Source organism: Hibiscus syriacus, unplaced genomic scaffold (assembly GCF_006381635.1).
Source record: "Hibiscus syriacus cultivar Baekdansim isolate YM2019G1 unplaced genomic scaffold, ASM638163v2 tig00111392_pilon, whole genome shotgun sequence".
NCBI classification, from domain to species: domain Eukaryota; kingdom Viridiplantae; phylum Streptophyta; class Magnoliopsida; order Malvales; family Malvaceae; genus Hibiscus; species Hibiscus syriacus.
The window spans coordinates 1,794,036-1,866,124 of record NW_024063078.1 but is presented as its reverse complement, the minus strand read 5'-3'; the positions used below and the strand labels follow the sequence as shown (position 1 = coordinate 1,866,124).

The 72,089-nt window shown below is 33.0% G+C and overlaps 5 protein-coding genes and 2 pseudogenes across 5 annotated transcripts; 6 read left to right on the top strand and 1 right to left on the bottom strand.

The window, feature by feature from the left end:
* The first annotated feature begins 2,352 nt into the window (after window positions 1–2,352).
* On the top strand, window positions 2,353–7,041 carry LOC120160736 (protein SEEDLING PLASTID DEVELOPMENT 1-like). The gene is made up of 9 exons (XM_039171085.1): window positions 2,353–2,860; window positions 3,318–3,532; window positions 4,094–4,244; window positions 4,692–4,883; window positions 5,402–5,564; window positions 5,661–5,890; window positions 6,185–6,361; window positions 6,451–6,573; window positions 6,645–7,041. The coding sequence occupies exons 1-9, from the start codon at window positions 2,465–2,467 to the stop codon at window positions 6,942–6,944; spliced, it is 1,947 nt and encodes a 648-aa protein (XP_039027016.1). The 5' UTR covers window positions 2,353–2,464; the 3' UTR covers window positions 6,945–7,041.
* Window positions 7,042–28,512: 21,471 nt separating this feature from the next.
* Window positions 28,513–31,953, top strand: LOC120160395 (UBP1-associated protein 2C-like). Its single transcript, XM_039170812.1, has 2 exons — window positions 28,513–29,920; window positions 31,644–31,953. Exon 1 carries the CDS (start codon window positions 28,642–28,644, stop codon window positions 29,917–29,919), a length of 1,278 nt encoding a protein of 425 aa, XP_039026743.1. The 5' UTR covers window positions 28,513–28,641; the 3' UTR covers window position 29,920; window positions 31,644–31,953.
* A 2,944-nt stretch (window positions 31,954–34,897) lies between these two features.
* Window positions 34,898–37,544, top strand: LOC120160189 (annotated as a pseudogene).
* A 980-nt stretch (window positions 37,545–38,524) lies between these two features.
* Window positions 38,525–40,800, top strand: LOC120160200 (annotated as a pseudogene).
* A 1,997-nt stretch (window positions 40,801–42,797) lies between these two features.
* Window positions 42,798–45,203, bottom strand: LOC120160210 (multiple organellar RNA editing factor 8, chloroplastic/mitochondrial-like). Its single transcript, XM_039170625.1, has 5 exons — window positions 44,666–45,203; window positions 43,808–43,905; window positions 43,660–43,725; window positions 43,345–43,581; window positions 42,798–43,131 (listed from the first exon to the last, which is right to left on the bottom strand). The coding sequence occupies exons 1-5, from the start codon at window positions 45,097–45,099 to the stop codon at window positions 42,908–42,910; spliced, it is 1,059 nt and encodes a 352-aa protein (XP_039026556.1). The 5' UTR covers window positions 45,100–45,203; the 3' UTR covers window positions 42,798–42,907.
* Window positions 45,204–49,978: 4,775 nt separating this feature from the next.
* Window positions 49,979–51,985, top strand: LOC120160209 (ABC transporter G family member 10-like). Its single transcript, XM_039170624.1, has one exon. The coding sequence runs from the start codon at window positions 50,114–50,116 to the stop codon at window positions 51,941–51,943; it is 1,830 nt and encodes a 609-aa protein (XP_039026555.1). The 5' UTR covers window positions 49,979–50,113; the 3' UTR covers window positions 51,944–51,985.
* Window positions 51,986–53,120: 1,135 nt separating this feature from the next.
* On the top strand, window positions 53,121–56,595 carry LOC120160601 (probable beta-1,3-galactosyltransferase 14; the record flags this gene model as incomplete). The annotated part of the gene is made up of 7 exons (XM_039170978.1): window positions 53,121–53,437; window positions 53,619–53,769; window positions 53,862–53,946; window positions 54,051–54,150; window positions 55,077–55,190; window positions 55,737–55,879; window positions 56,193–56,595. Coding segments are annotated over 7 exons (1,014 nt in total), but the record flags the coding sequence as incomplete, so codon positions are not given.
* Between the last annotated feature and the right edge of the window lie 15,494 nt (window positions 56,596–72,089).

The window sequence follows — 72,089 nt, the reverse complement described above, 5'->3', positions numbered from 1 at the left end:
TAACAAAAGTTTAATCTCCAAATAATCTTGATGCTCGAATTTAAATTTTCAATGAATAATAATAATTTATTTATTATCAAAATCGATCTCATTCATTACTTTAACCAAGCTTGAAGTTTTTGTCGAGTCTCTCTGTTATAAGTATTGTATTAATTTAATACATATATTATTAAATAGATCGATTTAATTCCTTTATTATAGAGATTGATTTAAATTAGTTATTTTTTAAACAGATCAATTTTAAAAAAAGCAAATAAGATCAATTTTTCTACAAAGTAAATATTTACTGTTTAGAAAGTGTTTAAATTGATCAATTTAATGCATCTATTACAGGAACCGGTTAAAATCGATCCCTTTGTTATTGAGGTTGGTGGTGGTGATGTAAAATAATCTTTTAAACATATACTCTTAAAATAATTAAAGATAAGACTTATACGTATGTACTACGGGTGGTGCTTGACTTTCAATTTGTGCCAATATTAGTCCTTAATATGTCTTGTACGTATTAAAAACATTAATATATACACACGTACGAGTGATGTGAGGGCTTACCGAACAGGATTTTCTCAAAATTGCTTTCAGTCCTTTTTACATTGGAACAGAAAATTCAGAAACAAATGGGAATTATCAACCAATGCTCTCTCTCTCTCTCTAATCAGTGCATGTCCATGTCACCGGCCATGCACATACACTCATATATTATTATTATTATTATACATTAAAAAGAAGGGTTTTTTAGAAAATATATTATATATTATGTCACCTGTTTGAACATTAATGTCTGCATGTTTAAAGTTAAGAAAGGTCATTGTTCTTTATCATGCAACATGGATATCATCTAGACATTGTAGATCAATGGCTTGTCTTTTCTATTTTCAAGACCTGTCTTTTTTATCATGACAATGCCTGCATAAATCTTAGTTTTATGGCGAAGAAGCTTTCTCTGATAGAGTTGTTATTGCACCGTAATTTATCACTCAATCAATCGATAGTTTTCTGTTAATTAAGAATAGAATAGATTTGATAAACACTAATAACTCTCGTATGAAGTATTAGAATAAAAAACCTCTATTAAATAATAAATTACTTTGAAGTCATATCCGACACTATGAATCAAAATATTTTTTTTATATATTCTTAATGAATTATCCGACACTAATAACTCGATTTGATCTAATTGAGTCATTTTTTTAAAAAAAATGTGTTCGGGTCGAGTTTTTTAAAGGTTATGTTCGGGTTGAGTCTGGTTCGAGTTTAGGAAAAAATACCCAACCCGAAAAATACAATTTTACATTAAATATTTAGGGATAATTATAATAACACCCCTCTATATATTATATTTTGCAATTAAATCTCTATTTTTATTGGATAAAAATAATATTTTTAATAAATATATTATTTTAGGTCGGATCGGGTAGAGTTATGATTTTATCTCAAAAAATTGGGTTGGGTAGAGGATGTATAACTTTTTGGTCGGATTGACTAGAAACCCGACCCATGCCCATCCCTATTTGAAAGCTGAGAAATTCTTTTGGCATGTCTTCATCTATAAAGATTTCCCGATATGAAAACAGAAAGATAAAATATTGATATTTGAATAAGAAAAAGAGTATAACCACACACATAGCAGCAAATTCATAAATATTTTTGAGTCTGGATATATATATATATATATATTAACAACATAAAATTTTTGTACGGAATGTACACAAATAAAATTTTGAGGATGGATACAATCAATCAAATAAGTAACTATTAAAAAAAATAAGACTTCAGGATAGAGACTCCCACACCCTCACGCCTTAGTAGACCTACAGGATCCAAAATAAATTAGCTTATTCTAAAAAAGATATTATTTTATTCAGTAATAAATAAATAAATAAATAAATTTAGATAATAATTTAATTTCGATTTGACACATATTTAAATATAAATATAAAAATATTTATATCTAGCACTTGCCTAAAACGCAAGCAATAGGATGGGTCAGCCCAACTGGTTTAATTTTGGGAGTATTTCACTTTTAGGCCAAGGCCCAATATTAGTAAATAAAAGTGGATTTCTCATGAGCCTCTAGGTGAGGCCCATGTTTCATGAATGGCATTATAATACCTCTGGTGCATGATCGAGGATTATCTTAGTAAATAAATGTCGAGATTATGAATTTGTCATGTATTTATTTTTATAATAATTATTTTTCATTATAATTAAATTAAATCAAAAGAATACACTAACCAGAGTATATAATCAACGTGTTAAAAATGGAATTATACTTTCTACTATTTTACAAGGATTTGATTTTCAATAATAAAAACTTGTGGTTGGTATAGTTTTCACTCTGTTCATCCTCCAGTTCCTACCAACAAAACCAGAAACAACAATTCGTAGGAAAAGGAATTCCCTGGTTGGAACACTGCCAGTTTTTCTTTTCCCCGCCAAAGAAGTAAACCAAAAGATTTAATCAATGTTATCTCACTCTCTGTTTCACTACTCACCCCCTTCAATCAGCAAACCCAAGTCCCCAATTTTATTCTTTAAATCCCAGTTTCCCCCTCTTAATCCCTATCAAAATCGAGTTTTCCCTCACTTTTTCACCAAAAGAATTTCTGGGTATCCAATAAAATCTCCTGCCTTTTCTTCTTCTTCTTTGGGGGACGAGTTTGACGTAGAATTAGGCAGTCTTTTGGCACTGTTGCCAGAGGAGATGAGAAGGAAAATCAGTGAACATGAAGAACTAAGAGAGTTGATTGAAGTGGTTATGGATATAGGGAGGAAACCTTTGGCTAGATTTCCTTCTGGGGATTTTGAATTATCTGATTGCCCGATCACAGTTCAGGATATTGAGCACGCTACTTCACAGGTGATTCATTTATTCTTCTTCTTTTTTTGCTTGTTTGCACTTTATATATTAGTGTTTCTATATGCATTTTGTCAAATTATCCTGGGAATATTTGAATTTTCTATAGGTTGAAGTTCATTTAATTTTGAGATGCTAAAAAAGTTTGATAATTTCGAATTACAATGTTGCTTTCGAAGCATTTTGTCAAATTATCCTGGGAATATTTGAAATTTCTATAGGTTGAAGTTCATTTAATTTTGAGATGCTAAAAAAGCTTGATAATTTCGAATTAGTATGTTGCTTTCGAAGCATTAATAGACTGAGTACCAATAATCCTGTTTTTTAAATCATAATTTACTTGTATCCTTTTAACAATCTTACTTGAACTAGGACCTCTTTCATTTCGCTAGAGCTTGGATTATACCTTATTTTTGTTATGAGAAGTCTGTTTGCTGATTATTTGTACCGCGAATTGCAGGTTGGGGACTTTGCCATCGATAACCGAGCAGGCATCAGTCTAACATTACATCGCATTAGTGCAATCAGGAACCGAAAAGGAGCAATTATTGGTTTAACTTGTCGTGTTGGTAGGGCAATATCAGGCAGTGCTGATTTATTGAGAGATTTAGTTCAAGATGGGGCTTCTTTACTTCTCATTGGTCCTCCGGGGGTGGGTAAAACAACCATTATTAGGTTAGCTATTTCTATCTCTGGTTTATTTGATAAGGTTGCATGACTATGATTGCCTTCCTCCATTCTTATTCTTAGTCTCTAGCAATGTTGAGCGCCGGGATTTCAAATGCTCATTTTTAACTAGTAGTATCTCTTTACTCAATAGAATCCTCTAAATTTTTTAAAAGAAAAATGGACATATTAACGTATCCTGCTGAAGTAAGATACAGAGACGAGTCGAGTAGATTTGTTCCTTTCCTTGAATATTTTTGCTATCAGTGGCTGTTTTAAAGATTACAAATATTTCGACTGCAGTTATTGTTATTAGATTACAAATGGCTTTCAAATTTTTTGACTCAGTGAATGTCTTTGTAGATATTAGGCTTTCTTTTTTTGTCTTAATGCCTAGCAAAAGCCAAAATGCATTTTCATCTATGCTCTTACCCTTGTCTGATCAGTTGAATGTATGCTTTTGTTGTTTGAATATACCTTCTGTTTCAAAACCTACAGTTTCGTCTACTCATGGAGGAATCTTTCTGATGGTATTGCTAGGGTAACCTGAATTTCGAAAAAAAATGGCAGGGATATAGCAAGGATGCTTGCAAATGATTACAAGAAACGTGTGATGATTGTTGACACCTCCAATGAGATAGGTGGGGATGGTGATATACCTCATGCTGGAATTGGTAACGCGCGGAGAATGCAAGTCCCCGACTCTGATATGCAACATAAGGTATGAGATGGAACTAAATGATCTCAATTCTCATATAATCTCTGGTTACGTATAGAATAATATTTGTTTGAAGTGATGGACTTATGGTGTGTTTGCTAAGATAACTTTCGTGGTTCAAAACTTTTCCTACTTTACATCCTGGGTAATCAAGAATTTCTCCATCTGTGATCACAAACATATTCGTAGGTAAAATATAAATCTTTTCTGTTGGGACTTCGGTTTCCTAGCAATTATATAGGAGCTCACATCACACATGCATAAATTTAGATGACCTGCCATTCATATATGTAATATCAATAATGTCTGTCTACTACCGTTTTAGAATTTTTCTTCAGATCATTTCACTTTTTGCTTCAAGTTTGTCATGTACTTTGTCACTTCTTTTCCGTAACAGGACCTACAGATGCATCTTCCCCCAAAGTTAATTTTAGAATTTATATAATGCAGGTATTGATAGAAGCAGTTGAAAATCATATGCCACAAGTTATCGTGATTGATGAAATTGGGACAAAACTTGAGGCAATGGCTGCATGCACAATTGCACAACGTGGAATTCAGCTAGTTGCTACTGCTCATGGAGTAACCATTGAGAACTTGATTATGAATCCTTCGTTGGAGATCCTTATCGGTGGAATACAGGTGAGATAGTTGTACTAATACCCGTTTCCATTATTTACTGAACACGCAGGGTTTACTGGCATCATTGTCCTGAAGCTTTTCAAAATGCTTAGTGCAGGGTTGAGTGCACTACTGGGGTAATGTTTAGAAAGATGATGCAACATCTTTTGAAAAACCCTAATCTTTCCTTGTCTTTTGAATCCTATTCTAACAAATTTTAATGTGAAATCTTTCCACGGTAAAGCTGCGATATGCTTAAGTTCGGCATGTGGGTATAAAATGATAAACAAGCAAAGGTGCATTTTGCATGTGATCTCAGCGTCCAGTGAGCTTATGATTTTGTTATTCCCTGCTGTTATTATTGAACATGAATTTTGGTGACTAACCGTATTCTTGTAGTGTTGTTCTTTCTCATTTCATTCAGGCCGAGATATTTCTATGTTCTCATAATTTTTTTTCTTGAAATATGAACCCCTTCAATCTTTATCGCAATTGAGAATATAATTCTTCCTAGTTTCACTAAATACATGGTTATACAGAGTGTGACTCTAGGGGATGAAGAAGCAAACCGAAGGGGTGTGCAGAAGACTGTGCTGGAGAGGAAAGGGCCATCAACATTTAGTTGTGGTGTAGAGATTGTTTCTAAGACTGAGTTACGTGTTCATCGTTGCCTTGAAGCAACAGTTGATGCTGTTCTTTCCGGTGCATTTCCTTTTTTTGCTTAGTGCCTACTTTGAAAAAAATCAAACCGGGTGATCCATGATATTTTATGACATTAGCTTCTTATCTGTTGTGAAGGTCGTTTTCCACGTGTTGAAATCCGCAAGATGAATTCTCGGAGTCTGGAACAGATCTCTCAGACTTTTACCGAGGTCCCCTCCTGCACAGAAGATTCAGTAGTCACTGGAGATCTTTTAGAGGCTAGCGATCAGAACATTGTCGGTAATCATTTCCCTTCTGAGCTTTCATCAAACACGGCTGACGATTCATTGGAAGACAGGGATTTACTTTGTATGTATGTCTACGGGGTAAGAGGTCTTGACATCATACGCTGCGATGTTCATTTGTAACTTAAGATTATGTTTAGGCAGTTTATGAAGTTAACTTGTGTTTTCAGTATTCGAGTTTGGTTCGTGATATTCAGTTAAATCTCAGTTTTATGATTATCTAGATAGAACCTAGGTGTTAATGGATTCGAATTTAACTCAAAATCATTCTCAATAGATGCGATCTTAGTTAAAACTTTCTTTGATCCAATCGTCGATAGTTATCATAGTTATAAATAGTACACATGGAACTTACAGAATGAGCAGTTATTCTAGATCCAGGAGGCGAGTGTGATACAAGGACTTGAGAAGTTAAAAATGGATGCCGCAGTTCGATTAACCGATAATATCAGTGAGGCAGATGTACTATTTGCTCTGCTTTCGAAGCTCAGGAAGAACTCCGGTATTCAGGCTGCAGCAAAATCGCATCGCATACCCGTCTATGTGGCGAAGGTGAATAACTTCTTTTTTAGCATTAATTAACTTTCTTATCATGAACTTTCGATAAATCATTCGCTCTCTTTTTTAATCTCTTGTTGCAGACAAGCTCATCGATGCAGATAACAAATGCCTTAGAGTTACTAAAAGATGATTATCCTGGGGGATTGAAGAATCCCGGATCAGAAGATGATATCAATATTCTGGAGAAGCTTGATGCCTTGGAGGTAATGACTAATATTGTTGTAATCCCAATTGACTCGCTTTGATTGCATTAATCAAGTTTCCTACGTTTCAGGAAGCAAGAATAGCCATTGAACAAGTAGTAATCCCGAGAGCCGAATCCGTCGAACTACTTCCGAGGCCGCCACAGATTGTATCTCTACAGATCGAGCTCATTCAAAAATACCAACTTCAGTCGGAGAAAGTCGGCAAAGGTTCAGATGTACGGTTACGTATTCTCCCATTTCAATCGGTAAAAGACGACAGCGATAGCTCCGGTGAGGATGTTGATGCGAACGAGTATGAAAATTTAGATAACTACGGCGCAAATGGTTCCTCATACAGCGTGGATAGGTTGCCTTTTCTGCCTGATTAGTCATTCACTGTGTTATAATTTCCAAATCTCGTGCTTAATTATGTATATATTTATTACCTTATCTATACAGAGGTATTAGGGTTTGTGGATAGTCTTTTGAATTGTCAGAAATATTATTAGATGCGTGCATAATTGATTCGAATAACTTATAATGTTTTCTAATTATTTCTTTGGATGTAAAATTCTTAAGTTTTAATTAATCCAGTAAAAGTGTTGATTATATAAATATATGATAATGAAAGTACGTTTAATATGTATACATATATGTCATAAAAATATATGGCATGTGTACTGATGGTTGATATGTACATGAAATTAAAAGTATGCTAAATTTGCGAATTCTACCATTTGAGTATGCTTAATTTGTTTTTATGCGTATATGTTACATGTATATTTTTTTATATAAAATATAATAATTTGATAGTGTAACTATATGATGTTTGAGTTAAATAATATGTTTTAAATATTCTCCACATGAAAGCATATATGTGTGTATATATGGTATGATTGAAATATGAATTATATATTAAAGTAATTATATATATATGTTTGACATATATAGTATGATTGAAATATGAATTAAATATTAAAATAACTATATATATATATGTTCGACATGTTTATACGTCTACATAATGAGATAAGATTAAATCATAAATATATATAAAAAAAATAAAGTGATTGCAATAACATTTGCGCATGCTTGTATTGTCTTGTGACTTGAGTGGTATGATTCTAACTATAGGATGAATTTCATTATCATTGTGTCTACATGTATATATAAAGTATTCATAAAATTAAAAATGTAAAGAATATTATTATATATATTTTTAATAACTTATTTCTTATGTCCTGTAAAAAAATATCACTTATTGACTTTCTAAAAGTTAATTTTTTTAAAATTTGACTGTGATTATTTTAAATAATTAAATTCTATAAAATATATATTTGAAAAAATTTGATTGAAGGATTTTAAAATATATTTTTACATATTTTTTTATCAATAATAAATTTTAAATAATAATTAGTCAAAATTTAAAGATATTGACAAAAAAATCAATAAGTATCATTTTTTAAGAGATTGACCTTTCTAAAAAAATTAATTAAGTCCTTAAATTTTTTAAAAGAATCAATCAATTAATCCCTTTATTATAATATCATCTATGATGGACTATTACATCAATATTATGAATCATCACGTTAGCATGGTGAAGACATCAATTGTCACATCAATATCATGAATTATCAAATCAACATTATAACGATCAACGATAATTTTCATTAATCAAAGATTCATATTATTAGTCAGAGTTTATATGATTTATTTTCCAAAATTTTGAAGACCGTATATGCAATTAAACCTTAAGAAAATCATTCACGAGGGTGAAGGATGATCACTAATTTATAGTTAATTTTGATGACATTTTTAGTAGTACTTATTACCTCGAAGATCATACATATTAGTACATATAATGAGTACAATTTTGTGGAGAAAAAAAATAATAATATACACTATAAAATTATACTTCAATGTTTGGTAGTGACTAAGGAAATTTATAATAAATAAATATATAAAAGTGAAATTTTAAATATAGATAACCTATTGCGTAAGTCGCAGAGTCGATACCAAAAAGCACCCAATAAATAAAATATCATATAGTACAATGGTTTTATTTATTGGTAATTTAGTTAACTGGTTTGAACTGATCGTGTGTAAATATTATATATTAATCGTACTTAATTTTTTTTATTATTTTAATTGATTTTAACTATAATTATATTCATGCAATGTAAGTTCATTAGTATTTAGAATTCGGATAAACATTAGTAATTAAAAAGTGTGAAGTGGTGATCATAAGCCATAAGCACTAAATAATGTAAAATAATTAATTAAGGTCAAACACATGATTTGGCAAATATAAAATGAAGGTTTGACGTGGTAGTCAAATGAAGCAATATCCAAGCACATGACGACGGATTAGCACCGATGAACTGCGACGGTCGTGAGTTGGAGTTGGCAGTCGACTGATTGGCCGGTCGTGCCCCCATCTTATAGTCCACCATCTCTCATTCTCATCTTCCCCATTTAATGGACCAAACATCTTGTGCCGCTAATGCCATGATACAATTTATTTATTACTTCAATTCCTAAAAACTCAGTCTAAATTTAAAAAATTATTTTAAAAGTTTATAGTTTGAATATTTGTGTATCTGAAAAATCTTCGCTGAGAAATTCACCCACAAAAATCAAGTGTACAACACATGTCGATCTGAATTAATCAAGGTAAACCTTAAAGAACTGAGAATAATATATATATAATTTTAATTATATCTTTGGATTTGTGTCATTGAAAAGATAATGATACTAAAATTGTATCATAATAACATAGATTTAGATGAAAACTCATTTGTCTTTCAATTTTATTTTTTATAAATAAATCACATAACAAAATTTTCAAAATAAATCACACGCTTTAATAATATAATTGAAGAATAGTTAAAAGGAGTGATATTTTTTTTTGAGCTCACGAGTTTGAACTACGTTTACATAGAATGTGTTGTCACTAATTAAGAACAATTATAAACAGATATTACCTTATAATCACTGTAAATTATTCTATATATATATATATTTCCTTTCTTTTACCTACGACAGAAAAGTGCCAAGAATTTAACTATTTTAAACGGAAATTTGACCTTTTTCTGATAAAATTTGCCGTTAGAAGAAGTCATTGAGTGATGATAATATAAAAATTTAAGCCTTTCTCATATGCTTAAGTATGGCCACTGAATTAATGACGAGATTTGTTTGTTTCGTTAGAGCCAAGATTGTACTTATCTGCCAAAATAATCAATAAGCTAAATTCTACTGTTATATAATTTTTAAAAGAGAAAATAATTTTAGTGACCAAAAATCCCATATAATATATAATTTTAATTAATTTTTTTTGAATTTGTCAAAATAACCAACAAAATCGCAATGCGATCGCTAATTCGCAACGCGATCTCCATTATCGCAAATTCGCGTTGCATTTCGCGTTGCGATAGTTGAAAATCGCGTTGCGATGGTCTACAATGTCGTTGCGATTTTCCCAATTCGCAATGCGAATAAGTAAATCGCAACGCGAATTGGAAAAATCGCAATGCGATACTTACTATCGCAATGCGATAATACAAAATCGCAACGAGATACTGACTTTCGCAACACGATAATACATAATCGCAATGCGATTTTCAAAGCGCCATTAGTATCCTGGCCAAGTATTTTATTTTTAAATTCCAAACACAAATATTAATATATTGGAACACTAAACCGTCCACAGTATATCCCGTAATCGCAACTCATAACCTAAAACCTAAAATCACAACTCAGTCCCATCTCCATCTCCATCTCTCACTCTCTCACCCATCTCCGACAAAATCCGTCCCCATCTCCGGCGAAATCCGTCTATCTCCATCTCTCAGAGCCACCCTCACAATCAGAAATAGAAAATCAACCAAATCAACCAACGAGGGTTAGTTTTTTTAATTATTTTCTTTTTGAAAATTTTACATTATTATTAGGTTTTTCATATTGAGATTGATGATAAGTTTACTGGTAATTTCAATAATAGATTAACCATTTCACTTAGATTGCTTATTAAATCAACCGAGAATCGCAACGCGAAATGAAAATCGCAACGCGATTTTAGTTTCGCGTTGCGATTCTCTCGTTGCGATAGTCAAATTCGCGTTGCGATAGTCATTTTCGTGTTGCGATTTTCATTTTCAGAAACTATTCTTCTTCTGCAAATTGAAACTTGAATGAATTGCATTACTTCAACCAAAAAACAAAGACAAATACGAAATTCACAGTGTTGCAAATTTAAGTTTGAAGAATAAACTACTACTCTTTATGTTTATTATTGTTTTTGATATATCTTCACAATGTAGTTTTTGGTATATTTAACTTAGTATGTTTATTGTTTTTGTAGAACTTTTATTCGGCTCAATTGACCTTAAGAAATAAAGTCAGCCTGGCCAAAACAATTGCGTCGAAGCTTTCACCTGCACAAAGAAAAATGTTTGAGGATACAGTCCCAAAAGGTGAAGCCGGTTGTGATTGGGATTTTGAAGATGATTGCGATTTTCAGAATCTCGTTGCGAAAGTCAGAATCTCGTTGCGATTTTGTATTATCTCGTTGCGATAGTCAGTATCGCATTGCGATTTTCCAAATTCGCATTGCGATTTACTTATTCGCATTGCGAATTAGGAAAATCGCAATGCGATACTTACTTTCGCAACGAGATAATACAGAATCGCAATGCGATTTTCAAAGTTCGCAATAGGTTTTAGTTTCGCAACACAAATTTTTTTGTGTATATATCTACGCAGAAGCAACAACTCATAAAATCCCTAAATCGCAACTCATTCCATCTCCATCTATCACTCTCTCCGGTGACATCTGTTCCTATATCCGTTCCTACATCCTTCCCCATCCGACAACAGGTCTTAGTTTCGCAGCTCGTTTGTTTAGTAAATTAATTTACAACCATGAAATCATCTAATGTTGATCATGTTTGAATAGATTTGTGTTTTGGAGGGTCATGGGAGAATGTTCATGGTGTTTTACAATATATGTCTTTACCCATGAATCTTCAACTAAAACTGTCATTAAAAAAGTTAACTTATGAAACTCTAATGTTACGTGTTTCAAAGAAATTGAATTTAGAGCCCCTAAGTGGATTTAGGCTATCTTATCAGAGGAATGGTAAAGTTTATTTGTTAACCGACAATGAAGATGTTGAACGATTCATTGCTTACATTAGTGTTTCAAGTGATGATGTTACATTGTATGTTGTTGAACCTAGAAGTAGTATTGTTGGGTCAGTAGCGGGTAGCAATCAACTAAGTTTTTCTCAAAACCCACAACCTTTCTCTAATCCAAATCCCAATCAACTTTCAGCACCAAATTCCGGTTTTCGTATTGACCAATTAGACGATGATGAGCCAACAGAAAAAATTGTGAGTATTAGTCAGTATTCGAAATTTGATCTTGGTCAATACCCGGACTTTGATATTGGTCAATACTCGGATTTTGATGATGTTTTAGAAGAAGAAACAGACCCTGCGTGTAATGATTTTGATATTGGTCAATACCCGAATTTTGATGATGAAACAACAGTTACCGAGGAAGATGTTGTTGATGATAATGAGGAGGAAGTGGAGGTTGTGAATGAACATGTTGAACATCCATTCTGTAATTCATATAATCCTGAAGAAGAAAAAGAAGAAGAAAAAGTCCCCGAAGAAAAGAAAATGCCACGGGAGTATAACTGGAATATGCCAGAATTACTTCAGATACCGGAAGAAGAGTTGGTAAAGAAAGCAGTTGATTGTTACACAAAAGTTATTCGTATCAAGAAAGATGATTGTTGTGATACAAAGGAAGACTTGAAGATAGCTTTGTATACGAAATGTGTGGAAGATGGCTATTAACTAAAAGTTAACAAATCAAGCAAATATCGTTTCGAAACAAGGTGTATGATTGACAAAAACTGTACGTGGCGTATGATTGCAAAGAGGATAAAAGATTGCGAAATATTTCAAGTTAGGACTTTTATTGATAAACATACATGTTCAAGAACCCAAGTTTTTCCTCACCATAGACAGGCAAACAAAAAGGTGTTGGGTGGTTTTCTGGCTGAGTTAATGTTTTTGAATGGCAGGTATATCGGGGACATGAAATTATGACTGACATGAATGCTCGGTTCAAGATTAGTATATCATATTCTCAAGCTTGGAGAGCCAAATGTTATGCCTTGGAATTGTTGAGGGGGTCGCCAGAAGCATCGTTTGCCCAATTGTCGGCTTATTGTCACAATTTAAAGCTGAAAAATCCTGGGTCGGTAACTCATATCAAAACAGATAGAGATGGACGCTTTGAGTTGCTGTTTATCGCCATTGGTGCTGCGGTTAGTAAATCAATATAATTATGTTGACTCATTTTTGTTAGTTACATGCATTTCACATTTAAATGATTATATTTCTTGTGTATATTATTTTGTAGATTCGTTCGTTTATTACTTGCATGCGCCCAGTTATTATAGTTGACGGAGCACATTTGAAAGGTCGATACCTTGGAGTAAACTTATTAGCAGTAGCCATGGATGCTAACAATAGGATATTGCCAATAGCTTACGGGATTGGCAAATCTGAAACCTCTGATTCATGGACATGGTTTATGGGGCATCTTAGGGATTGCATAGGTCCTATTAGCAATCTGACAATCATATCCGATAGGACAAACTCAATTGACAACGCTGTTAGAATGTGTTTCCCAGATGCTTTTCATGGACTTTGTGGTGTTCATTTGTATAGAAATCTAAAATCAAGGTCTGCTGGTATAAAAAAGCACAAATGGACATACTGGAAGGCTGTAAAAGCTTATCGGGAAGTGGATTTCAATAAGCATATAAACTGTTTAAGACGTGTTTTGCCTCAGTGTGCTCAAACACTAGAAGATGTCGGGTTTGAAAGATGGTCAAGAGTACATCAACTTGGAGCAAGATATGGTTTCATGACGTCTAATAGTGCAGAATCAATCAACGCTCTAAGTCGTCATTCCCAGAAATTACCCATTACTATGTTAATGGAGTTTTTTCGAGCCTCTATTCAACAGTGGTACTACAAGAAAAGAAACCATGCAGGTATTATTTCTTTGAATTCGTAACTTATCATATATTTTACTAAGTATTATTTATTTAAATTTACAGGAACATTGGAACATCGTGTTACACCATGGACTGAAAAAAAGATAACGAAACGTGTTGTGAAGTCAACGTCATGGATAGTTGAACCATGTTCAAACACTTTGTTTGAAGTACTGGATAATAACTTAAATGGGCTTGTCGATTTAAATGCAAGGACGTGTAGTTGTATGAAATGGCAAACATCTGGTTATCCGTGTGGCCATGTTATAAAAGTTGCTCTTCATCTAAACCAAGATGATTCAAGCACATACGCTATGGATTGCTACACTACAGAAGTATATCGACAGACTTATGCCGAGATTGTCTACCCTATTCCACATCCTTCTGAGTGGGACATACCAGATGACTTACAAACAGTTTTGCCACCAGCCATGGACAGAAGGCTACCTGGCCGACCAAAAAGTCACGATCGTTTACCGTCTAAGGGTGAAGAGAAGAAGAGATCGACATGTAGTCGGTGCAAGAAAAGTGGTCATACAAGGTTGACATGTGGATCACCAGTGCCATCACAATCATCTTTTCCTCTACCAAAATATGGATCATCATTAAAATCCAAAGCTCATATGGTGTCAAGAAAAAGGCAATCAAAATCGCAATCATCTTTAAAATTCCAATCACAACTGGCTTCACCTTTTGGGACTGTTAACTTAGGTGATTTTTAAATGCAAACGTTGTATTATGTAGATTTTATGTGTGAACTTTTAACATTTTTAGTTAGGCATGTATTAGTAACTTGAGTTTGAAAATTGCTATGATCTGTTCAGTTGTTATACTTAATAGGCAATCATCTTAATGTCTATCGCAACGCGGAAATTACTATCGCAACGAGAGAATCGCAATACGAAATGAAAATCGCAACGCAAATTTAATTTCGCGTTGCGATCTTCATTTCGCGTTGCGATCTTCATTTCGCATTGCGATAGTACTTTTTGCCTTCAACATAATGCAGATTGAAATCAACAAAATCAACCATTACATTTCAATCAATTAAACAAGCACAAATAGAAATTATGTTAACATCAATTAAACAAATCAACTTTTACAAATCACCTTTTACAAATCAATTAAACAATCAAAAAATAAGTAATAATTCTTATTTCCTCATCTACTATTGAATCAACTTTTGCAGCCATACATCATTTTCACGCAGCTCACTTCTGAGATTAACCTGCATAAACCAAACATTTGCTCAAACAACACTTTCTACACATCTAAAACCTACAAACAACAAATTATTGAATTCTAGGTACTTAACCAAACATTTTCAAACCACAAGCCTATAAACATACCAATTGTTTATGGACATTTTTATAACGCAGATGCAGGTAGGCAGCGTCTCGTATATATCGATCTAGCCATATAATGCCGAAACCACAAGCCTACTGCAGCTCTATCTCTATCGGTGGGAGGTAAATACTTTATACTTCCTGTGATCAAACGGTCCAACGCCAAGCATACGAGAGGACCACAATCCCCTCTGGGTCCTTTCGTTTGTTGTGGTGCGGTCTCGTCTCTACTAACTGTAATATTGAGCTTCTTTGGCTTCTTGTTTCCAGAACGAGTCCAATAATTTATCGCATCCAAGAATTTAGCCAAATAAGAGCTCCATCCCTAAATAATATCTCTTAAATCAGGCAATGATATGTAATTTATCATGCTGTCATATACTATTGCCTTAAGGGATGGGATCTGAAGCTCGACGAGAAGCCAATGTTTACGTTCCAAAACAGGGATAAACATCTGCAATCATAAGTAATAATTCATTCATTTGCGCACTTATTTATGAATACCTTTAAACTCAATCTAAAATAACCACTAACCTTATCGACCTCCCACCATACAGGATAAAGTTTTCATCTCGTTGATTCTTCAAGTGAACGACGTTAAAAGACGTCGGCATAATTGTATATCGTGTATTTCTTTTATTTTCCTTAAGTTTCCTAATTATTAGAAGACGTGACACCCACGCATCGATATGCTGTTTTACAAAAAAGACATATTAGTAACTTACATAAATTTAAAAAAAATAATCAAATTAAATATAAGAAAATATAAGACTTACCCCTCCATCGAAATAGCCATTGTCTTCGACCCCTAATAATACGCCCCACCAAGACCGATCAAGCAACAAATAGATATCATCGTTGAGCTTGCATATGTCAGTGAAACACCCATGGCTCCGCTCATGTAGATAAAAATCAACTGCGGTCTTAGCCCAAAGGGTGTTATCCAGAATTGTGTCCGGTAGTTGTTTCCTCTCCACTTCAGATACCGGTATGGTACTGGTCGGTAACTCATACGAGAGCCAACTTGAATCCATCATGTCCGGCACGTCAGAGGGTTTCTCAAGAATCCTACATATGACGCCATGTGAATCGGGCTCTTGAATGGTGGGAGGGACCTCTTCAATGATGACAGTGGCCTCTTGAACGGTGGGAGGGGACTCTCGAGGAATGATAGGGGCCTCTTCAACGATAGGAGTGGACTCTTGAGGGATGACAGGCGAGTCGGGCTTCTTCTTGCGATGTCTTCGCACTATTGGGGTATACGGAGACTTAATAGCACGTGCACACCGTCTGATGCGTGAACTCTGTCGTGCAAGAAAAACCCGACGTAAAGCATCCACCTTATCGATCCGCTAAATAATTAAATACAAATATCAATAAATAAACATACATGATATTTAAACAGTGAAAACAAAGACAAATATATTTCAAACTTTCAACCAAAAGACAAAACAAGACAATACTAACTTCACAGTGTTAAAGAATACACAGTTTAGCAGAATTGGCAGCAACCGAATAAATTTACTTCAACCAAAAGACAAAACAAAAGACAAATAATAACTTCACAGTGTTAATAAACAGTTTAGCAGTATTGGCAGCAACCGAATAAATTTACTAAGCAATCTAAGTGAAATGGTTAATTTAAGTGAAATTACGAGTAAATTTATCATCAAGTTAAATATGGAAAATCTTAAACTTACCTCGTTGCGTAGAGTATGACCCTCATTCTGTAACGATACTACCATCTCACGTAGAGCGACAACCTCACCACGTAAAGTATACACCTCCACACGCCATGCACCATCGTTATCGCGTAGAGTACCGATCTCCTCACGCAAGGCATTGACCTCATCACGTAACTCCCTTGACTCATCCCGTGGAGGTGGAGAACAGGGAGATAGAAGTCGTGGCATCTTTGCCGGTCGCCTATCATGATTTGATGGTGGAGAAGAGGCTCGATGATGTGACGGGATAGGTGATGGCTCTCGTTGTAGAGGTGTATAGTCGGGTCAATCAGGTGATGGCTCTGGGTGAGGTGATGGCTCTCGAAGTGGAGGAAGTGGAGGCTGCTCATCATTCGTGCCATCAAGAAAATGCTGGCTAGCTTGCCACCAATCAGTGGCAAGCTCAGCCTCCGTGGGTGTCAGTCTCATTAATGGAATGTTGGCCTCCTAAAAATATAAAAACTCAAACAAAGTTAAACGTCTACTATTAATAACTTGTTTATATATGATAGTATTTGTGTTAACTTACATTATTTATTGTTGCATATGATATTAAGTCTTCCCAATCCAACAGACGTTTCCTCTTCCAGGAAATAGCCCTGGGAATATCATTTGAAGTTTTTATTGCATATGTCTTCATGGCGGGAAAGGCCTCGAATATCCAAATCTACAAACAATATAATAACAAACATTAGTAATTGTTAAATAATTAATTATAATTTTGAAAACATTATATAGAAATTATTACCTTAAAGGCCCAAACAAAGCCTGACAAAGTGTATTTCGACCCATCGCCCCACAAACTTTTGCGGTCATCAAAGGCACACGACAACTTAGTCCAGGTAGCTTTCCATATATACGAACCCCACGGAAACAAATTCCATGCATTTAGGTCCTCTACCAATAATATTAGCTCATGAGGAATAGGTTGTCTGGCCTCTCTACCTAAAAAGCTGGCATACAAAAGTAGTAGAAGGCATACTCGGATAACATCGACGTCATTCATCCGAGTAAAACCATCTTTCTTATTAAACAATTTCTTCATGTCGTCGACGTGTAAGTTCGGCTTCTCTATTGACTCATCAGGAAAAACCCTGGATAACCATGATGGGCTGGTGATATGACGAGTGTACCGGCCTACATCATCGTGTCCGAATCGTAGACTAGTGATTAAGCAGAACTCATTCCGCCCAAAACAAGTATACGCCGGTGGAAAATGAAACCATATTTCTTCCTCACCACGTTGTATATTGTCGGGTAGATCGCTAGTCATGGTCTGAAGCCATAAATGGGTCAAATTAGTATCTCCACCCGGATGTTGTACTCTCAGCCATGGCCCGAAGCAGGTTTCCTCAAACAATTTTCTTTGTGCAGGTGAAAGCTTTGAAGCAATTGTCGTGGCTAGGCTAACTTTATTCCTTAATGTCAATGAAGCCGAAAAAAATTTCTACAAAAACAATAAACATACCAAGTTAGATATACCAAAAACTACACTGTCAAGATATACAAAAAACAATAAACATAAATAGTAGTTTATTCTTGAAACTAAAATTTGCAACACTGTTTTGTCTTTTGGTTGAAATGAAAATCGCAACGAGATAATGAGAATCGCAACGTGGAAATGACTATCGCAACGAGAGAATCGCAACGCGAAATGAAAATCGCAATGCGATTTTGGTTTCGCGTTGCGATTTTTATTTCGCGTTGCGATTCTCTCGTTGCGATAGTTATTTCCGCGTTGCGATTTTCATTCTCGAACTATTCTTCTTCTGCATTACTTCAACCAAAAGACAAAACAAAGACAAATACTAACTTCACAGGCTAAACAGTTTAGCAGTATTGGCAGCAATCGAATGAATTTAATAAGAAATCTAAGTGAAATGGTTAATCTATTATTGAAATTACCAGTAAACTTATCATCAATCTCAATATGAAAAACCTAAAATAATGCAAAATTTTCAAAAAAAAAAAAAACTAACCCTCGGAGGTTGATTTTCCATTTCTGAATGATTGTGAAGGATTTTTTACTGTGAATGGTTGTGAGGGATTTCGCCGGCGATGGAGACGGAAATCTTCGGAGATGGGGACAGATTTTGCCATAGAGAGTGAGAGATGGAGATGTGACTGAGTGTTGTGATTTTGGGTTTGAGGTTATGAGTTGCGATTACTGTGGACGGTTCAGTTTCCGATTTATTAAGAAAAAATTTGTGTTTGGAATTTGAAAAAAAAATACGCGTTAATACGAATGGCGCTATGTAAATCGCATTGCGATAGTAAGATTCGCATTGCGATTTACGTATTCGCATTGCGATTTTCCTAATTCGCATTGCGATTTACTAATTCGCGTTGCGATTTACATATTCGCATTGCGAATTATGAAAAGCGCAACGCGAATACGTAAATCGCAATGCGAATTAGGAAAATCGCATTGCGATAGTCAGTATCGCATTGCGATTTTTCAAATTCGCATTGCGATTTACTTATTCGCATTGCAAATTGGGAAAATCGCAACGCGAAATTGGAAAATCGCATTGCGATAGTCATAATCGCGTTGCGAATCTGGAAACTGATTTGCGATAATGGAGATCGCGTTGCGAATTAGCGATCTCATTGCGATTTTGTTGGTCATTTTGGCAAATCCAGAAAAAGTTGGTTAAAATCGTATATTATATGGGATTTTTGGTCACTGAGGTTATTTTCTCTTTTTAAAATTACACTTTTTTCTCTTTTATTTTCACAGCTTTACTTTGTTAATCAATGACAATAACAAATAATTTATTCCTATTGTAAAAATAAGTGTTTAAATTATACCTAAAGTTAACTTTAGGTGTTTAAAGTTTTTTTTTAAATAATTATCTAACATTTTTAACGTTATACTTTTAGGTGCATGGATTGTAACGGCCGTTAAATCTAACTGTTAAATAACACATCTCGTATTTATAAAATTTTAATTTTTTATTTAAATTAAAAACTTAAATTATAATTTTTTTAAAAAAAACTCAAAGTTTTATAAAATTACCAAAAAAACCCCGAAATCTCTTAAAACCTTAATTTTAATCTCTTAGCACTGCCCGCCGCCGCCAACACTGTCAATCGGTTGAACACCCAACATTGTTCGACCATACAACCACCCAACAGTTGAAACCCCTTATTTTCACAACCAATCGAACACCAAACGATCGTGTAAATATAAGATTTCACGATTGGTTGAAAGAGGTTCTCCGTGGTGCAATTACCGTGTGAAGCATAGGAGTTCGGCCGATGGGGGTTTAGGCAGTCGCACGATGTCGGGTTTTTTTACCGATGGACGATGATCGACGGTGGTAAGCGATTTAGGGTTTTTCAGGATTTTGAGGTTTTTATAATTTCAGAAAATATTGATTTTTTAAAAAATAAATTTTAATTTTAAGTATTTTTTAAAAGTAAAATTTTATATGTCTGACACGTGTCAAATACAGTATTTTTCACTTAAAATTATAACGTAAGAAACTTTAAATACCTAAAAATATAACAGAAAAAACGTTAGCTACATATTTTAACGAAAAATTATTTAAGCACCTGAAATTAACTTTAGGAATTTACATTAAGTCAATAATTTAAAATAGTTAAACACCATAGCTGGTGTCCACCATTAAAGCTTTTCAAACCAACATCATTTAAAAAAATTAAGAAAGTTAAGGTCAAATTAAAATTTTCGATTAAAGATCAGTCAAAACTCCATTAATAGATAAATATCGATAAAATTTAAAAGATATATTTTAAATATATTTATTTTTTTAATTTTGTATATATATATATGTCTAATACAATCGCACGTGACTCTGATCTACTTCTACCAATATACATTTTGAAAGGAACAATGAAAAGAAAAAAGTCAAGAGCAGCAATTTGACTATGGTCGTCATGAAAATTGGCGGCTCCAATGGAAGAGAAAAATAACATTTAATCTTTTGTTATTCGGATTTTATTTTGATTCGATCTAAAAAAAATTATAGTACGATCCATTTAATGAAAGAAATAAGTGAAAAGAAAAAATGTTATAATATTAATTTTTTTTCCCAACAGTTAACTAATCAGACAAACAGATAATAGAGATCAAAGTTATGTTCAAAATTCGTGAGTCTTTGTAGCTGTAAATCCATGAAATTTCGATATTATAATAAATTTTTATCTATATTTTTTCGCTTTTAAAAATTTACACGCGTTGTTGTTATCGTTCGAGTGAAGCGACGAGGACGTCACTAGATTTTATGGGAGAGAATATCACAGGTCACACAATTGGATTCGGGACATAGGTGCAAGTGTCCGTCAAAGATATTCAACATAGAGTATCAAGCTTGTCAATACCACCAGACTTACTCATTACTTGGAGAATGTTATGGAACCCGTTCAAATTGACCGTGCAGATAAAAAGTGGTATTATATCATAACATGATGACAAGAGCTCGATAAATATAATAAGAGACAACAAATTAGGCAAGATTACAAAGAATTCTTATCATATTCAGTGTGAACACCCATTCAGAGAAAGAATGAGACTAATTTATCTAATTAGATGGTATAGAAGAATTTTGTATTAATTGGATTTATCTTAGCTGTTGATGTAAATAAATCCGAGATAAAATGGAAACCAAGAAATGCTGATGCAAAATGCCAAGGCTCCTGACTGGAACACTTTTTCCCTTGTTTTTCTCAAAATTAAAAACAAGGTAAACTTGGATTAGTGGGGCATTACTTTGATCTTCAACATGTCGGTAAAAAAAATTGCTTTTGGCAACTATGTTGGTTAATGTTCATCTTCTTTATATATACTTTCTTGGACTTACATTAATCATCCCCAGGTGTTGGTTTAAGAAAAAGTCAATGCCATGAGCACTTGAAATTTGTATCTAAACCAAAGAAATAAAAAGATTATCTTTCATTTAAATGGTTCTCCATTTTAGCTCCATTAGAAGATTGTCTGGAAAATAAAGATGGCCATGAACTCTATATATAGCTTGTTCATGCACCCCCAAGAAATACAACTACCAACCCTGTTTTCGATATAATCTACTCTCAATGGCTAGCTTCAAAGTTCTCTTCTGCCTTTCCCTGCATGTTCTGTTCTTGGTTTCGAGTTCCGGGACTCGGCCGTTTCATCCCGATCCGAAAACAGAACCCGGATCACAGTTTAAGGGTGTAGACCAGTTAGCATTGGCAGCTGTTGCAGCTGGTAAAGAGCAGCCTAAAGCGGACATTGTTGAATCCAAGCACGCATTGATCGAAGAAGCCAGGGAAGCCATTAAAGCGAGCATTCGAAGAAACGGCGGGGTACCGTTCGAGTCGAAACGATTAAGTCCGGGCGGACCGGATCCTCATCATCATTAATAATCATCATACATTTTGTTAGCAACCGGTTGACTCACACCGTAGGAAGAGAAAAATGTCAGAAATTTCATTTCCTATACACTTTTTTTGCTTGCTTGCAGTGTAGATCATTTGGTTCTTCATTTGCACCATTGATGTATCAGACATGAAACTTCAATAAATCTATATCTTTTTGCATCAAACTCTCAGCAATTTTACTTTTTTTATGCATGCTTTTTAGTCAGTGGTGCTGTATTGGGTATGAATGATAAAGGGATAGGATTGTTTTTAATTTATTTTTTTGCTTGATGAACCATTTTTGGAGATGGTGGGGCATTAGGATATACTCCATTAGACTCACAAATCAAATTTGAATCAATCGCTCTGCACTCTGTTTATGGATGTGTATGGCGCTGTTTAAACTACCAACCCACCGATGAGGGCAGGCCCCATATGTACAGTCTTCAACTACACATTGTAGGCGAAAATTAGAGGAATATTATGTTTCTTTTCTTAAAAAAAAATAGTAAAAACGGTGTTTCTGGAAATTACTTGAGGGATTGGTGTTTCTGGTTAAAAAAGTTAAGCCATCGGTAGTTATTGGTGATCATGGTTTCATTTTTAGGACTAAAGCGAATAAAATATAAATTAAAGGGATTTAATTGAAGAAAATTCGAGATAAAAAATGAAAACTTATAATAAAATGTCCAAGAAAAACATACAACCGTATGTTACGTATCGTATACTAATACAAGCACAAATATAAATTAAGTTAGGTAACGATAATTATACATGAAGATTATTTTCAATCACTCGATGATGTCTATTTATTTTTTTATTTAAATATAAATATTAAAAAATACTTAATAATTTAATAATGTGAGATTTGATAATACAAAGATAAACACAACCCATGTAATGTGTAAACTTTAAGTATATGGTATGGACACTCACATTCACTGTATCATAAGATATATACAAAATGTTATAATATATTTGTTAATTATGTCATCTGGCCTAGCGGTTCAGTGTTCTTTTATTCCCTTTAGGTTCTCAAGTTTAACTTTTTTCGATATTACTTGTGACATGCCATCATCTAAAAGATTAAATTAAATTTAAATGAAAATTAAATTGATATAATATGTAAGTAACAAAGATGAAATGTATAATTATATCAGTTTTATTAATACCTAGGTTCATTGACGAATTCAAAAATATTTTTGAGAGTGAACACATATATTAATAACATAAAATTTTCATATGAGATGGATACAAATAAAATTTCAAAGGGTTGACACCGTTAATAAAATGAAATACTAACATAAAGAAATTCAAATTTTAGATTGGGCACGTGCCTACCCTAGACAAAACCTATGTTCGTCACTATCCATATCAACTCTTCCTTTAATTTTTTTTCATAATTAAGTGATCACGAATCTAATTTACTTATAAAATAAAGTAGATTACGTTTATAAATTAATCTAATCTCAGACTTTTGTTTATATTTATTCTTTCATGCCTATCCATGTAGGTCACAATCATATTCATCAACCCAACAAGTTAAATAAAGTGGGATCCTACTAAAGAAATCTAAGATAGAGCAACTCAAGACCAAAGTCGGCTGAATGAAAAGCAATCAAGGCCAATACAATGCTCTACTTTTCGCAGATTTCATCATTTGATATTTACAGGTCTATGACTCAACATGGGGCAAAATGTGAACATGATATGCTTAATCCAGTTGAATACAGAGCATAAAGATAAGCTGAATGAGTAGAAGAGAAGGAAGATGATGTCATGGAAGAAACTGTGGACATGTACGCATGTAACATTCTACATATGATGTCTTAATCAGTAGTCGGTTTCACATGTGGATAAGATATATATATGTGCTGATATGGTTGCATTATCCGAATTCCATCCAATATCTTGTAGACAAGTAATTATTTACTCGGACCCTTGGTTTTTTTGGACCTAATTGTGAAAATTCAATGGAACAATCATACTATCTGCCATTCACACCTGCAAAATTCTCACGTTAATATAAAGTTACCATAAAATCTCTAGGTATTCTTTCTTTTTGATGCAACACTTTGCACCAGTTATTTATTAGGTTTAGTCCATAAAGGTTACTGTAAAGAATCTAATCTTGTAAGGAGTTGATAAAAAGATGTTTTATAAGTAAAGATGTTATGAGTAAGATCCGCGTACTTAAAACAAAAGAGTAATGGAGAGAATAAGAAACTCATGTTAAGTTGAGAAATTAAATTAAAAAAAATGAAAAATTGGTTTTGAAAAAGATGAATTGAAGCATAGTTGTTTTAGACATTTTCGGGTCTCAAATAAAAACTAAAAGATGGGATCCTATAGAACGAAAGCATATTCTATTACTTTGTATAATTAATTTAATTTTTTTAATAAATCATAGACACGTAATTAAACTGTATCAAATACATTATTTCATTATTTTATTAAAAAATACCTTAAATACAAATAAAATTATAAGGGTAAACTACACCAAATACCACCGAACTTTGCGTTTTACAGTTTATACCATTGAACTTTTAATTATGTCAATTATAGTACCGAACTTTGATTTTCATTTCAATTATATCATTGGGTCGTTAAATCATTAACAACAAGATCAAAACAACGTCTTTTTGATGAGGTGTCTACGTTGGCAGTCGGCAGCCACGTTGACAATCATCAGCCGCATCATTATGTCATTAACAATTTAACGATTCAGTTATATAATCGAAACGAAAATTAAAGTTCAATACTATAATTGAAAAAAATTAAAAATTCAATAATATAAACAATACCCTGCCTAAATTTCGGTGGTATCAGATGTAGTTTACCCAAATAATAAAAGTCTCTAACTTATAATATTATCAAATACATTATTTTGTGAAGGTGAAGGTGAAGGTGGGGCCATGAGCGGGAGCTTATGCTGCTTTCCTAATGAGGAATTGAAAAAACAAAAAATTCAAAGATCAAATTGTAAAAAATTGATTTTTTGATTGACAAATCTGAACTCGAAAATCAAAATCAAAATTCTAGTTAATTCAAATAATTCGAATAACTTAAAATTAAAAAAAATGATTTTCAAATCTGATCGGATCGAATTTTCCTCCCCCACTAACACAATACATCCTACGCTTAGTAATTCACATACCATTACAAAACAATACGTGTCTTTTTCTTAAAAGATCATGCATGCGTGCGGCTTGAAAAAGTCCAAAAATATAAAGAAGGTATATTTTCCATATTCATGCATAAGGACAACTTCGAAAATCATTTCCCTCCATTGGAGAAAAAAGAAAAGTCTTAGGACAAGACAAGTATGAGCTAAGGATTCAAGGTTGTATTGTGCTTTTCGAGTCAAACTCAGTAATAATATTAATACAAGATAAGCACATGACAACAATAACCACAAATTTCCGAGTTGCCACACCAATAAAGTAGTGGCCCTTACGGCTGTTTATGATTCGCTAAACAAATAAGGGTGGAACATTAAAGCATCGCGTTGGTTTTTTGTGTCTGAATCACGTTAATGGAGGTGAGTCAGGAAAGCAGAAAATCAGCTGTGTTTTGGGGTTAAGACAAAACCATTTTCTTCTTGTTAGAAACTTTTGCCATGGCTAATGCTTCTGTTTCTAGGCTGGTGCTGTTGTTCATCATCATTGTGTCCATGCTCGTGATGGTGCACTCTGAAGGAAGGTCTTATAATTATGGTGAACCGACCGTAGCCGGAAAGATCGATGGCATGACTATGTTGGAGAAACTCGGTTACGATTTATCGAAAATTGCGTATTACAGAAGAATGTTGATTGGTAGTCCGGAGAGAATCTCGCCCGGAGGACCGGATCCTCAGCATCACTTTTAATCATCATCAGCAGCTTTGAAGTAGTTGATCAGAAAACTGCAGGGTGTTGTGTTTGTTTTTTTTAGTGGAAATTTTAGGGCTCTTAACCTGCAGGACTCTAGACAGAACCGAGAGCTATAACGATAGGCACTGTAAGAGTTCTTGTAATCCTCGAGTTGTGATAAATATGTAACTTTTATTTAAATAACACAATCTTCTTCTCTATTTTCTCCATATTATTTTAATGAAACTTGTGGATATATGAAGTGTTTATCTAACTGACAAGGCATTGCTAGAATCAGGGTGAGATCGAGCCCTCGAGGCTCCCATGTCGAGTTCATAAACACGTCGACGGCGCTGTCGATTTCGTACAACTCCGAGGCATCCAATGCGCCTAAAACATTCGCATTCGAGCCCTGATGTTCTGCATACCTTTTATCCCATGGATCAAATCCTGCTACAAGAAGATATACAACAATTTACTTTTCAAAGGATATCGATACCGTACTTTTTTTTCGTAACGTTGTACATGTTTCCGGTTTAGTATCGCATGGACATTCCTTTGAGGCAGTGGCTAAACGTGATAAGAGTTTGAGGTGGTCAATATAAAATTTCAAAAATTTAGAGGTTTAAATTAAGATTTTTAAAATTTTTGAAGGGTTTAGTTTATATTTTTCCAGAAAAATTAGGGTCTAACTCTAATTTTTAAAATTTTAAGAGGCTTATGAACACTTTTAAAAATTAAATAAGAACAATAAAAAATTAAAATTTAATTTGAATTTCTGAAAATTTTGAAGAGTGAAATCATTTTTTAAAATTTTAAATATCAAAATTAAATTTTGGGTAAACTACATGGAAGACCACTAAACTATGGTCAAAAATCAATTTGACCACCGAACTTTCAATTGAATCAATCTGACCACCAAACTTTTTAATTGATTCAGTCAAACAACTCTCCGTTAAAAAAATAACGGCGCGTCCGACGTGGCTGTTCAATAAGCTTATTATTTATAGGTTGGATATGCACAATACCACGTCATAATACCACATAAGAAAAAAATAGCATTTAATGGCACTCTAAAACTCTTTATTTCAAATTTTTCATCATTCTAAAAACCCTAATATATGTGGTGCTGAAATAGAAGAAACAAAGAGTGAAGGAAGAAGAAGAGAAGACTGCTTCAAAACATGGATGAAGAAAATGAGAAGAGGATGCGCTTATGTGGAGTTCGTTCGACGAAACTATGGTTTGCAAGTTTTGGGGTTGTGGAAATTATGGAAAAGGGGCTAGGGTTTACAAGTTTTTTTGCTGGTATGATCCACCAATAACTTATCAGTCAAAAACTATTATTGTTGGTCTTCTAAGAAAGATTGGAGCAATGGAGGAGTAACAAAGGAAACGTAAAATTTGTTGGATTTTGACTTCTCTTCTTGTTTTCTTTGTGGGAGTGATACTGAGAATTATAATCACTTGATTATTAGTCTTCTTTTGTTGTCTTCTTTGTGGGAGTGATTTAGGGTAATATTATGCTGTGTGCTGTTAACTGCATTTTATGGGTTATAAGATTTGTGTTAGAAATGAAGATGCAAGATTTGTGTTAGAAATGAAAATGCAATGTATGTAACCTATTTTTCAGTGTTATGCTTTACGTATTAATGAAATGAAATGTTAAATTTGTGAGTTATATTTGTCTTAACGAAATGCTTCAAATATAAGGAAAGAAAACATACAAAAAATGTCATTGAATTTATTTTCAAGCCAATATATGGCATACATCGAATGTTTGACCAATACACATAAGTAAAAAAACTAAAACATTTAGAGATCAATTGTTTGAACATACATAAGCTCTTTTCAGCTATCAACACAAAACCTAACAATATATGTTTCAAAGGATACCAATACCGTACTTTTTTTCGTAACGTTGTATGGGTTTCCGATTTATTATCGCATGGACATTCCTTTGAGGCAGTGGCACGAGATAGAGTTTGAGGGGGTCAATATAAAATTTTAAAAATTTAGAGGTTTAAATTAAGATTTTTAATTTTTTTGAAGGGTTTAGTTTATATTTTTTTTCAAAAAATTAGGGTCTAACTATAATTTTTAAAATTTTAAGAGGTTTAATGAGAATTTTTAAAAATTATGAGGGAGAATTTAATTAAGAACATTAAAAAAATTAAAATTTAATTTGAATTTCTAAAAATTTTGAAGAGTGAAATTATTTTTTTTTGAAAAATTTAAATATCAAAATTAATATTTTTAAAATTTTAGGGCCATAGCCCCTCTATCTGGTCCAGTTTGTGTTCTGCCCTGCTTTGAGGGGAACTCATAGATGTTAACGTGTACCTCACCAACAGTATTGGTTATACAACTCTAACGTGTCTTACTCCAATCTTTGCTTAAATATTTGAACTTTGTTGATAACCTTGTTTTAAATAATTTTTAAAATTTTAAAATAATATTTGTTTTTTAATAACTTTTTTTATAAAATATTTTGTTTTATTCTCAGCTAAGCCCAAATCTCAATACAAACATTTGTTGGCCCAAAATAAAACCGGCTCACGAGTTTAGACATAAAAACTGGGAGGTCCCCAACCATATAAAACCAACACACCCGTACGAATCTCCTTCTCTTTATCTTGAACATCAAGTCGAAAGTCGGTGTCTGTATTCTTTGTGAGTTTCCTAGGGTTAGGGTTTTAAAGGCAAAGAATCTTCGAAGATGCAATTCATGGATCCAACCAAAAAGCGCAAGCTTGATGAAAACGGTGCAGTTTCAGCGATATCGGAACCTGATCCAATCACCAAATTAACCCCACAAGATGGCCGCAAACTAATCGAGCGATTCACCCCCGACCAACTTCTCGACATCCTCCAAGAAGCCGTCTGTCGCCACGTGGACGTTCTTTCTGCTGTTCGATCTATCGCCGATCAGGACCCATCTCAACGGAAGCTCTTCATCCGTGGGTTGGGTTGGGATACCACAACTGACGGCCTTCGTTCTCTCTTTTCGGTCTATGGGGAACTAGAGGAAGCGGTTGTTATCCTCGACAAGACTACCGGGAAATCGAAAGGGTATGGATTTGTTACGTTTAAGCATGTTGATGGTGCTTTGCTTGCTCTTAAAGAACCTAGTAAGAAAATTGACGGGAGGGTTACGGTGACACAGCTGGCGGCGGCGGGTAATTCGGGGATGAATAGTAACCCGGTGGATGTTCATATGAGGAAGATTTATGTAGCTAATGTTCCGTATGATATGCCGGCGGATAAGTTATTGGGTCATTTTGCTCAGTATGGGGAAATAGAAGAGGGGCCTTTGGGTTTCGATAAGCAGACGGGGAAATCAAGGGGATTTGCTCTTTTTGTTTATAAGACAGCAGAAGGGGCTCAGGCAGCGTTAGTGGAGCCGGTGAAGAACATTGATGGGAGACAAATGAATTGTAAGCTGGCTATTGAAGGGAAAAAAGGGAAGCAAGGACAAGATGGGATGATACAAAGTGGAGGTGCAGCTCCGGGTAACGCAGATATGGGAATGGGAGGACCTGGTGGAGGATATGGTGGGCCTGGCGGACCGGGTGGTTATGGTGGGTTCTCAGGTGGACTGCAAGGGCCGCCTGGTCCAATGGGTCATCCTCATCCCTTGAATTCATCAGGAGTTGGAGTGGGGACTTTGAGTGGAAACGGAGTTGCTGGTGGTGGTTATGGATCTGGACTTGGTGGTCCTTATGGTGGGTATGGTGGTCCAGGTTCAACCGGCTATGGTGGGTTGAGTGGTGCTGGTGCAGGGGGTGCGTTGGCTGCTGCAGCTGGAGGATCTTCATTGTATAGATTGCCGAATAGTTCTGTTGGGATGCCAACTGGTGGTTATCCAGAGGCTGCTCATTATGGCTTGTCTTCCGCAGGTGCTTTCCCTAATCAGCTTCACCAAGGAGCTGGGACATCTCCTGCTCCAAGAGTTCCACCCGGTGCTATGTATCCCAGTGGACCACCTTTCTACTGAGGTTGTTTTCCCTGATTTAGCATTCTTTAAATTCATGTTTTATGTGTTTTTAACCCAGCTGATTATAGTTAGATCGAGTTAATTTTTGTGTTTGTGTTTGCTGATGTGCTTACTATGGGTATTTATTCCTTGTGTGTAATTGTAATTGCTTCAAAAGTTTTGGTTTTTTACCTGCTTTGTTCTGTCATAATGTGTTAGTTGCGTGCTAATATGCTTGTATAGTAGTAGTCTACATGTAGTTTTACTTTTGCTTTTTGTAGAATATATTATATTTGGTCAGATTTTGTTGCGTTTTTAAATGGTTCACTGTTGCACATTAGCTTTATATTTCATTTTTTATGTCTGAACCTTTTTGAAAATGATATGTCCGTATTGTATGGAAAACTTTATTTATCTGTGGCTGGTGGTTAATTAATGTCTATGCTAGAAGCTTTTGGTTGATTTTTTTTGTCACGGGCAGTTGATTCCTGCTGGTTAGTGAAATTATCTAAAATACTAATAAACATTTAAAATGAAGGATATAAATGTCATTATATTTCCATTTTTAATATTCCTGTATGCAATCAAGAAAATTATGCTTTCCTCTAGTTACTGAACTTCTTTCATCTTCCACCTGTTTATTTCAACTTTTGTATTTATTTTCACCTAAATAGTGAGTGTGCTAAATTTCCTTATTTTAGTATGGCATTAAGGTTTCCTTCTCTGTGGCTTACCGAATATAGATATCTTTACTTTCCATTTTACTTGTGTTGGAAGGCATATTATTATCTCGCGTCTAATCATGGCTAGAGAACCATATTCAATTTGTGGATTTTAGTATTTTACTATTTGTTGGAATGAACTGAATGAATTGTTGTGTTGATAAGAACCAGCATTCTTCAAAATCATTTTGAAACTGAAATTTTACCAAGCACTTTTATGCGTACAAGTTTTTTGGTCACACTTCTATAACTATCTTGGTTTTATTTTACTGCTACTACCTGTAGGGAACATATATTTTCTATTGAGATTGGATGAGATACCATCTGTGTTATTAGTTTCCCTGATATGGTGGAAGTTCTCTTTCGCTTTGAGTTGGCTATCCCTTTTTCATGCATGTGCAATTTTTCAAGTGTCTTACTTGGTTGTATTATCAATATTGCCCATTCTTGTGTATATCATTTGATTGCATCCGAGGACAGGAAGAGTAAATTTCAATCTCAATATTGTGCCTTTTATTTGGTCACTATCTAGTATCTACAGTTTAACTTGCCTTGAACATGTCATTTTTGCATTGTAGTTCATTTTTCTTATTTGCTTCTGATCTCTAGCATTCATTTTTGTTGTTTGTTTTAATTGTTAGTTAGTCTGAGTAAATAACTAAATATATTATCTTCATCTTTTTTAAAATGAAATCTAGATTTATTTGGTTTTCAAAATTCTCTGGAGGAAAGTTTTCTAACACCGTGGAGTTGTATGATTCCTTTTTTTTATGTTTTGTGGTGCTAATTAGAGAGATATATTTGATTGACTGATTATTGCAATGTCTGTGTGTTTCTGTTTGTGCTTTGTGTTTGACAAGGGACAAGCATCTGAGGTGATCCCTTCAAGTAAGCACATTGTGCATGTGTGTGTGTTTTTGTTTCACTAGTGTTGCTTTAATACATTGTTTCCAATTAGTTTTTGACCTTTATGTTTGATGATGTAAAATGATGAATTGGGTTGTTAATGGGTGTTTGATTCAGGTTTATGACAGCTTGTTGGACGCAGATGCTTTTTGTGGTTCTGGTGATTGCCTGAATGCAGACTATATATACTCTGGCTAGATGAATGCATTAGCTGGGCTCTTACAGCCACTTCTCTTGATTTGCAACTCTAAGATGTTTTTCTTTTCTTTTTCTTTTTTGGTTGTTGTAGTGCTGGTTGGCAAAAGATATGGTGTAGACTACTTTTCTATGTTTTGTTAGGAAACTTTGTTCCTGCGGTACCTTTTAGCCATTAGTATAGTTTTTTAATAATACAAGTAATGACTTTCTTCGCCTATTTTCACTGGTATATGTGGTTGTTATTGAATCTCCTCCATGTGGATTTTTTTCTTTGTTGATATCGCTTTTCTTTTCTATTGCTTACTCTGATGGACTACACTAATAACATATATTCAGCTTATTGTTATTGAACTTGAATTGCTATATAAATTAATTGGTTGTACATAACTTTCCCCGGATAAGTGTTACAGCACCCTTGTTTTCTTTTGGGTGTGAACAAGGTTACCTCACAATGTTAAACTTTTGCATCCTTGTTACAACTTTTTCTGTAATTGGCATAATTATGTGTTAGGATTGTCATCCAAAGATGACTTCAAGATTATTGTATCATCGGCTTATCATACAGTCGAGAGTTTCAGTGATATTTGACTCTTCATATGATACTTGCCTGGCGTGCCCTTTTCCCAAGGGTTTTATGTGCAAAATTTTGTAGACTGCTCCAATATCGTGGACTTTCTGAGTGGGTTATTGTTTCAGTGATGAACCTAATGATGTGAGAACAAGTATTAAATTAAGTATACCAGTGATTTGTCGGTTGCTTCTTGATCTCGTTCTGCGATTTGTTGAGTTTTGGTGTACTTAACAGTTTACTTGTATAATACCGGTGGCCTTTTTCTGGTTTTGTTGAATTTGTAAAGGTGCTCTTGCTTGTACCAATTCATTGGGGACCTGAACTTTCTCCCATGTACTGCAACTGTCTTCTTTGTTGGTCAACAAATATATTTTTTTATTCCAGCTGACTGTCTTTGTTAGGTATCCTGATGGGTTTTGCGGGAGACTGGTTGAAATGCCAGCTTTTATTTTATTTTATTTTCTTTTGTTTGGCTGGGGGCAACTAACAACCAGATTTCTGTAAAAGGATGAAAATTTTAAGTTTACTTACTGAAACCGAAGTCAATATCCTGTTGGAACACTTTCCTTGTGGGTTATGCTCGTGATAGTTGATTTTGATAACTTTACCTATTGAATTATCTTGGCATGTTCCTCTAAAAAGAGTTTCTTGTTGCGAATGAATGAATGATTTTTTGATTGTTTTTTATAGAAACCCTTTTGTCCTATTGGTTGCCAAAATTAAGCTTCGAATAGAATTTGCAGACTGGATCGAGCTTTCGACTATGATTCTTTGTTGAGCTTGAATGTCTTACTTAGATGTGTATAAAACTAGGATCCGATTTCTTTATTTCCTAGCTTGATGGAAGATGAGACTGTTAGATTGGAAGTGTTGGTAGACAACCATTTAACTACTTCCACTGTGATACTCTATGGATTTTCCGTGCGTCATATGTTGCGTTCAAGAATATCTTTTTTCTGCCTGAGCAACCAAGGGCATATTACTCCTTTTATTGATGGGGTAGGTAGTAAAGTTATATAGCTGACATTTTTTGCTGGTGTTGGGTGGGATTGATGCTCTCTTATCATATATTTTAACTGGCTTTGGTACCTTCTCTTCCATCTCTCTTTTCTCCCATCGTTTCGGCCATTTGCCGAGGAACACTGGGAGCATAAAACCAACCTCAAAGATGAAATGGAAAGCCTAGATGGAGCAACCACAGGCACATCATGCAAATGAAGCAGAGATGGACTCGATTCTCTACAATAGAATATCGATCATCAGTCCCCGGAGGAGCCCGTCTACATCGACAATATCAGGATAAGATGCCATTACCTACCCTGGAGATTTGTCGTAGGAAGTGTCTGAACTGTTGTAGCAATCCACGGAGGAACAGTGGAGATGGGGTCATCATATCTTTTTATTTCATTTTTTTTTTCAAATTCTCCCTGTATTTTCAACCAACCAGAGATGAAAAACAAAACTTGGCATTTGACAATTCCAATGATATGTTGGTTTAATAATGTTTTAATGGGTACCACACTCTCTCTCTGTGCCATTCCTTTTTCCTGCTTTATTTTAATTGAGATTTAAAGCTTATCAGAATCTGACTTTTTTTTATCAATTGCATCATTGTTTGAAATGTGGGGAAAAGAAATGATGCTAATGACTAATGTTCCTCAATATTATGTGGACATCAATTCTAGTTGATGAGAAATACTTTAAATTCTACGGTTTGATTCAGATTTTTCTGTTTTACGATTTAGTTTCAGTTCGATTTAGATGTCCAGTGTTATAATTTGTTGGTTCCATTTGGATGTTTAGTGTCATAATTTGTTTGTTTTAATTCAGAGATTGAATTGATGAGATAAATTTAAATATATAAAATCTCAGAATTAATAATATTCTTTTTATAAATTTTAGTTTGTGTGTGTTTAGTTCATGTTTGAAGGTTGAGGTACATGAAAAGATAAATGATTAAAAATTGTAAATTTATATCAAATTGAATTTAATTAAAAATTTTGGTTTTTATGTGATTTTATTTTGATTTTTCTAAAAGAATTGTATAATATTATTTGATTTACATTTTATTGCGGAATTGAATTGAATAAAATCCTACTATAATATGACTAAAGAATAATCTTAGGAAATTATTCAAAAAAATTAATCTTAGAAAAAAAAAAATATACTAATCCGATATTAGATGTTCAGTTCTCAATAGCCCAAAAAAATAAAGTTATTATCTTTTTTTTAATTATTACAATTATTTATTATCTTTAAATGATATAATTATTATGTGCAGATGAATATACTTTAGTAATTTTATATCCTTAAAAAATAATGATTTATTATTAGTTGATTAGTGTAGAAAAATTGTAACTTTTAGAATCATTTGAATATAAACTATGTAAAAGAAACTGTAATATTCTAATATTTGTAAATCAAAAAGTTTGAAACTTTTTTTGTTTTTGGATAAAAATGGAAACTTTTTTAAAAAATATAAATAAATAAGTCAAAAAACATGAAATAACCATTTGGCATCAACCACTGTAAAACAGTGAAGATTAGTAGTTTAGTTCACTCAGCTTCGCGGATAAATACAAAAAAACCCAGACATTTCCTCCTCCTCGAGCCTGTTGAACCCCTCAACAATACTTCTTTCTGTTTTTCCTACTCTTCAGTTTCAGCCCTCAGCAACAATGTTTCGATTCGTAGCTCGATCGGCAGCCGGGAAGCACCTCCTCCTCCGAGGGTATGCCACAGAATCCGCACCCGACCGGAAAGTCGCGGTCTTGGGCGCTGCCGGAGGGATCGGCCAGCCCTTGGCTCTCCTCATGAAGCTTAACCCTCTTGTTTCTCGACTGGCTCTCTATGATATCGCTAACACTCCTGGCGTTGCAGCTGATGTCAGCCACGTCAACACCAGATCTGAGGTCTATTTTAAAAACTCATCCTTTCTTTGTTGGATTTAGAAATATTTATATTTAATTTCCTTTTTTTTAATGTTAGAACGTAATTTTATGTTATTTCTAATGTGGGTTTTGTGTTGATTTTTGTGTTTAATGTTGTTTTTTGCTTCTTTTCTCTAGATTTTATTAGATTTATTGGTGATAAAATGTGATCTTATCTGTCTATATAGCTAATGTATAAGTTGATCTAATATTTTTAGATGGGATTTGTGTAATGATTCAGCTATTTTGTTCCATTCAAATTCGATATTGCTGTTATGTTTTCATCTTGTGATTTAGCTTTGATCGCTTGAATCTTCTTCTTTGTTAAGGATTTGAGGTTTTAGATATTTAGATACTGTTACTTGTTTATTGTAAATCCGTTTATTTCCTTTAGCAAATCAATTCGTGTATTTGTGTGTTTTGCTTCAGGTTACTGGATATGTTGGTGAAGATCAATTGGGACAAGCTTTGGAGGGATGCGATGTCGTCATAATTCCCGCTGGTGTGCCAAGAAAGCCCGTATGACTCGTGATGATCTTTTCAACATTAATGCCGGAATCGTCAAGGGTCTATGTGCTGCTATTGCTAAGTATTGCCCTAATGTGAGTTTCGATACTTTTTTCTCCTCCTTTGAGAAAACCATTTTTTCAGGATCCTTGGTGCTTCTAACGACTTCAATTATTTAGGTTCTATTTCTTCTATATGACTGTTAAAGTCTATCTTACCGAAGAGGGATCGGGGAAGCTGAAATAGAACTGATTTATTATTTACAATTTGTGTTTCATGAACTGATCATCATACGATTCATACCAATCTCCTTGCTGTTTAAAATGTAATAGATAATTTTGATGATTGAAAGATATTGCTTAGCTCCAAAGAATATTTTCTTTCTATTGTGAGCTTATATAAGACTTCCTTTTCCCAGACTATTTAATGAGCTCGATTTATGGTCCAGGCACTTGTTAATATGATCAGCAATCCTGTCAATTCAACTGTTCCGATTGCAGCTGAGGTTTTCAAGAAGGAAGGGACTTATGATGAGAAAAAATTATTTGGTGTAACTACCCTTGATGTGGTTAGGGCTAAGACTTTCTACGCCGGAAAGGCAAAAGTAAATGTTGCAGGTTTGTTGAATTCTTGACTTGTAGAAGTTATATATACACTGCTATAAACAAAAGAGGGAAGAAACTGGGTTACCTCTCCCCCACCCTCTCTTTTGAGAACTTTTTGTTTCAATAAATTAGCAGAATTTGAGTCTCGGTTTTCCGAGGGTTTCTAGGGCCCAAAATGTAGTTTTAGAAATTTTGGATTATACGGGGGAACTTGCTGATTGACTAAGTTTCTTCACTTTCTTGCAGATGTTAACGTCCCAGTTGTTGGCGGTCATGCTGGAATAACAATTCTCCCTCTATTTTCCCAAGTACTTCTTCCCTATATTCTTTTCATCTGATTTCATTTCATATCAAAATGCATCTAATGCTCGACATTGTTGTGCCCTGCCTTTCATCTTTTTGTTAATCATATCCTTCGCTGAGTTGCATTTTATATTTGATTAGGCCACACCAAAAGCGAATTTACCTGAAGATGAAATCAAGGCTCTCACAAAGCGAACACAAGATGGAGGCACTGAAGTTGTGGAAGCAAAGGCAGGAAAGGGTTCGGCAACATTATCAATGGCGTAAGTATTAGTCATAAACTTATTTTGATTTCCTTGCAATTGTATGTGAAGTCGTAAACTGAAATCATATGCTCTTAGCCTAAGTTGTCTTGTTTCTTTGTGCAGCTATGCTGGAGCCCTTTTTGCTGATGCTTGCCTTAAAGGATTGAATGGTGTTCCTGATGTTGTGGAATGTTCATTCGTACAGTCGACTGTTACTGAACTTCCTTTCTTTGCTTCAAAGGTGATGTATTCAAAAGGCCTTGATATTTCTTAAGTTTTTGTCTATCCAGAATTCGCTATCAAATGGTACTTGTGCTCCACTTTCGGATGGATGATTCTGGCCTAAACTTGCCCCCAGCCTGTACATAAGCTAAACTCACATAGCTTCTTGTCTTACGGTTTTACCATCTCCCCCCCAACTTGTTCGTAAATTAAGGGTTTTTTGTTTCCTATATGATCGCCATTACCGTTAACTTCCATCTCTGACTGCAGGTAAGGCTCGGAAAGAATGGTGTGGAGGAAGTTTTGGGGTTGGGTCCTCTCTCTGACTACGAGAAGGAAGGATTGGAGAAACTTAAACCAGAACTTAAAGCATCTATAGTGAAGGGAATCAACTTTGCCAACCAGAGTTGAATTTGTCGTTTGAGATTTTCTTGCATTAGGGCAATGAAAAATTTTGCAGTTACTTTGGCTGCTGTTGTTTTTCCGGCTGCAAGCAGCGTCGGATTTGGAGTTCGATTAGTCATACCATAAACTTCCACTAATAATTCCCAGTGGTATGTTACAGGGAGTGTGCTTCATTAAGACCTTTTGTTTTTTCACTATAAAATTGGGATATGATTATCACATTTGATTTTCCCTGGTTATTCCTCTAGAATCCGTCTTTGGTGAATGGCTATATTTATCCTACGGCATTTTGCAAATGTATTCTGAAGATTTATTGGTGTTCGATTACTCGATACTCATTACTTGATTTGTTAGAGTTGATTTTACTATGAGGCATACCATTTATCCAGTCAACATAGAGCAGTCATCACGATTCTAAGACTAACATTAACTGTACTTGCATCTTAAATTAGTCACTTATCATGATATTATCGAATATAATTCTCTATTTAAATCAGAAGTGATTATGGCGGTCGTAATCCAAAATCCAAAACATTACTATCAACAATGATCAATAGCTTGATTAAATTATCGAGGATTGAATATTGAGGTAAATTATCGAGGATTGAATATTGGGGTAAATTATCGAGGATTGAATATTGAGGTGGGGTGACACGATCAAGGCTAATTTACGGATCGGTTTCACTGTCGGACTCTTGATGAATCGGTTAAAGGGACAGACTTTTCTTAAGGCAAGTGTGAACTGAGAACGAACTCCTGAACTGGTGAGTTCAAACGACAGGAAATGAACAGTGCAGTCAACGACCGAACGACAACGCGCGACTACGCGCGAATGCTAATAGACATCGAAGGGAGGTGGCGGTCACCACGTGCCATTATCTAACAGGTTCGCACATCATTTGAACGGTTCAGCAACAAACCTTAACCATTAATCTTTGATTTCCCAAAAAGAAAAAAAAGAAGAAAAAAAAGATTTGATCTTTAAATTATCTTTTTGCTTAAAATGTCACTTGATTGAGGCTACGGAACTGGTAAAATAACTACTTGGGAAGTGATCCCTTTAAAGTTAAAAGCTTCAAAATGGGTAAGCATTGATTTATCTGTTTTAGTTCATAATTGATACTTTACAGAGAACAGAATTTTGGTTTTGTTCTCTTCTTTCCTATATTGATTTATCAGTGATAGAGATAGATGATACTTCTCTTGATTGTATAACTTTTTTTCAAGTATTGAAGTTACTGTTGCAGTCATTCAAGTGTCTAGATTATGTTGCAGATCCATCAATCTGCATCCAAGGATCATGGAGGGTTCTTGATGTTTAGTTCAATCTCTGTTTTTTTCTTTCTTTCTTTTGGGTATGTTTGTGTTGAGATTGAGTCATCTGCAACTTGAGAATTTCACTTTGTTTACAATCTTTTGATCTGCTGAAAGTTTTTATTGAAATTCCTTGTGACATATCTTTGCAGTTGTTTCTTAATCTCGGGCTGCACCGATCGATCTTCAAGCCGAATGCGGCATCTAGAGAACATGGATGATACGATATCAGAATCTACCAGTCCTTATTCAGCCTCAGGGATGGAGTATTCATCGATTAATAATCAATCCTACAATACTTATCAATGGCATTTGCATCCACAAATGAGTGATGATATGACGCATTCTCAAGCGACCCACGGCAATTTTCTTGAAGGTGAAGCTTCGCAACAACCGAGACCAGGAGGTCGTAGAGCTAGAATGAGTATAGATGAGAGAAAAGCACGCAAAAAGCAGACCGATGTGGAATATAGGCAGCGGAAAAAGGTAATGAAGGAGACTGTGAAGGAGGAGGGATTGGATAGAATTGTCAACTGAAGTGCTGAATGAGTATGCAAGAAACGTATTTCTTACAAGACAAAAGGTTTTGGTATTTAACTTTGGCTTTCATTTGTGCAGGCTAAATTCGACAAAATGACTGCCCTGAACCAATCCTTGCAAGACAAAGTTAGAAAGTGAGTGCCGAGAATAGACAATTAAAAGCGGCAACCGGACAGTTGAGTTACGAGAACAGACACTTAGAGAAAACTGGACAACCGAGCTTCGAGAACAGAGACATTCAAGGCAAGGGACAACTTCCACAAGAAGTTCTGCCGAGTCAAGATAGTTACATTTCCCAACCAAGAAGTCAGATTGAGCAAAATGTTAATGTCCAGGTAGCAACTGTGTTTACAGTGCATGATCAATTCTATAACCACATTTGGCTTGACATATCTTTACTGATTACCATATAATCTTTGAAGGCGAACATCGATTTTAATCTCATTTGCTGGTCTATTTCATTTTACTTACAGAGCCATCATTGTATGGAGGATATCCGCACTGAAGGAGCTGCCGAATGGGTATGGGAACTCTTTCAAGTTCCTTTAAGTCATTTGACACCTTTCAATCTTTAGTCTGACTTGCTGATGTTAGAATTTTTATTTTTCCAGTTTGATGGTTTGGAAATGGATGAGTTACTAAATCTGTTGCCTCTTGAGGATGAGATGACTCCATGTGCAAGATTTGCTATCAATGAGTCTACTACCGAACATCCGAAGAACTCTCATTGTGGTTTGTGTCCCGCTGAGGTGGCTAAGATCAAGTTGCATAGTTCCTTACAGAACTTGACGCAGAAGTTGAGAGCCATGCAGATCCCTCGCACTTCACAGGCTTAGAGGGGGAGCTGATAAGAGTTGGGAGATTTAGAATTCCATCGTCTCTTATTCCAACTGCCAAGAGGATAAAAGATTCCTATGGCGATGTTTCTGCAACGAGTCTAGTAAGTCCCAGTGTTTCTGGAACAATCTATATTTTGTTCTTTGCCACGATCAGAGCGATGGAACATCTACGGCTCGACCAGGTTACCGAGGACATAATGCTGAAATGGAGAGATGTAATCAAGGATGCTTTACGCCTTAGTTTCAACGTGACATTTGCCATGGATCATTTGAAGAAAATTGCTTGTGCATACTTTGGTCTAACAGGGCGCCTATTGCTCCAAGACATGGATGCAAAGATCTCAACTTTAGAGGCTGAGATTAACAAATGGAAGGAAAAACGTGCTACAATATATGAGACATCTCAGACGAGTATCGATGCCGCTGAGAAATTCATCGGAGTACCCGTCAGCACAGGTTTATTTCCTTAGTTTTCTTCCAATAGGATTATGCATTGTTGAAATTGAGATGCCGTTCTTAATACTTGTACTGCAGAAAAATATCATCACATGAAATCGTCATACCATTTTACCTGATATCTTGCTCATTCAAAAGATTGACACAATCTCTTTGTATAATATTCCTAATTTTCGAAATAATACTCACCATTTTTATCCACTTTAAGCCTTAAATCTTGTACCGGCATCGAAACCACCACTGTGATTTGCATCTGTTTGATAATATGCAACTCTCCAAGTCCCCGTTGAACAAAGGGTTTCTTTATCAACTATTGATGCTCGAGCTACCACCTAAACATTGTTGGTAGTGGCTTAAATACTGGAGTTCTGTCTTATATGCTTTGTTAGCTTGTCCCATACGAGAGGAAGAGATCTGGTTTCACCCAAGGTCGGGGAGGCGAAGTGAGCCTTGTCTTGACTTAACAGAACCGCAAGTTGTAAGGTGGATGAGACTGGCAATCAAGAGCAACTGGTTGACCAAAATGGCAATACCGGTGAATTGATTCCCCGAAGACCATGTTTATAGGCCTTAAACTGAAAGAATTGGAACACGATGCACGCCTGTTAGCGACCTACTTATGAAGATCGAAGCCGATGAAGAGAGAAATGTGAAGTTTCCAGACTTCAGTGGCGTAGATGGGGATCGCTTACATCGGACTAATGGACATCAAAAGATGAAGAATCCGATTACAAAGATCTCGAGATCAAAATATGATTTGAGCTCTGGGAAACAAGAGGTTGCAAAGATATATAAACAGTCCAAGGTTTACAACGATGTTGCAGATGATTTTAATGGCAAGTTTGTCAGCTCGAGTATGATTCAATCTTGATACAGCTTACTATAAGTTTATAACATCCAAACCTCAGATACTCATACTCGGACGAACAAATTTCTTACAACATAGTAACACGAAGATGATATAAAACTTAACTATAAAGTACCTTAAATTTGATAAAATACATAAACACGAACACGTTACATGATCTTAGATCCAACTTCGAAATTGGAAAAACACATGATCAAGCAGGATCTGTTACTGTTCTCCAGGAATGAAAAGGCTTTCATTTTGTCATCTTCATTTTCAATCTCAACATTTGAGAAACATAACAGCAAACAACTTCTCTTCCTGTTTTTCTTATGAGCCTTCTTTCCTGATATCAAGCCGTCATCGACGGTGGAATCAGGCCCTGGAATCTCCGAAAGGACTCTGACTTCTGGAGGGGCACGGTGACACTGTCTTTGACGTTTTTATTTTCAGTGTAACCCATGATCGCTAGGCAATTTTTCAAGTTTGCTTCCAAATTGGCACAGCAGAGAACTGTTTAAATAGAGGCAAAGTCGAAGCAAACTATGTATGCATGTACGTATATGCATACATACATTGGTTAAAATATTGTAACATGTTCCGTCACCATTGATATATAAAATTATTAAAACTGTTCTTCTAACGAATGGTAAATTAATAAATACTATATATTTACAGTCTCCATACGTTTTGAAGTTCATATGAAACTGAGCCTGATTATGATTAGAAAAAGCATTTAATTTTTTGCGTATCACCTCAAAGGTAAATTTTTATTTGTCCCTTTGGAATATAAAGTATTTAACTTAGATAATGGGAACTCTTTATTTTGGCCCCTCATAAATGATCAAATTTTAATTTAGTCCCTTTAAAAACTACACAATTATAAACTAAAACAATGGTAATATTGTTAATTTAGTCCCTGGTTAAAAGAAATATTTATGGCTCATATTAAGCTGGGAAAAGATTTGCTGCTATTGGATTTATATTTTTTAATGCACTGGTGGATAAATTTAAGTTATTTAATGCCACCTATTAGAAATGTTAATTAATTGTTAAAATGTTTAATTAATCATGTTTATTTTTAAATACCATAACTCAGCTCCGAAGGAACAAAAAAGACTAAAAATAATCACTTCATCGAAATCAAAATCACACTTCATTTAATTACAATACTCTAGCAATAACTTTAACATATATATACACACACTATGCAATAACAGGGAGAAATCATAATAACTTCAATAAGTTCATGTGACATCAAAATATCATAATCATCGATAAGCGTACAGCAATTCTATAGTAGCCAATAACCATACAAGTCTAGGCATATTTTCTCTATTTACAGCATTACCTAAAAACTAAAATATCCTCAGAATTCATCTAGAACAAAGAAGTAAGATCAATAGTTCCTATCAGGATTGTTTCCTTCACCAACGTTTGGAGCATAGTTGTTCTGGTACTGAGAATTGGGAGTGCTTCCATGGTTAGGGCCATTTTGAAAATTCTGATTATTCCCAGGCGCATTTCTATAATTAGGGCGGTTTTGGATGTTCTGAGCATTACCGGACCATCCTTGATTTGGTGGAACATTTCCCATATTCCCCATGTTGTTTGATGGCAGCCCTCCCGTATTGTTTGGTGGTGGCATCCCTCCCGTATTGCTTGGTGGTGGCATCCTTCCCATGTTGTTGGGTGGCATTCCTCCTGCTGCATTCTGCATGCCCTGGTATGGAGGATGCATACCTCCCATATTGTTTGGAGGCATTCCACCTGCTGCATTCTGCATGCCCTGGTATGGAGGATGCATACCTCCCATATTGTTTGGAGGCTGCATACCTCCCATATTGTTTGGAGGCATTCCACCTGCTGCATTCTGCATGCCCTGATTTGGAGGCATCTCCCTATTCGGCTGCTGCATATTCTCTCTTCTCCTCTCGTAGTTTCTTGATCTATCATAATTGCGTGGTCTATCATTGCGCCTATTTCTTTCGTTTGCTCGAGCATTGTTTCTCACCCATTCCTCGTGATACTTTGGATCATAAGGCACTGCTTGCCCATTAATAAAAGGTTCCCCTGCAAAACAACAGCTTATTATAATAAAACAAAAGGTCACTCAAAGAAGAAATACTAAGATAAAAACTGAATATTCACCTCCATAATCCTTATTCTTCACATCTAGATAGGAATCTGGAAGAACCCACCGAACTCCGGGAAGTTCTGAGGGGAAAATAAAAGTTAATGAAAAAATATGTAAGAAAATTTCTTAATAACAAAATTGCCTTGGGTAAGTTGCACATACCTTTGATCTTGTAAGAAAGCTCTTCAGAGACAAGGGCTCCAAATGCATAGTAGTGTCTGGTAGAAACTGAATAAATTTTCATCCTAGCTTCGTCCTCACTGAATACACAATGCAAAGGAAAAAACAGGAATTAGAATATATCCTCTTTACTGGAATAACAGAACATGTATCTGCAGAAAATCATTCTAAAAATACTGCAATCCGAACGATTAAATGATACAAGATACAATCATCATATCAATCAATGGAGCTTTTGTTACTAATGCTAACATAACATGTGCATGCATACGTATCAGACCTAGAAGCCCTTGTAATGAGCATTTCATATTTCAAAGCCGATAGTCAATGCGTAGACATTCTTCAATTTGATTTATATCATTACTCATATTGTGGTAACATTACATCTTCATTTATTAGGAGAAATCATCACAACTATACCGAAAGCTAACAGTATCCCTATTCCCAACACAACTTATAAATTAACCGAACAAGAAGCTTCAAAACATTGAATTCAACAAGTTACTTCTCTCTTTTTCCAATCTTTTCAAAGTAGACAAAACAATAACAAATCAATAAACTCTGATTGACATCAAAGCTACAGCCTTTAGTCGCACGCTCACAGTACAAACATATTTCTCATGGAAAAGATAACGTGAAACATAACAATCAAACTATATTTGATCTAATAAAAGCTAGAATTGATTAAAACAGAACAAATTAAAACGAATTGTTCAATACCATATAAACATAAAATCAGTCATTCCTGTAAAAAAATGGTATTCGGTGCAATTACAAACATTAAAGCACAATGAAAGGGGAACCCATTATAGTAGACGAAAAATAGCTCAAAAAAGATACCTGCCCACTACTTGAGCTAGGGTTTTGATATAAGTATCAATAATATCATCCCTGGTGGCATCCTCTTTAGGCGGCTCCATCACAACGAGCCAATGTTCAAAATCACAACCGTCGAGCAAAATCGTTTCTTTTGGGGGTCTGTTCGAGTAATTAGGGTTGGGGTCATTGAGGGAGGACCTGGATGCGTGAGTGGAGAACGATTTGACGGATGGGCAAAGTGAGTAGCGAAGGAGGGGCGAGTAAAAAGGCGGAGCACGTAGGCGACGGAGGAAGGAGAGGGAAGGGGGTGGCGATGGGGTGATAAGAGTTTTGGTGGAGGAAGCCGGGGTGGAAGAGGAGGAAAATGATGAGATAGAGCGGGAGGAAGGAAAGATGAAAGTAGATACTGATTTGGGTTTTGAGAGGAGAGCGCGAGAGAGGGTTTGTGTCGCCATTATTGGAGGCTGAGATATAACTGCGTGCGAGGAACAGGTCGATAAGATAACAAGGGTTTTGGAAGGGTTTCTTTATAGACGATAAACGAAGTAGAAAAGGGAATTTTTATATAACGTTTGGGGTTTTAGATAAAATTGACATTATATATTTTAATCAAAGATATATCGGTGATAAAATAATTATTGTTATTTCTTGAGGTCTTAAATTTAAGCATTTTGATATTGAGGGCATAAGCGATAAAAAATCAAATAAAAGAAAAATTATATTTAAATATATATTACTTTATATCAATCTAGATTAATAAAAAAATTATTATCTTTTTTAAAGTTGAACTCAATAATTATTATATAATTAATATAAATTATATTCAAGTTTTTTTTATAAGTCGATGGTTTCTATACATTATCCAAAGAAACAATCTAAACTATAACAAATACACCAAAACAACAAAGGATAAGCAAAGAATCTCCCACTCAGCTATAATAAAAATATTAAGACCAAAGAGGATCAACAACAAAAACAAAACACCAAACCAAAAGAGGATCAGCACAACACATAACCACAAGTTCATCCCCATCAAATTTATTCATACGACACCTCTACAACCTCATACGAACAATGTCTTTAATACTTACCACAATACTTTCCACTGATCGAAACTCCCCCTAAACTGCCTAAAATTTCCTTCTTCCCAAATATGATACAAAAACTCCACCCGAGCCAACTTGAGAATGCGAACTAACAACGATTTCCCTTTAAAAATTCATGTTGGTTAAAGGGCGGATTTTTGGAATGTTGGCTGTAAGATTCATTTTAGTTGGATTATGAGAAAGGTTAAGGCTGAAGCTAGGGATGTTAGAGTATGCTCAAAGACTAATCATATGATGATTGTAATAATACTTTTATTTACCGATTTTATTGAATAAAGTCATTGCCGCTATTATTTTCAGTTATATATATGTGTTTAACATAAACTGTAAGATAATAAAGTCCATATAATGACATAATTGTTATTATTAAAAAATCTCTAGTCAAGTATTATTATGGGCATGGACAATAATAATACGCTCAAGACTAACATGTTATTGATTGATGACAACGAGTTGTCATTGACATAGAGATGTCAGAATTAATACATGATTATATTGTTAGAGAACAATGTATTGGATTGACCCACCATGAGCATATGTCTTGGATTATTATGTGACAATCATAACATTGCTCATGGTGATGACTATATGTATGATCCTCAGACTTGAGATCAATACTATCCCAACATATATTGTTGTATGTTTTGATGCAGCTAAACAAGCTCCGTAGCTGGTTGCTCTATAAAGACTGTTATTGAATATATCTCAATATATGTAGTGGGTGTGTATGATTAAGATAGGATATGTCATTCCTACATAATAGGAAATATATCATAGGTCACTTGATTGAATAAGACTAGAAACGCATGGCCATGCTCGAATAAATTGATATGAGATATCATAAACTATTCGTTAATTAAAGTATACTCTAGAAATCAAGAAACAATAGATGGGCTATACAAGTGTGACTATTCCAAGACTTGTGCCTATTCTAGATATAAAGGACATAAGGATATAATACATAAAAGAGTTAATCACCAAGATGATATATCGAATCATACTTTCTTGTAACTTAGGTGACAATGATATATTGCTAGATGTCACTCATTGTATGTAATATTAGAATTGTTCTAATAATTACTTCTAATGTTACAAGAACCTACATGGTCACACCCCTAAGATTGAAACGAGTAAAAATGTACAATTTGATGTACGTTACTAAAATATATCTAGAGTTAATTAAGTATATATATTTTAATAATCCCGAATATTTAATTTTAATTAATTAAATATAGATTTAATTAATTTGAAATAATAAAATCTATGATATTATTAGGGTAACTTGGATATAAAAAGATTATTAAATTCCAATTAATTAAATATAGATTTAATTAATTTGAAATAATAAAAACCCTAATATGACTAGGGTAACTTGGCTATAAAATGGTGTGTTAGGTCACCCGTTTTGAGAAGAACACACACAAAACCTTCAGCCACTTTCTCTCAAAACTGTTTTGGGGGAAAACAAAATTGCTCTCAATCGAGTGAACTGAGTAGAGGTCGAGACGTGATTTCGTGGAAGCTTACGATTCGAATCGATCTACACCACCAGAATTCACTGCTTTCCTTGTTGTTTTTCAAGGAACCCGCTGTAAGTATTCGCATCTCTTCCTTTCGATTTCAGTTTTTCGTACTTGGATCGCTGGTGAGACCGTCGAGTTTTGTTTCCGCTGCGCCATGGGTTCGCCGACGGTCCTAACAAGAGACCTGTTTGGAGGTGATACAAACTGATCTCCGGTTAATGGGAATTGGATTTGGGATAAAATTAAGAATAGTAGGTCCTGTGGGAGAGGCTTATTTGTTAGATGGCCTGCCTTCTAAGGACAGGCTTGCGCGGATGGGATGGCCTGCCTTCTAAGGACAGGGTTGCGCGGATGGGCTATGTAAGTTGTGTGATTCTGCTTTGGACAGTAGGAGCCATCGTTTTTCTGATTGCTTGTTTGTTTTTTAGCAGGGTCTGGTGTGGCGTTATACAAATCTGTAAGTCGATTTACAGACAGCTGGATTGGGATGATTTTGTGCGCCGGGCAGTGAAATTTTATTTAAGTTGAACTGTGATTGATCCATATAATAGTTTTCAAGAAAATAATAATATATTAAAAGGTAATAATGAATTTAGAACCTAAAATAAAGTTAAACTTAATTATTGTACTAAACTTATTATTTATTAATGTGTATTAAACAGTTAATGATGCATTAACTTTATATTTCTAAATTAAATTTAATATTTCTTTTATTTTATGTTTTTATAATTAAATTTAATCGTTGAAAAATCAAGTTTTTAATTTAATTAATTATTTAAAAGTGTATTTATATATATAATTGAAATGTTTTTATTAAAAAAATTATAATCATCAATACACTCACCACTATTAATATGTACCAATGAGTCATAATTATAATACGAAGGGGCTAATGTTTAACTTTGAAATAAATATGATCTCTAAAATTAAATAAACCATAAAATTTAAAAGAATTATGGTTTAATTTCACTAATTTCAAATTAAAGGATCTTAAAGAGAAAAAATAGAATTCAAAATTTTATTTTAAAACCAAAGTCCTGCGATATAATTAAGTCGGTAAATTTGGAAGAGGCAATGATTTAATTATAATAATTTCAAAAATACCAGTAATCTAAAACTAGTTAAACCGTTAAAATTAAGGGATGTAGATTCATCCTCGATACCAACACCATGAAAGAAATGATATATTCAACGATACAATATTTATAAGATTTAATTTAATTATCATACATTGATAATCAATTTTAAAAAAAGTAGAAGATGTTAAAGAAAAAAATAAATTTAACTTAAATATATACAATTCTTTTATTAATCACTAATATAACCTTTTTTAATATATCTTATTGTATATAAAAATAGAATATGGTAATGATTGTCATCTATATTCTATCATAAACTCGTATTATATTATTCTCTATTTTTTATTACATATTTAAATTATCATATTATTATATTTCATAACTCCTATATTTTGTTAGATCGATTAATGAATCAACTATTAAGATAATTTCAATTAAAGATCGGCTAATAACTTTTTTTTTTTAATAGATAAATGATTTACTTATATATGATATAAAATGATTAATAATTTTACAAAGAGTATAAGTAGATTTATTCCTACCAAAAATATATACACATACTTCTTTGTGGCACTTAAACCTACCCTAAATACATGTTTGAGTATTATTTGGAAACCAAAACATTAAAGAATCTATTTCTTTCAAGTAAAGGGGAAACTGTGAAAAGATAGCTTGGAAACGTTTCATAAACATAACCAGCCCTAATTTCATGGTTCAAATTTGATATATTAAACTAAAAATGGATGACCCAACTTGGGATTAATTGTGTTGGTCCATTATGGCATACCACAAATGGGAATTTCTTAGGGTACCTTAACTTAACCAATGAGTTTAGCTTCCCCCCAACTACCTTATTTTCAGCTGTCAAAGTGGGGAAGATAGGTGAGGCCACCAACATTAAAACCCCTTTACCGGTCAATATATTAGCTCACCTGAAAATACAATAACCTTTACAACATTAGCCAAGGACTAGTTTAATTTTGGCTTTATTGACGATATGGTCCTTGAATGATATTTATTTTCTCAATTCGGTACCTTTATTTTTACTTTAATATCTAAACTATAGAATATGTTCTAGTTTATCCCGAAAACTTTTGCGGCGAATAAGAAAGTGTTGCGTGTCATGTTCTTATTGGTAGCTTTTCTTTATAAATTTAGATGGAAACGATAATTTAGTGCGAAAACAAGATGAAATTAAAGTTTAAGTATTAAATTAAAAATGTATAAGTTAAGGATTAAATCATGAATTAAACATTTAATAAATTTTCATTCATTATTTTTGGTGTTTGGTCTTTGGGTTTCTTGTAAACAAAATATCTTTGTATACCCAAACCCCACCAAAACGCCTTTACACTGATGAGGAAACAAAAATCAAGTCTTTAAAGTTAATATATCGGGAAAAAAAAACTAGTAGTTAATTAAATGAGATAAGACTCCACATTTTTTTAAAGAAAATTTAAGTTATCAAAAGAAAAAAAAAATTAAATTTTGAATATAATTTTATAATAAATTTTTATAATATTATATTCGGATTAATGGATTAATAGATTAGAAATTATAAATTACGATAAAAATATATTCTAATAACCCGAAACAGCTAAATTTACATGCATGCAAACTAAACTATTCATTTAATTCTTGCTTTTGCTTGTGGAAGGGTGTCGAATTTGGTGCGTTAGTTCATCTCCTTTTATATTCTTTCTTCACATAACTTATTGTCTCCCATTTTTCCCTCTCAACTTTCACCTTTCTTTCTCTCGAATGGAATTGCCAGTGAAGTCACCGGTTTACGGTCGCCGGAAACCTCCATACAGATTAGAGACTAGAAATTTGTCTTACAAGTTGAGCACCCCATTTGAAGACTACTTCAGGTGGATTTTTTGCAGTGGTCGAAATCGAGATAGACCTGCAAAGTTCATCTTGAAGGGCGTGGATTGCGAAGCTAGGCCCGGACAGATAACAGCCATAGCGGGACCGAGTGGTGCAGGCAAAACTACGTTGCTAGAGATTCTCGCCGGGAAGATACCGCCTTGTGAAGTGTCATCAGGGGAAGTTCTTGTTAACGGCAAGCCTATCGACGTCAAACATTTCCGGCGAGTTTCGGGATATGTCACGCAAGACGATGCGCTATTTCCACTGCTTACAGTCGAAGAAACGCTCAGGTATAGTGCGCTTTTGAGGTTACCTGGAGGGAGGAAGGAAGCTGGTTCTAGAGTGAAAGGGCTGTTAAAGGAGCTTGGATTGGAGCATGTGGCGAGTTCGAGAATTGGTTACGGATCGAATAATGGCATCTCGGGTGGCGAAAGGCGACGAGTATCGATCGGAGTCGATTTGGTTCACGACCCTGCGGTTATCTTGATCGATGAACCAACTTCGGGATTGGATTCTGCGTCAGCTCTTCATGCAGTGACACTGCTGAAATCCATGGCGCTCAATCAAGGTAAGACTATTGTTTTAACCATCCACCAACCTGGTTTCCGGATCCTCGAGCTGTTCGATCGCATCGTGTTGCTTTCGAATGGATTCGTTGTTCATAACGGAGAGCTAAATCTTCTCGAAGACAGACTAAAGTTAGCCGATCATCGAATCCCTCGGCACGTCAATGTCCTCGAATTTGCCATCGACGTCGTCGAAACTCTAACGGTATCAAATCCAGGTACACTAAGCAACATAAACCATGGAGGCCGTCGAATAAGAAGCCCAATCGATCTCGAAAGAAAGCTGATTGTTTACCCAAATTCCCGATTCGACGAAGTCCTGATATTAGGCCAAAGATTCTGCAGCAACATCTTCAGAACCAAGCAACTCTTTGCAACAAGAGTTATACAAGCTTTGGTAGCTGGATTTGTACTCGGAACCATATACTTCAACGTCGGAAACGATAAAGGAAGCACCGCTTTACAAACTCAAACCGGCTTCTTCGCCTTCACGCTCACGTTCTTACTATCGTCCACCACGGAGGGACTACCAATTTTCTTACAAGAAAGAAGAATCCTAATGCGAGAGACATCAAGAGGAGCTTACAGAGTTTCCTCCTATGTCTTAGCCAACACCATCGTTTTCCTTCCATTTCTTTTACTGGTCGGTCTCCTCTTCACTTCACCGGTTTATTGGCTAATCGGCTTGCGACGAGACACCGTCGACGGGTTCCTTTACTTCTCCCTAGTGGTCTGGATGGTTCTTTTGATGTCCAATTCATTCGTGGCATGTTTCAGTGCACTCGTGCCGAACTTCATCATGGGGAACTCGGTGATTGCTGGTTTAATGGGGTCTTTCTTCCTGTTTTCTGGGTATTTTATAGCTAAAGACAAGATACCCAATTACTGGGTTTTCATGCACTATTTGAGCTTGTTTAAGTACCCATTTGAGTGTTTTATGATCAATGAATTTGGAGGGAAACAAGGGGAGAAGACGTGCATTGAAGTTGAGAATGGTGAATGTAGTTTGTTTGGGAGTTGGTTCCTGAGACAACAAGACCTGAAAGATTCACAGAAATGGACCAATTTGGCTGTGATGTTGGGCTTCATTGTTGGGTACAGAGTCCTTTGTTTATTGATTTTGTGGTATAGATGTTACAGAGCAAGAAACTAGATATATAATATCTTTCTTTTCTTTCTTTTTTTCATTATTATTGATATTATATCAGTATATATATATATATATATATATATATATATATAAACTTGTAATTGAATTCCAGGATTCTATAAATTCTTCAAAATTCATAACACTATTGTTATTCTAACAATAACGAATTTAATGGAATGAGAAACTTGACTTTTAAGTAAGGTCGGAAGTTTAAATCTTGGTTGCAAATAGAATAAAGGGTAAAATATATATTTAATACATAAATTATCAGTTTTGGTCTGTTTTAGTACTTAAACTTTCAATTTTCTTAAAATCATACCTAAAGTTTACTTTTTGTTTCATTTTAATACATTGTTGTTAAAAACCTAACATGTTTAGTACCTAAATTATCGATTTTGGTCCGTTTTAGTACCTAATTTTTTTTAAAAAAAAACTTAAGTATGATTTAGTTACTAAATATGTTTTGGTACCTAGACTTTTATTTTTTTTCAAAACTTAACGGTTGGGTACTAAAATGAACAAAAACTAAATTTTAGGTATAGATTTGAAAAATTAAAAGTTTAAGTGGTAAAACGAATTAAAATTGATGGTTTAGGTACTATATGCGTAGTTTACCCTAGAATAAATTGGGTTGAGAGGGTCCTCACCTTTATAGTACCCTTCTAAATTAGTCGATTAATAGATCAGATACCGATAATTATATAAAAAATAACACTATTGTTATTCTAGGTAATTAGTACTCCTATATTACAAAAAAAAATGGTAATATATAACAGGACTGTGTACCCAACAATGAAGCCCAACATCACAGCCAAATTGGTCCATTTATGTGAATCTTTCAGGTCTTGTTGTCTCAGTCAAATAGATCAGATACCGATAATTATATAAAAAATAACACTATTGTTATTCTAGGTAATTACTCGTTGAATTTAATTTGTGATAATCACATATTTTCGTGTTAATGTCTATTTTTACGGTTACACAATTATATTTTCAGCGCGCGTGTAAACTACAGACACTTTGATTTTATATATATTAATCCTAAAATTGTACAATATAAAATCTTAATCATAAATAAATAAATAGATTTTTATTTGGAATTTTCATTTTTCTTATCTTTACATTTCATTAACAAATAAATCAAAGTCAGTCGCCTTCCTCGGAACTCGAATGCCCGTAATCGAAAGTGATCCATATAACGGCCAATTACGGCGGGTCAAACCAAATTTACATCTATGCCATCATCTCCCAAATTCTTTCATTCCCAAATTACAGCTATGCTTTAATTTTCTCCACCGGATGTGGTAACCGTTGTCTCTCCGACCTAAGAACCGTCCGGGTTCTTTGGGACCGACCCGAGATTGTGGATAACGGGGAAGATGTTGATAATGGGATCAAAAGACATAAAGTTATGGGCTTTGTTGGGGTCCAAACCGGGTTCCGTTCAGCCGGTCGGAGGAAGACTTGGCTTCCTTCTGATCGTCAAGGCCTTCAACGGTACATGATTTTATTTTCAAATGAAATTAAAACTTCTGCTTGAATTTTAGAACAACTAAGCTCTGTTCAGTAAAGCACAGCTATAGTTTTTCTTTGAAATGTGGAAAAGATAATAATGTTTGAATTAACCCAATATTTTAAATACATGCATACATATATGTGTGTGTGTGTGTGTTTTCAGGTTGGAAGAATCAACAGGATTAGCTTTTAGGTTTATAATTGGTAGAACAAATGATAAATCAAAGATGGAAGAGCTGGGAAAAGAAGTAGCAGAATATGATGATTTCATTTTGTTAGATATTGAGGAAGGATACAGTAAACTTCCATACAAAACGTTAGTTATTTCTTCCCTGAATTTTTTGGTTATCGGATTAGTCATGCTCTTCATTTGAAAGAAGATCCCTTACTTTCGAACGTCTGATTCACGTTAGCATTCTTTAAAGCTGCCTATGCACTCTATGATTCCGACTTCTATATCAAAGCTGATGAAGACATTTATTTGAGGCCAGGTGACTTGATTAGTTAACTCTTTTATGCATGTGTTGGGTGGTATTCTTTACTTTCATATGACATATTTATAGTTAACTGACGATAGCCTATTATCGATTTACAGATCGGCTATCACTTCTAATAGCAAAACAACGTTCTCACCCGCATAGTTACATCGGATGCATGAGAAAGGGTCCGGTATTTACCAATCCTAAGCTGAAATGGTTAGTATTTCTGTTTATACTTATGCTTTAGCTTATGGTTTTAGATATCTACATATTTCAACTGTTTCTTTACTTCATGTTTCAGATAAAGGTTTCTCTTCGGTTGTTGGGATTGCCTTGTGCTGTAAATTGGTAGAAGAGATGATAAGTTGCTTGCCATCTTTGGTTGATACTGTCAATTCAATCAAGAAGGGGAAAGTTAAAGTAAAGGGATAATTCAACGACATCTACTAACACCACAAATTTTATGGAAAATCCAGAAAGCGTCAACTTTTGTAATTGTTAGTTTTGAGGCCATGATAATTGGAAATGACCCTATTGAACCAGAAAGAATTTAAAACCATATTACTTAAACTGCACAACAAATTTTTTTTTGTCTCTACCAAACTTGATCTTGAATTACAATGAGAAAAGACGAAACTCATATAATAAGATCTATGGTGCTCTATAGCTTGAAATGTCTGTACACATGCAGAGCTACATCGAATATAAATGTAGGTATGTATGTGATATATGGATAAAAAGCTTTAAAAAGGTCCTTTAAATATTGATAGGGTTAAGATGCATGATACAGGTTTTCACTATAATAGTGCATTTTGATTTTACCTCTTGAATGTTAAGATGAGATCATTGTTTGCGACATGTGTCTGAACTGCAAATATGTGTCTTGTTCTATCTATGTGCTCTCCTTTGTTGGGAATGGATATGTAATACGGAACTATTGCAACGTACCTTTCCTCTGAATTTTACTTGTGCATGTACGTTTAGGATAGGATTTGAAGATTTCCTGTTAAAGAAATACGTCAAAGATTACTGTTTTATCATACTAGACAAGATTTAGTGTCGTATAATACCAAAAAGATACTCTTTATATTAGTAGTTATATCCATATATTATACAGTGATTAGAGCGACAATTTCATGCAGGTATGAGCCACAATCCCGTCTTCTAGGCTCGGGGTACTTTCTTTATGCCTATGGTCCTATATATGCTCTTTCTGCTGATATTGTTGCAAGTTTGGTTACTCTGCGGAACAACAGGTACTCATTATTTTGGATCTAACATAATTGTCTGTTGAACAGTTTCTCTCTTTTCTTATGCTTCTTGTTCCTTCCTTGTCTATATTTGGATCAGGGTTTTCACTTGCTGACGGTGTTGGGTTTTCCCCTAAACATTGGCTAACTTCAATCCTTCTTTCGAACTTAACATGCTTGGTCTAAAACTAAAATGTTACTCAAATGTTTCAACTCTTGTTTTGAAATATCGAGTCGCAGCCAGCCTTTTTTTTTCGAGACGTCTAATATAACTGGAAAATTCTATATTATGATCAAACTTTTTATCTACCTGTCCTCCTTTGCTGTGATTGAGGAGGTTGAGGAGTTGATCATAATTCAAATTATTGATTTTCTTAAAGAAAATTGTAATATTTGGAAAGCTTAATCCAACAATATATATTTGGCAACATATTCCTTCTCTTTGACTACCCATTTCATGACAATTGGCTGAGGTAATGTTATAATGATGCATCCATTACTTTTTCAGATATCTAATCTGTTATGGATTTTTCTCTTTTGTATAAATTGCAGTTTTCGGATGTTTAGCAATGAAGATGTTAAGATTGGTGCATGGATGCTTGCAATGAATGTCAACCAGGAGCATAACCGAAATTTGACTGAGACATCATGTTCATCAACATCAATAGCTGTCTGGGATATCCCCAAATGTTCAGGTTGGTGTAGAACTTGTTATGTTTAAAAATAAACCAATAAATTTGTGTGAGACATCGTGTTCGTCAACATCTATAGATTTTCATGGTGTAAATGATTTCTCTCTCTCGAAATTTTACATAGGAACTTTCTGTCGGTCATAAAGTGGGGTACACTAGCTGATCCACGGATATACAAGATTGTAGGCGATATGGACCTACTTGATCATCATTGATCAATGGAGAAATTTCCGAAAGCTGAAAATGGTTGCATCGTAGAACAATGGCTTCGGAAGATATATCTAAGTTGTGTTCTAAAGTTACTCTTGTTTCGTAGGTCTATGTAATCCGGAGGCACAGCTATTGGAACTCCATCAGCAAGAAATCTGCTCAAATAGTTCGATTTTTCCATCGGACGATAAATTGCTTTCCTTGGTCTAAATCGAAACGGATTTTTCTGATCTGGACGAGGCGTATAGGAGAACTGCCTACTCTGCTAAGTTGATCTTGCTGCCATGGTACACATCTTAACTTCCCTCCTTCAATTATACCAAGCCAGTTTTGTCTTCTACAAAAGGTTTTAGTAACATACAAATCTTTCTTTTTACTGACGATGTAAGTTGCCGGAACAGTTCTACATTACAATTCTTTTTACCATTTTTAAAGGTTAACACGAGAATCCAATCCACATGGTTCCGTTGCCTATTGTAAAATGTGCTGTGCTACAAATTGTGATTGAATTTTCCCACATTTGACATCAAATTTTGCTATTTGATTAAGTTGTGTTTTTGTAATGCATATTAGTGATGCAATGTGTATATTTACTCTCTCGATTTTGTATGATTTTCTCATTTCTTCAAATTTTATATTCGTTTTTAGTCTGTTTTGACCAAATTTGAATCATTTGTTTCATTACAGCTACGAGATATATATGTAACTTCAATTTCTATTTCTAAAAACATATTTTTTATTACAATTTAGTCCCTCGACTTTATATGTTATTCAATTTGACCTTTCGATTGCAATTTTTATATAAATTATTTCTTCCCACCAGTTTCTTGACTTCTTTATATTATCATCAATGTTTTTTTTCCTCAAATATCTCTTCTTTAAAAATAACATTATAAATGTATCTTATAATTTTAGATGATATTTGATTTATTAAATAACATTACAAATCTTACTTGTGCATGTGGAAAAAAGTATGATGAAATATATATTTACGTCTTATATGATTAGGAAAGTCATTTAACTTGAAACCAATATGTATCATAAAATTATAAATAATTATAATTATACTTGAAGAAAAACTCGAACAACTCGACTCGACTCTAATTTCATAAACACGATTCGGAAAAAAATTCAAAGAAAATTTAAATCATAAAATAAGATTGTTAACTCAATAAACTCAAAACTTTTTAACTCGATTCAACTCGATCAAACGTTCATCTCAATTATAATATTATTTTTCGGGTAATGCAATCATATCGGATCAGAATTTGAATGGAACATCTTTTGGAGGAAGTGTTTCCTATCAAACTAAAGTGAATCAGAAATGTAAGGACATGAAGATGTTACTCATGCATAGACTTTTAACATATAATGGTCCCATGCTCACAAACATATGGTTTTCTCCTCTCATTATCATTGAAGTATGTTTGCCATGTGGGTTTTTTTAAAGCTTATCCTACTCCCAAATCCCTCCAATAATCAACCAGATGCCTACTTTTTTTTTTTTTTTGCACCTTCTGCTCCCTGCATTTGGTTCAAAATCAAGCATTTTTAGGGTAAACTATGTATTTAGTCACCCAACTATCACTTTAGTTCCATTTTGGTCACCAAACTATTATTTTTTCCAAATCATACCTAAAGTTACAGTTTAATTCCATTTTGGTCATCTGTCTTAAAAAATCAACGATGATATTGATGTGTCACTATAAGATAATGTCATGTTATCATTTAAAATTTGAAAAAATTTGTCACGTTAGTACTTCCGTTTATTTTTTTTAACGACGAGTGGCGAAAACGAAATCACCATAAGGTAATGCCACGTCACCATTGATTTTTTTATTTTTAAAAAAAATTATCACGTGAGCAGTTATGTTTATTTTTTAACAATGGGTGATCAAAACGAAATCAAAATATAACATTAGATATTATTTAAAAAAAAATAGTTAGGTGGTCGAAACAAAACTAAAATGATAGTTACATAATTTACCTTTTTCTGTTGGACTGATCAGCAAAGATGGACGCATGACATTACTCGAGAATGAAATGACTTATCGTTTATGGTTGCCCATGTTTCTCCCCATTCATTGAAGTGGAGCTTGCTTAGCTTCAATGGCATCCACCAGCTTTTGTCCCCACTCATCAAACCAACATTTCTAAACATGAAATCAATAGTGCTTATTAATTGAACCAGTCAGCTTTTGTAAGATTAGCGTTTTTAGATATGGTCATCTCAAGTACATACATCAACTACTTGTTTTGTGATTTCAATTTTGAAAATCATTCCCAGATTCAAGTTACGTAGATTTAAATTGTTAATTAGGGTTGAGGCTGTGAAACCCTAAATGTATGTATTATAAAAACTATATATCCTTTATTTTGTTCTCTTAAAATAATTATTTATCAAATGTGTGATACTATAAAATAATATCATATGTTGAGTTGGTATGTAAAACTAAGGTGAAATAATTGAATGTATTTTACAAGATATGAAAGAGTGTAGTTGAAGTGAAGGTTTTCTATTATTATTAATTTTACAAAATAGCAAATGATTTCAAAGTGATAGGGAAATCATATATTTAGCAATAGTGGGATAAGAAGTGGTATTTAAGTGAAGTAATGGGCCAAAATTAAATAAATCATTGCTATTTTGATTGGGTCATTTTTAAGAAAATAATGATTATTAGCCAATATATTTTTCTTATTTTTTTTTCATACAATTAATCATATGTAATCATATGGAACATGAAGATACATGTGGCCCATGGAGATGCCTTTTTGTGTCCACCTTGAATGAGTGGCAAATAAATGCCATTTAAGAAACTCAAATATGTAAAATTTATTCACATTTTTTTGTCTTTTTCAATATTTAGGAATGAATAAAAATAATAATAAAATTATCAAATATTACAAAATTATATTAAAATAATTACTTTATTTGTTAAATTTTTAAAAATTATAGAATGCTAATTAAATATATCAAATTATTATAAATGGTCAATGTTATTTTCTTAAATCAAATTAGCTTTTAATTTATTTATATTTTTAATAGTTTAGGGGATTATAATGTAGTATATATTCAGATTTTTTTAGTCACCGATAACGCCCACACATTCTATAGGCGCAGCTTCTCGAATCCAGAATTTCTAGAGATAATAATATTCTCACAAACCATTGAGATTTGAGATTGCTTGGCAAAGTTTTTAGGAAAATGTGGTGAAAAATAATTTTTTTAACATAATATCGAGAAAATTTATTTCTTCAAATAAGGTGAATGTTGCGGTGCAACCTAGAAGGCGTAGGGAGTATAAAGACCACAATGCATCTTTAGATGTCCCAAGAAAAACGCATTGTAATCCATACCTCTTTTCCAAAAAATTGAAGACGTACCATAACCGTCACGTCTTCAAAGTAACACTGTAGCAATTGTTATACTTTAACAAATAATTTAGTAGGATGCTATGGGGAGAATTTTCCCCATAACATTGTCTATGTATTTTTGCCGGATCATTTAAGGAATACACTTTTAATTTATATTTTTTACTAAATTTTTAATTTTATATTTTAAGATGACTCAAAATGATTAAGCTAATTAAGTAGTTCTAGAATGGTCGAAAAGTTAGTGAAATTTATTAATTATAAATATACCAAAGTCCAAGAAAAAATTAAGTATAATAAACCATGATTATTGTTTTTATGTATACGCGTCAATTCACGTGTGCATGCACATGTACATAAGAACGAAAGTAAAATAAAAAATTGAAGAAAAGAACTTTAAGCAAAGCATAAACAAAAGGTAATTTTAGATTATAATCATAATTATATTTTTATTCTATTTTACAAATCTTAATGTAAATAATAAAATGGGTGTCACGTGCTCTTCCACCTCAATCAAATACAAATCCTGCAATAACAGATTAAAAAAAATTAAGAATTTTTTAAGCATCAATGTGTCATTTTCTACCATGTTTAAGAATAGGGATGGACCTAGAGGGATGAGTGCCCCTAGAAATTTTATATTTCTATATAATTTAAATTTTTTTATTTTCAGTTAAAAATTTATTTTCGTCCTCCTCAAATTTTATAATTTCGTCTCCCCTTTAAAATTTTATAAGTTCGCCCCCTCTAACGTAAAATCATGTGTCCATCCTTGTTTAAGAATATTAACAAACTTTTTAATGTTCAACTGAATATTATATATATTATAAAGAATTAATTGTATCAAACGTCTCTAAATTATAGTTTTTATTATGAATTGGTACTCAACTTTTTTAATATTCAAATTTCATTCCTAAATTATGACTTATTTTAAATAAATCATTAAAATTTTGTAGGTTCTAATTTTATTCTCAAATCATGACCTTTGTTCTAAACTGGTCCCCAAACTTTTGAATCTTGCAACTTCATCCCCATATTCATCCAAATATGTAATTAATTTCGACCACAGTTTAACTTAATTTTTTTGTTTCAAACGTATAATAATATAGTTTGACCAAGCGATTTTATTATCAAGATATGTGATTAACATATACCGATAGTTTGAGATGGATTTGAAATGTTCACAAGTATGTGGACTAATTTAGAATAAGAATCATAGTTTGGGGATGAAATTAAAATTTTCTAAAGTTTGAAGACTAATCTATAATAAAACTCATAATTTAAGTTAAAATTAGAATTCAAAAATTTAAGATCCAATTAAAAATAAGAGTTATAATATGAAAAGGTGTGATGCAATTAACTTATACAAAAATTGTTCCACTCTATAATTTTGTTTATTTAGATATTAAGTGTACCATTTAGAATTTAAAATTTTTATGGTTTAGAATCTAAGTTTTAGATTTTAAATTTTAAATTTTGAGGTAAAATGATTAAAATAAATATATATATATATATATAAAAAGACAAGCATCATCTGCCATTCATTCATTCACTCACCCTCTGTATACGTTTTAATCTGCATGTTGTCTTCAGACAGTTTCCATAAATGGACCCCCACCCCTAAAACTAAGGGTACTTCCCTTTAATTAGTAATCCTTGTTTGTTTTCTTTCAATTCGATCTTTAATTACATCAGTTTTGATGCACTTAATACATTTAAATTATCATTTCATTCTAACAACTTGTGAACTTTTGAAATAACAAAATCATTTTCGCGTTGGAATCAAAATGATAAGTGATAAATAATATCATCACTGATATAATTATAACGATAATGATTTATTCTTATGAACATCGAATCCTATATTTACTACTATATATATAATTATATTTATCTAAGTAACCAGAATAAAACAAGGGCAATCACAAAAAAAATCTAGAACGGATAAGAGATAGGGGGGAGTTCATGAAGTGATCAAGAGATGGGGATTGAAGATGAGAAAAGGAAATGACTGTAAAATTATATATATCCGAAAACAAATAATTAAGTCTGGAAAAGGATTAAACACTCAACGTGCAGGCAAAAGCCAAAGTCCCTTGTCTTGTCCATTAAAATGAAGTCGTCACCGGATTATTGTTTTATTTTCGTAAAATATGTATGATAGAAAGTCATTTCAAAAGTTTATAACCATATATTTACTTTTTGATGTGAGATTAATATACCGTGTTAACATAAACACGAAACATGTATTTTTGAAGAGATGGTACAAGGAAAATTCATCTCCCTTTCGTATTTTCCGAATTTTTACGTTGTTTAGGTTTTTCGTATGATCTGTTTGTGGTTCGTATGATGATGGTTCGTGACCCCATGATTATTGCCTATTGGGTCTGCAGTTAATACTTCAAATTTTATTGTGTCCGTACGTTCTTACATCTCTCACGAGGTTGCTAGATTGAAGACATTCTTAGGGTTTCTTTTTCCTCTTTTTCTGCAGCATTTCTTCATGCCCTTCACATGGCATTGAAATTTTCAACCCCTATATGTGTGTGTGTGTGTAATATATATATTACTTATACCATTCTCTGGATTCATTTGGGGAGTCTTAATTCTGTGGGCAAAAGACAGGTTAGGGTTTTTTGTTCACAAATTTCGATCTAAACTTTGCCAATTTGGCGTCCCAAAGTGACAATAAGCTTCCTCGTTTTTGGTCAAATTATGGTTTTGATCCCTTCAATATTCTTCAATTTCAGATTATATATATATTATATATGGTCTTGTACTTTTATAGTATCATTACTTAAGAGTGTCCACATAATAAGTTAGATTGGTATTTAAAATAATTGAAGGCATTGTAAAAATAGAAATAGCAAATTGATGTTAAAATGTTAAAGTATAAGGACTGAATATCAAATTTGAGCTTTGGTCATTTGAACATGGTAGAAAGACCAAAGCTCAAATTTGACCATCCGTGGGGAGCCATTAAGGGATTACTGAGTTTGGGTCTCAATTTTTTTATATAATAGCATTTTAGGTCTTTTAGTTTAATTATTAGTTAAATAAGGTATTTACTTTTCTTAATTTTTAGATTTAAATATTTAATATACCCTTATTCTTTTGACGTAACGCAATTAAACTATTCTCAATATTTCATCCTAGTTTCGTTTCTGACCACAACATTAGATAGTAGATTCGAGACGGATTTTGGAATTTGAATTTTATTTAAAAGGATTTTAAGTGTTAATGAAAAGGTTTGTTTAGGTTTACAGATTTTATCAACTTTTAATATAAAGTTTATATTGTACATCAAACTTGGTTTCATATAATGCAACTATTGTACACATGTGTATGTATATATTTATATAAAATTAAGCTTATGACTTGTTGAAGAAGTGAAGTTTTTTGTTTTAATAAATCTAACTCTATTAAACCTCATTTAATTAAGTCTGAGCAATGACTTAGGGAAGCTGTCTGGGTTTTAATACAAGTTCTTTATTTTGCCTTTGGGAAATTGGACCGACCATATATGAATTATTAAAAAGTACATGACATGTACAATAACATTGCTATCTCGTAGCTTTATATAGTTGAGAAACAATTAAAGCAAAGCATGTGAGACATGCAATACGAGCTTGTAAAAGAAAAGAAGAACTTGTTTTATTTAATAAATAATAAATTGCAATAAATGCTCTCACCTTTATTCTCCCCTCAACTTCCATCGGCTGTTCTAAGCGTACAATTTTAGATCACCCCCACAAAATAAATTAATGTAATCATAAAATATCCAATAAATATATAAACCCTATTTATATTTAAAGTTAAATTTTATTAAATTATACTGTCAAGATCCATCATTATATATAAAAATATTAAAAATATATTATTTGTTCGAATAAACTTTATTAACTAGAAGCTTGATATCGCTTAAGCAAGATATCGAGTTCGAGTCTTTGTGTATGCAGAAAATCTCTACTGGAAGTTCTTATTAATTGTTCGAATAAACTTTATACTCATTAGAAAATAAAATTACCTAACATTATCAAAAATGATAGTAAATTAATGCACAATGTCAATGCCAATTCATCCAAAGTCAAAAAAAATATTACATTACTTGTGACAAAGCATGACCATATAACTCACATCAAGGAACAAAATTCAAAACCTAACTACCTTAATTATAAAAGTTAAACCAACCCTAAAAGAGAGCCTTGAACAATAAGAGTACTAAAAACTTTTAGAGCAAGATTTTGCCTCTAACACGCTTTAAGGGGGGACCCAAAGGGCACCTAATCCCAATAGGTTAAGGAATTTTGGCCCATAATGACTTTGTCAAGGCAAAAATGGCCTAATCCGGGTAGTGTTAATTGTCATTTTGGTCGGTAATGCTTTATTATTTTTTAATTTAACCCATCACTTTTACCAAATTAAAAAAATACCAACTTTCTTTTTTCAAGTATAGGATTCATCATATGTAAACACCATGATATCACTAATTATAAATAATTAAGAGGTCAACTAACACCCTAATCTATATGTAAATCTTTTAATATACATTAATGTTGAAGAGATGCTTTGCTTACCAATATTAAACAATGTCCCGTTGTAATTAATAGTATTATAATGTATAAATAATTAGTTGAGGAAAACAAGAGGGTGTTGTATTATATTTTATTGTTTGCAATGCCCTAGAGGGTGAAACAGTGAACCTTTCCCTTGAACTAGAAGTTGTCATTTCTTTATTTCCTCTTGTCACTATTCTCGTTTGCATTGGTGAGAATAATAATATGAACAATTTTACATGCACCTTATGTAGTATAGGTTAGTAAAAAATAGAAATATTGTAGGAAGAATTTATCTCATTTTATGATTTCATTCGTGGACGGAGCTAAGATCAAATGTTGAGGGGGTAAAGTTATTTTATATCAAAAAAAATATATTAATTATTTAAATCTAAAATTTGAAATGGGGTAAAAACCTTATTTGACTAATATTTAAATTAAAAATGACCTAAAATGTTATTATACCAAAATTTGGAATGGATTGTGCCTGGTTTTATTGATTTTAATTCGAATGTAACTGAGATCGAATACGACTTATCATATTCCGATAAATATTAAATTTAATCTTAAATTCTATGATCTAATTAAATTTTATTTATTGAAACAAGCTCGGACAATGCATGCGTATAACAATATTATCTAAAAATTTAAACAATAATAATATTTAAATGATGCCAAATGTAAACCACAAGCAATAATATGAAAACTGCATGTACGATGACCATCAAATAAAGTTATATATACACATTATATTATAAATGATCCACCGTACATGGGTTTGAAGCATTTATGGGAAAATTGAAATAATTAAAAGATATGATCGTATTTTTCGTAAAAATAATTAAATACATTTTTATTATATTTTCTTATTTACGATCTAATTTTATATATTTTTAAAAATTTTAATCTAATGTCTCTAAATTTATAATATAACTTTCTAAAACATTATATCTTTAATATAAAATTACCGTTCATCTTTAAATATACCAATATTTGATGGCCTTTATATTCTTTTAATTTTGTTTTTTCATGGGGCAATTGCTTTCAATTTATTATTATCACGTGATTTCATATCAAAGTGCATGTTATTCTAGAGAGTTGCAGTTAATGAACAATTTATATGTTATTGAGAAGACTTTAGGGGTTCATATTGTTATTTTTATGTTTAAATATGCCATGACTCTTCATATTATTTCAAAATTTAAAGTTTAATATTTATATTTTTACAAAATTGAATTCATATTTTATCTTTATTAAGCATTTAATTTATTTTATCATTAAATATTAACTTAATGCTTATAAAAAAGGGGAAAATAACTATTTTAATGTAATATTTTTTAATTTTATCAATTTTATCTTTAAACTTTAAGAATAAACTAAAAATTGCAACTAATGACATAAAAGAAAATGGTAAGCAAATAAACATAAAATAAAATAATGACCTAAACAGTAAATATACAACAACTGCCACGTGCTTTCCATGTGTCGATTTATTTTCTCATGACAATGCCTATCCCCCAAAGCTTGACGTGTTTCATGCTTGCCGTCTTTGGACTTTGGCCACTAAATATCAGTTTTATTAGTTACTTTCTCTAAAATATATCATTTATATTGAATTATCTTTTTAAAATCTTTTTTTAGAGATATTTTAATTCCTCAATATTTAAATTGTTATCTCATTTATTTTAAAATATCAATTTTATTAAAAATAAAATTTAATGATTAATCAGAACAATTCATATCACCACTTAATTTTAATTTTTATATAAAAATTAATTAAATTAAAAATAAATAATATTTTGTTCATTAAAAAGTTCAAATAAAAAAATGTTTTTTTATCTGCTTCTTTTTCCCCTCCCACTCATCTACACCGCCACTTCCCGCACCAACTCGACCACCGCCCCTCCTCCCTCGGACAAAATTTCATCTACCATCTCCACCCTCAAGATCACCAGCCTTCATTCGAAAGTTGCAAAAATAGTTTAAATCACTATCGTTGGTTACAACCACTGATGCTTATTAAGTCAATTTTGTATTAATTTTGGTTCTCCCAAAGAAAACACCCCACCCACATCGGCAGCTCTTCATGGCCAGCTAATGACCGTCGACGGCTTGGACGTTCCCTTCTCTCATCTCCCTACTCCAAAACAATAGAAAAACGTGGTAACGTGGTGTGTTATGATTGGTCATCAAATTTTATTTTTAACTGAGTTAAAGTTTAGAGGCAAATGAGATAATGTAAGGTAAAACATATCGAAAAATATTTTAATAAACCATTCGATACAAATAATATACTTTAAAGGATAATAGTACATTTAAGCCTAAAAAATTATATTATCTTAAACAATCTCTTATTAACAATTTTTTATCATTTTTTCCAGCTTTGATTTTTTTATTATTTAAATTTTATTATTAATAAAAATATGAAAAATATATTTTAAAAATATCGAATAAATAGTTTTGAAATATATATTTTATAAAATTTATTTTTTAAATATTTAAAAAAGTTTAAATAGTTTAATTTTTGAAAAGTTAAAAAAGTACACTTTAAGTGGAACAAATAAAAAATTTATTTTTATTACATATAAATAAAAATTAATTGTTATTTCACTTTTTAATTTTATAATCTATAATTATTAAAACCACTATCAAATACATCAATATCAATCATTCGTTAAATTGGATTTTAATTTATTGGTGAAAATTCAATAAAAAAATATATTTTTGAGAATAATTTTATCTCGTCAATTGTTAATAATTTACTTCTTTTAATTTAGATAAAGAATTGTGATCAATTAGAGGACAATCATTAGTCGATGTCTAAATGAAAAAGAAAATAGTTCATAATGAAGAAGAGAGTGATCAAAAACAATTGTCGATCAATGTGATTGTGGAGGAAAAAATGGGTCATGAAGTAGATGACCTTGAGGTGGTGAAGAGTACAACCTCTCTGATATAGCTTGGTGTGTCAATCATTAGGTTATCATAACTAATTGTAAGTTGAACATGTTATATAAATATGTAAGTGAGATTTTAAATTTCGTTATGACGTATCACGTGAATCTATAAAAAAATCTTATCAAAAGTTTTATTAATACGCAAGACATGATTAGATGGGTGTGTTTTCTTTTTGAAGGTATAAACTTGTCAAAAATTATGGTTCGAATGAGAGATTTTCAATAATTAACTTTTAAGTTATAACAAAACTAATAAATCAATTGATAATAACATGAGAATAATACTCATTTTTTTTTTGTTTATTTTAAAAAAACATTCAAATTTATTATTTAGAAAATAATATTTTTTCCGATAAATATACTTCATAGAAAATATAAAAAAATGAACGTGTCTTTGTTGATAGGATAAAATTTAAAATACTTCATTAGTGTGATGTTAGATTTTGCTTAATAATAGTCACGTGTACGAACTGTTATGGGTACACTCTCTGTCCACACCACGTCCATGTGTGACTTTTGGACGTAAGAGTGTGACATATCACATCTTAACCCATTATGACATTTCAACAATTAACTTATTTGTTTCTTTAAAAAATAAATAATTTAATTTTAGTTTGACATTTAAAAAATAGCTCAATTTAATTTCACTTTTGTTTTAAATATTAAAAATATTATTCAAAATGTAATTGAAATAGGAATCATATCTTTATAGGGCATGATGTGGATCAATAAGCATTGAATAAAAAAAGAAAGTAAGAAAGAGGGCAAAATGCTTACCTGGCATGAATTAGATCGCCTGCTCATCATTCCCTTCCCTGCCACCACTGATAAATATGGCATGCTTTGCTGTCACCATCCACTCCATCTCTAACGTCCGTTAAATTTGAGATTTAATTAAGTTAATTAAAAACGTTTATTATTTTATTAAAGTTTAAATTTGAATTTAATCAGAATTAAGAATATAAATCAAATTAAGAATATAAATAATATAAAATAGTATATAAAATTAAAATTTATTAAAATTTAATTCATAAACCATTGAAATAGAATTTGTTGTATTTCCATCAAACATCCTATGAATGTAAACTTCATATCATCACATCGAAATCATTGGAAAATTTAACACCCCTTAAGAATTTCAAATGACATAAGGAGAATGTCTTTGAACGAAGGACTTCAAATATTTAACACTATTGACATTATCTGTGATGAGTTTACATGACCTACCATATCAAATCTATCATTAATTGGCTATATCAACATAATTTATTATTCTACAAATAGTCATAATGATCATATATTTATCAACAATTTTAAGAGATATTATAAATTTTTCCGATCAAAATAAAAAAAAAATCTCATATTCACTCATCTTTTTTCTACTTACGAAGAAAAAATATTTTTAAATCAACTAATAATCGATTCATCATCAATTATAACTCTATGTAAATTAGAAGTAGGGATGGCAAACGGGCGGGTCGGGTGCGGATACCCCCTCTCCCATCCTTATACTCACCTATTATTTTTCAATTCACCACCCGTTCACCACCCATGATGGTTACAAATTTTCAAATCCACACCCGCCCACGCGAGTAAAATTTCAAATCTATCCCCACACCCACTATCCACTAGCGACATACCCATCTAGACCCGTCTGAAAACAAACTAATGAGATGTTGGAGTTGATTCCCAGACAGTTCGTGATGGGGTAGCAGCGCATGCTTCAATTTGTCAGAGGAGTGGCTCTATGAATGTTATGGAGGCAAATTGTAGGGAGCATGTAGTCGTAGAGCTGGATTGTTGTGTTGCTTTCGATGTTAATGCTCATAGTGCACCTAATATGGGTTTTGAGCGGCTAAAGAACATGAAAACTGCTGCTTTTGATGTTAATGCTTATAGTACGGCTAATTTTTGTTTGGATGAGTAACATGGGCTAAAAAACATGGAAAGTGACGTGGTTAGTGGGATTATGAGTTTAATCAAAGAGCCGAATATTTCCCTAATTAAATATCAAATTAAAGACTAAATATCCTTAATATATTAATTGTAAGTTGAACATGTTAGATAAGCATGTAAGTGAGACTTTAAATTTCGCTATAACGTATCACGTGAATCTATAAAGAATTCTTATCAAAAGTCTTATTAATACGCAAGATATGATTAGATGGTGTGTTTTCTTTTTGAAGGTATAAACTTGTCAAAAATTATGGTTCGAATGAGAGATTTTCAATAATTAACTTTTAAGTTATAACAAAACTGATAAATCAATTGATAATAGCATGAGAATAATACTCATTTTTTTGTTTATTTTAAAAAAACATTCAAATTTATTATTTAGAAAATAATATTTTTTCCGATAAATATACTTCATGTAGAAAATGTTTTTCTTATATAAAAAAAATGAACGCGTCTTTGTTGATAGGATAAAATTTTAAAATATACTTCATTAGTGTGATGTTAGATTTTGCTTAATAATAGTCACGTGTACGAACTGTTATGGGTACACTCTGTCCACGCCACGTCCATGTGTGACTTTTGGACGTAAGAGTGTGACATATCACATCTTAGCCCATTATGACATTTCAACAATTAACTTATTTGTTTCTTTAAAAAATAAATAATTTAATTTTAGTTTGACATTTAAAAAATAGCTCAATTTTCATTTCACTTTTGATTTAAATATTAAAAATATTATTCAAAATGTAATTGAAATAGGAATCATATCTTTATAGGGCATGATGTGGACCAATTAAGCATTGAATAAAAAAAGAAAGTAAGAAAGAGGGCAAAATGCTTACCTGGCATGAATTAGATCGCCTGCTCATCATTCCCCTTCCCTGCCACCACTGATAAATATGGCATGCTTTGCTGTCACCATCCACTCCCTCTCTAACGTCCGTTAAATTTGAGATTTAATTAAGTTAATTAAAGTCGTTTATTAATTTTATATTAAAGTTTAAATTTGAATTTAATCAGAATTAAGAATATAAATATAATTTAATAATATAAAATGTATTAAAATTAAATTTTTTGATTTGATTCATAAACCATTGAAATAGAATAATACGACAATCAAATTTAACTTGATCGATAATTCGAATGGCATAAATTCAATTTTGATCGATGAATTATTATATTTGAATTTATTTTTTCAAATCAAACTCAAATAATTGATGAATATGAATATCTTATTTACATTTGTTGTATTTCCATCAAACATCCTATGAATGTAAACTTCATATCATCACATCGAAATCATTGGAAAATTTAACACCCCTTAAGAATTTCAAATGACATAAGGAGAATGTCTTTGAACGAAGGACTTCAAATATTTAACACTATTGACATTATCTGTGATGAGTTTACATGACATACCATATTAAATCTATCATTAATTGGTTATATCAACATAATTTTTTTTTCTACAAATAGTCATAATGATCATATATCTATTAACAATTTCAAGAGATGTTATAAATTTTTTCGATCAAATAAAAAAAAATCTCATATTCTCTCATCTTTTTTCTACTTACGAAGATAAAATATTTTAAAATCAACTAATAACCGATTCATCATCAATTATAACTCTATGTAAATTAGAAGGGATAAACAACGAGTAACTTGTTTATTTCTATCAATAACAGTCTTAATCTTAATTAGTTATATCAACATAATTTATAGTCTACAAATAATTATAATGATATATCTATCAACAATTTCAAGAGATGTTATAATTTTTTTCGATCAAAATAAAAAAATCTCATATTCACTCATCTTTTTTCTACTTACAAAGAAAATTTTTAAAATCAACTAATACCGATTCATCTTCAATTATAACTCTATGTAAATTAGAAGGGATAAACAACGAGTAACTTGTTTATTTCTATCAATAACAGTCTTAATCCAAACGGAATGTCCTCGAGAATCCCTCTAACTCATTTTACAGCACTACGTTATCTGCTTAGCTGGATGCCACCCTTAGCCCCCTCAAGGTTTTTCCCCCTCAATGGGCCAGCTGGCACGCCACTCTATGCTGCACATGGCCAGCTACTTCTGTCGCAGTGGACCCACGTTTCTGAACTTCCTATACCCTTTCTTAAACAGCTGTTTTTTACCGTAAATGCCATTGCTGGCCATTTTCGACTTTTGATTTTGAGGGAAGGTTAAGGAGCATAGTTTTCAGAATTAGACCGGTCACTGAACTGGCCGTCCTATCGATTTATTAGTTTAATCCGTTGAATCGATTAGATCAATTAGAAGAACGCATAATTATTTTTTTTATTAAAATTAATAAAATATAAAAAATATTTAATAAAAATAATTTTTTATATTAAAGTCATATTCAAAGCAAATTAAACATATATAGGTTAAAAACTAAAAATAAGTGAAACAAAATATTCAAATTAAATACAACATAATATTTAAGGTAAAACATATTAAAATAAATAACTATATAACTATAATTAAAAAAAAATTTTGGAGCTAAAAAAAGCATAACAGACGTGTGGTTTGGTTTAATTTTTTTAAAAAAATCCCACATGACTAAGAAACATAGAAGAGCATCACAAAAGTCTAAGAATAAAATATGAAAACAAACAATCCCACATGGTTAAAAAACAGAAGAGCATCTCAACTGACTTATATAAATAATAAAGGTAATTTTGCATTCAAAATCATGGAGACTTTTGGCGAGCACAGAGCGAACTATTCTTTTGCTTCAATCGAGCTCGAATTCAGGCTTCAATTGAGTTTCTAAATTTTTTTTGAGTTCGAGCTTTTTTGAGTTCAAGTTTCAATATTATATTTCAAGTTTGAGTTGATTTTGATAATTTTTAGCTCGTGAGTTTTTGAGGCGAGTTGAGCTTACTTTTAAAGTTTTCGAGTTCGACTTGGCTCGTTTAACAAACAACGTCGTTTGATTTAAATTTTTTTAGGAAAAAAATAGAATCGGTTTTCAACCATTCACGGTCCGGTCCGATTTGAACGATTCATAGTCGGTTCAACGGTTCCTTTCTGTTCACTAGTAGCGATTTAATCGGTGTAAAATGAACCGGATCATAAAACAATTTTCGATTAAACCGGCCGATCCGGTCCAGTTTTCAAAATACTGCGGGA

What these genes read in the sequence shown, in the direction of transcription:
- LOC120160736 (XM_039171085.1), top strand. Translation starts at nt 2,465, where the DNA reads ATGTTATCTCACTCTCTGTTTCACTACTCACCCCCTTCAATCAGCAAA. An exon ending in TCCTTATCGGTGGAATACAG is followed by an intron (nt 4,884 to 5,401) that starts GTGAGATAGTTG and finishes ATGGTTATACAG; the next exon opens with AGTGTGACTCTAGGGGATGA. An exon ending in AGTTGATGCTGTTCTTTCCG is followed by an intron (nt 5,565 to 5,660) that starts GTGCATTTCCTT and finishes TCTGTTGTGAAG; the next exon opens with GTCGTTTTCCACGTGTTGAA.
- LOC120160210 (XM_039170625.1), bottom strand. Translation starts at nt 45,099, where the DNA reads ATGGCGACACAAACCCTCTCTCGCGCTCTCCTCTCAAAACCCAAATCA. An exon ending in GAAGAATAAGGATTATGGAG is followed by an intron (nt 43,582 to 43,659) that starts GTGAATATTCAG and finishes GTTGTTTTGCAG; the next exon opens with GGGAACCTTTTATTAATGGG. An exon ending in GCCTCCAAACAATATGGGAG is followed by an intron (nt 43,132 to 43,344) that starts GTATGCAGCCTC and finishes ACAATACGGGAG; the next exon opens with GGCTGCCATCAAACAACATG.
- LOC120160395 (XM_039170812.1), top strand. Translation starts at nt 28,642, where the DNA reads ATGCAATTCATGGATCCAACCAAAAAGCGCAAGCTTGATGAAAACGGT.
- LOC120160209 (XM_039170624.1), top strand. Translation starts at nt 50,114, where the DNA reads ATGGAATTGCCAGTGAAGTCACCGGTTTACGGTCGCCGGAAACCTCCA.